Source organism: Diabrotica undecimpunctata, chromosome 8 (assembly GCF_040954645.1).
Source record: "Diabrotica undecimpunctata isolate CICGRU chromosome 8, icDiaUnde3, whole genome shotgun sequence".
NCBI lineage: Eukaryota > Metazoa > Arthropoda > Insecta > Coleoptera > Chrysomelidae > Diabrotica > Diabrotica undecimpunctata.
The window spans coordinates 36,597,867-36,654,872 of record NC_092810.1 but is presented as its reverse complement, the minus strand read 5'-3'; the positions used below and the strand labels follow the sequence as shown (position 1 = coordinate 36,654,872).

Sequence of the window (57,006 nt, the reverse complement as noted above, 5' to 3'; positions counted from 1 at the left end):
ATTCTCGTATGAGCGCAAATTCGTAACTAGTTGTTTCCCGAAATATCCACTAGAGTCGCTGATTCTTGATGAAATTTTAATTTTTTGGGTTGCACGTTTCTCTCCATATGCGTTGCGGATCTATTTGGGTTATTCAATCAACGCTAAAACCTACCAGGAGTTCATATACAAAGTATTTTTTATTGAAAATAATAAAACAGACTCTTTTAGATAATTTATTCAGCAAAAATTGATAAGTACAATATGTTTATCTGACTAGCGACATATTTTGCCTTTCAATACTGTTTCTTATATGGATATAACGGTAAACTATTGTTAAATATATTCGATAGTCAACGAACGATGCTCGATATACTAGATCTTCCCGTATTAGCGCTGTCCTCGTCAGACTGATCGGGTGATATACGGATGGCCTGATACCACTGATTGGTCAAATCGGTCATCTGGCTCTTGCAATCTTTTAATTCCTAGAAAAATAAAAAACGATTAGTATTAATCATATAATACGTACAGATGTGAAAAAGATACACATAAATAAGGGATCACAAACAAAACGTCACTAAATTTGGTTGAATTATACGTAAAATATGTTAGAAGCTTCCATTTATCCCCTGGAATATATATGCGTCCGGACGTCAGCATCTACATTATCAGAATAGATATAGAAAAAGTTTTGTAGAAAAATTCTTCTTGTGTAGATTTCCTCTTTGTTTGTCGAAGGTTGTTCATCATTACGGCAAATGGATCTCTGTCTTGTGTGATTTTTAGCAGTGGGTGATAGGTATCCTATCATGTCCAGTCTTTTATATTTTTAGCCGGAGCACTTTGTTATCGGATCCCTTTTCCCGCAATGATGATACCTATAGCGTACTTCAGACATGCGATGCAGTGTACGAAGGATACGGCCATGCAAACCAAATGAAAATTTTCTTGACAACGTTGCCGCTCTTCACGGCAGCAACCATAGGAACAACATTCAATCAGAGAATGTCAACAATTCCGTCAAAAAATTAGATTTTTAGTATGTATTAGAAGAAATGGAATTTTAGTAATTACATGAATAGTAAAGAATTTCTTTTTAATGACTGCCATAATGAATAATGGGAATTAATAGGTCAATAATTACTTCCTAGAAATAGAAAACATATTTAATAACGTTTCCCATAATGATCTCATTAGTATTAAAATCTATAGAGTTGCAGTAGCTTTGAAAATTGCTATTATTTCTATAGTGTCGGTTATGTTATTTTTTATGAGTTTGGATAAATTTAGTAATAAAATTTTTTAATAAAATCCTTTATAAAAAGGTATATAAAAACCCAGTCGGGCTATGTTAAATAGACAAAACGTTTTCGGAATAAATATTCCATCATCAGTGTCAGGTTAATACATGAATGTAGCCACTAAATATGGGGGTAAAAACCCTTTAAAAATTACTAATTGAAATTTTTTTGTTGCTTTGTTGCTTGAAGAGTTGCTTTCATAAAGTCCTCGTAGACATACCGTCTCAGGACTTGCAACTTAATGTAGAGTCATATGTCGCCATGTTACCAATCCAACGGTAACTTTACCATTTAATTTTATACAAGAAATAATGTAAACTAAATTTCAATTAGTAATTTTTAAAGGGTTTTTACCCCCATATTTAGTGGCTACATTCATGTATTAACCTGACACTGATGATGGAATATTTATTCCGAAAACGTTTTGTCTATTTAACATAGCCCGACTGGGTTTTTATATACCTTTTTATAAAGGATTTTATTAAAAAATTTTTAATATATGGTATACAGCCAACTACAGGAACTAGTTTCCTTGTGGATTTTAAATTTAGTAATGGCGCACGTAATTGTTCCACGGAAACGCGGACTACATTTCAGTGTTTCAGAAAAGCAGATAATCATTAATCTTACTAACTATCATTTGGGTCGCCGTGGTAATGATTCATTATCAAATATAATAATGCTTAATGTCCGAAATAAGTTGTGTTTCTGAAAGAAGTATTTACAAAGTGCTCGAGGAGTATACATCACCTGCTGGTTTCCAACAACCGAAGAAAAAGCTTGAAATCGGTAAAATTGTATGATCTCGTGAAAATAAATACGATGAGACAGAAAAGAGCGGTATCAACTCTGTTTTGGCTACAGTAACCGCTGCGGAACATTTGCTCAATTGTTTAAGAAGCACACTATATCGTTTGTTGTGCGATATCGAGTTTAAGTTTAAAAACGCTGCAAAAAAGGCTACAATATCGTCTATTTAGATGAGTCATGGGTAAACGTAGGCCACAGTGTATCAAAAGTATGGGTAGACGTCCATTAAATCGCATAGAGATGCACTTGTTCGTGTCCTGACTACAGGTTTTAAAGTCCCTGTAGCTCGTGGTGCTCGTTTTGTCCTCCTACATGCAGGATGTGAAAATGGGTTTGTTAATAGAGCAGAACTGACTTTTCTGGCAAAGAAAAACACCCAAGATTACCATGACGAAATGGATGGTCCACTCTTTGAAAATCGGTTCAAATATAACATAATTCCTAATTTGCCAGAAGAAAAACAGTTGTAGTGATGGATAATACTCCTTATTACAGCAGGAAATTGGAGAAAGTTCCTAACACTGCTTTCAATAAAGGAGAAATTACAACATGGCTTATATCGAAAGATATATTTTTTGAAGAGAATTATTTAAAAACAGAACTGATGGAAGTTGTCAACAGTTATAGGGCAAATTAAAATCGATATATAATTCAAGATATTACACAAAACAATTTGAAAATTCTTTGCTTCTAGAGTTGGTATGGAGCGAAGTAAAAAGATATATTGCCACACACAAAAAAAAACACTTAAGAAGAAGTTAGGAATTTAATTACGGAAGATTACTCACAAGTTACCCAAGAAAAATGGAAAAATTGTATAAAACACAACATGGTGGATGATGATATTCGACCAGTTATTATAAACATTTATTTCCCCATTATATTATAAAACAAATGCAACAAACAGCTTCCGTACAAATTTTTATATTCTTCTTCTTCTTGATGTGCCTATCCGTTACGAATGTTGGCGATCATCATGGCAATCTTTATCTTATCTGCAGCAGCGCGGAAAAGCTGCACAGATGTTGTATTGAACCAGATTCTGAGGTTCTTTAACCAATATGTTCTTCTTCTTCCTGGACCTCGTTTTCCAAATATTTTTCCTTGCAGGATGGCTTGAAGGAGAGCATATCTGGATTAATTTCGCATAATATGCCCGATTTTTATATTAGCTACGTATAAATAAAAAACATTTATAGTGCTGACGTTTTGGGCTATTTTATTATTAGTCAAGTTTCAAAACAATAATTCAATCTCGCAGGTTTAATAAATTTTTTTTTTGTATGGTTAGGATTTTTTACATCCTTAATTATTGTTTTTAAAATGACCTAACACAAAATACTCTGAAACACTATAAATGTTTTTTATTAACATATTTATTTGTTGACCGTTCACGAGTGAATTGAATGAAAAAATAATTATTCAGTACCGTCGGAAAATTATTAATTGTTGGATGACCGCAGAGAAAAAGAAAGAAGCGAGAAGAAAGAAGAAGAAAAGAAGCAAATGAAAGTATTAGGCAGGTAGTTCTACAGGATTATCGCTGTTATCTGCTGTGGAATTCAAAAGGAAAATTTATTTATGATAATTCACAGAATGGACGAAATATGGCAAACCCGCTTGCAATTTAAAACCACACTGAATCTAACGTTTGAAACGCAGTATAGAAGTTTACATCTCTTCTTGTTAAATGCGTCCTACGAAATGTACCATTAATACTTAATACTTAAAAGTTTTTCGCTATTTCTGATCATATTGTAACATTCTTTTCATTCTTTCTTCGTTCTGTCTATAAACTATTTGGCAATCTTCAAAATACCTACATTTTAAAGTTGTAACAGTAACAGCAGTGGTCAAAGTTAATCAAGCATTTCAAAAAATCTAGAAAGGTAAAGCAGTTGGACCAGGTTATATCACTGGAGAAGTATGGACAACTTTTGGAGAGAGAGGAATAAGTTTGGTTTTTTTTTCATAGAATGCAATTTTCATTATAGGATAGCCGATGAAAAAACAAGGGATAAAGAAACAAAGATTTCACGGAATTGATCTTGAGAAGAGTTCCTCGAGTGATTCTTTGGTGGGCGGTCAATAGGAAAGAAATCCTCGGTGAATATGTGAACATTGTGAGAGACATGTACGAGAGAGTAGCACCTATAGAAAATGTCACACCGAGAGTGCAGTACGGCTAATATAGGAATGCACAGTTGCCGGATTTCACGCCTTGTGCTTGGCGATACAAACAGGTTCAAGTGGTAGTCACAGAACCGTACCCAGATCTCTACGCCGGGCTCTGTTATTTATTATAAAATAATATATTGATAAAATAATTGCCTTCAAGTAGCCAAATAAGAGGCATGAATTTGAATAAAAAGACCTTAAGTTTTTAGCGAGAATTTTATTATAAAACTGTATACTTTATTAAACTAACAAATGTATTTTAAATTACATTTCTTGATAGCTATAAATATACCGGGTGGAACCTCCGGTAACTCGATTTCCGTGCACCCAGCCCAATATCCAAGAAAAACTTTTTCTTTTATAAATATGTGAAAAATTATCAGGAACGGGAATATCGAAAAAGCTTTGCACATTTTTTAATCCCGGCGATGTTATTAAAAAAACAAGTTGCGCACTTGAATCACTGCGAAATTTTAACACCTACTATGAAATTTTTTTTTGTGGAAATCTGAAGTGCAGTTTTTGTCCTTGTTAAAACATAATGCAGTCTCGCATTTTTTACACACAACATAAGTTTACCTAGTTCCTTGGCATAGCAACCTGGTAGTTTTCAGCGAAACCTTGTGATATTCCATATGGGATAATGGTGTTCCTTGCCCACACTTGACCAGATGAGCAGGTATAAGGTTTATAGTGTAAGTTATTTAATATTATATTATATTTATACTTTATTAAACTAACAAATATATTTTAAATTACATTTCTTGGTAGCTATAAATATACAGGGTGGAACCTCCGGGAACTCGATTTCCGTGCACCCAGCCCAATATCCGAAAAGCCCATACTCTGATTGGACTGGTAAATGCATTTTATTGGTTATACAGTGTAAAATAATCGAGGTTACTCACAGATATTCAATTAATTATACTAAAGTCGTCCTCTACATCCGAGATGTCGGATTCGCTTTCGCTACTCTCCCCTGTGTTCGCGTGTATTATCAATTGGTCTACGTCATCTTGCAGGTTGTCCGCTATCCACATCTCAGTTTCCGTTTTCTCAACAACATGAGTGACATAATTGCGCCAATTTTGCTCTGTGACGCGTGCGAAACCGTCGTCGATCAACTGGCGTACCTCGTCGTTTTTAAAAGTGGTATTATGGGTACCTACATATCGCTTAACTTGGTTCCACACCATTTCTATAGGATTCAATTCGCAGTGATATGGAGGAAGCCTTAAAATATAAACATTATGTTGTGAAGCATACTCATCAAGATGATACTTATCGTATTGATCTTTAAAAGCACGCGCTGCTTCTAATAGCTCGGATTTCAAATAAGGCTCCTCGAAAAAAATGTCTTTTTCCACTAGCCATTCCTTGATTGCAGCTTTATTCCAGGAATTGTTAGGGAATCTCTCTTTACGGGAGTGGTACGATGCATTGTCCATTACAATGACATTCCTGCGACCATTATTTGGTAAATTTGACATTAATGTCTCCTTAAACCACGACTCAAAATATGCGGCATCCATTTCATCGTGATAGTCGCCATCATTTTTCTTTGCCAGAAAAACCCGCTGTGTGCCAGGAAGGAAACCTCCTGAAAAACCTGCATGCAATAAAACATATCGTGGACCTCGTTTAGTAGGTGCTTTTATGCCAGTACTTAAACCTTTGAGAAAAGCATCACGACTGTTTTGTATCGTAGTATCGCACCATTCGTAATTTATAGATTGGCCAACATTAACCCACGATTCGTCCAAATATATGATATTGCAATGGTCTTTTCGCAAACGTCGTATAGTTCTCAAATAATTATGGCGCCAATGAATAATATCCTCTCGCTCCACCATGATGCTTCTTCAGCCACGTTTCTTATAAACAAATCCAATATCTTTCAGAAGTCTGTATAAAGTAGAAAGAGACAACGGCTGTATATTCTCATTACCTTGTATGAAGTTATGTATATGCTTTAAGAATGGCGGCAAATTTTTCGTGAAAAATTCACAATGAACAATTCTCCGTAGAATACTTCTTACACCCTCGTCATATGTGAATATTCTAGAATTTGATTGACACACTCGTTTTTTACGTTTTTTTTGGCGATTTCAACGTTCCACTCTGTTCTTTTTCTTTTTTGAAATTGTAAATGATTTTTTCCCTAACACCAGTCATCAACGAAGTACGTCTTACAGCAGCACTTACATTAAGTTGTTCCGTATTTTGTAAAAAACACAACACATTTAACACTACGAGTTTAGCGCAACCGTTAAATAATTCACCGGATTTAAACTTATGGGACTCCATGCTCTCTGTTGAAACTCGGACTAAATTTTGAAGTGTAGTTTCGTTTTCCAAAAGCACTTTCACCCCAAGAATGGGTAGGGGGTGAAATAGGGAAAGCTTGGAGTTTATCAAATACTAATTATGACAAACAAGTTTATGGCCATATTTAGGTGATTATGTTAATGATGGTAATTTGTACCAGAAGTTTTACAAAAGAAATGAAGACCTATTTATAGAAACAACATAACTGTATTTTTAATATTTTACATACAATAGAAAAAATCTAATTTGTATGAAAGAATTGTAAATTTGAATATTATATATAATATTTATAAATAATATCATTTCCAAGTTTCCAAATTCTTTCCTAGAAATTATGTAGGTTTTTTCTATTTTATGTAAAACATTAAAACTACAGTTATTGTATGTTGTTCTTGTAAAGAGGTGTTCAAATGTTACTCTTATGAATATGATTCAATTGTATATCTCATGGTGACGTTTTATATGCAAAATTCATAGTTTTCGTTGTCAATAACTCATCAATGCCTTTTTATTCTACTGTATACGTATACATGATATAAAATATTTTACTCGTACTGCCGGCAGATGCATTTTATCCAAGCCGGTCCTGTGAGACAATGAGCAATCAACAGCTGGAGAAAACCGACAACCCTGCGCGTTTATTCTCCATAAGAAAAGTATTGCCGTATCTTACCCGTACTGCACTCTCAGTGTGACATTTTCTATAGTAGCAAGGAGTAGCAACTGTTTGCGCAGGTGTAGGAGAGACTGATATGTTGCGTATGAGTATGGAAACTAGCCAATTTCCTCGTGTTTAAAGTATGCTGCTGATTTTTACCTTGGATGGGATATAGAACATTACAAGATATAGTGAAATTTGTGAGAAGATTTTTATGTATTGCTTCTTATTTATAAACATGCTAATCTGATTTAGATTGCGTGCGACAGGCATTATTTTTGTTTTATTTGCATTTATTTTTATTCCTTGTCTGTTGCCTTTCTTTGTTATAGCCTTCATTTCAAGCCTTCAATACTTTCAGCAATCATAACTGCATGACTCAAAATATTATTTCGTCTGTCCTTATCAAATGCATAATTTTTGTGTTGCATCTATAAGTAGTAGTTAAAAGTAAAGTACGACACTTGCCCTGTCGATTTATGATTCATGTATCATTTTCGATCGTATGGTATATTTGCCTTTAATGGCTTTATCTTTCGTCTTGATAGTAGTAGTTTGGATACATTCTGTACATAATTTTGCTATGAAAGTTTTCCCTGTATCTCTTTTGACAATGGAGATATCTAACTGTCTAGAAACTGATCATCATCTATAATCTATAGGTTAATCATCATTAGAAATCGCCGAACCTGCTTGAGTCTTTAGACAGATTAGCAAATAAAAGAGTTAAATAATAAAATGACGTCATTTTTTAATACGTATTGTTAATATTTAAGCATATATATTTAAACAAGGTTTAGTGTTTTCCATGCGATACCTAGATATTATTATGCACGTTAATGGGAACAGTAACAATGCTGGCGTTGTTTAAGTATGTTACTTGGGTATTTATTTAGATAATTATACAGATAACACTAAACTGTGTGTTTTTAGTTTGACATGTAAATACATTGTTTACAGTTGACTTTACTTGTATTTTATTTGTTTATTTTGTATAAAAATTGTCAATAAATATTTTGAATTATTAAATTACAACTCTATTTATTGATCAATAAGAAAACTTTTTCTTATTGTTTACGCTAAGGTTTAGTAATTTCTGTTGCCTGTTCGGGCATCGAGCTCCATTTACGATTTAATCCCTGTTCGAGACTGTGATCCTGGTATCTCAAATTTTTTGGTTATTATAGGCCTATACAGATAACGACATTGTTTTGTTGACCATAGGAATTAAGATTTATTGCCATCCCATCTCTAGAGTATATTTATTATAATGTTCTAAAACTAATTTTTTTTTTATTTTTTAGCCTTAATAGCAATAAAAATAAAAAAGTAAGTAAATATGTAATATGCTTTATTGTCACTGAAAATTGTACAAATTTTATGGACAAAACTTATAACAATAAGACAAGAAAGAAGAAAAAAAATCAGAATAAGAATCGTTTGTACTTTTAAATAAAAAATAACAATAAAATTCTTCCAAACTTAAACATAAAAAATACTAGGTACCTAATTAAGAACCTACAAACTTCGTAAAATGTACCTAACAAAAAATAAAAATTAGAAAAGTAGATTAATGAATTAAGGGCTCAAATATTCCACCTCCTTGTGCTAAACAGTAACCAAATCTGTCATACAGATTTATCCTCATATTTTGAAGTAGGGCTGGTGTAATGCTTGCAGAGAAATGAAGTATTTTTGCCCTTAATTCGACTAGGTTTGTGGCCCTTTCAAACTGATGCCTATAAATGTTTTCTTTGAGAAAACCCCAAAAAAGAAATCGTTAGGCGCTTAGTCACAGGATCTAGCGGGCCATTTAATTGTACCACGTGTACTTATCAGTCGATCAGGAAACGTTTGATTGAGGAAGTCAATAGTTGCTCTAGTGTTGTGAGCCGAACACCCATCCTGTTGGAAATAAACCTCCTGAAAATTAACGGGAAGGCGTCGAACTGCCGGAATGATCTCATTCTGTAAAAGTTGTAAATATTTGGACCCGTTTAGGTTTCCGTCGATAAAAAATGGACCGACAATATGGTCGCCTAACATCCCAGTCCAAACATTTAACTTTTGCGGATGCTGCGTTCGCACTGCAACACTGAGGTGCTTATTTTTCCGAGAATAATACCTTGCAACGGATGGATTGTTTTTTATGTAATGAAAATAAAGATTCGTCGGAAAATAAAATATATTTTAAAAGTGTACATTTTCATTCTGTTTATCTAACATAAATTTACAAAACTCCATCCGCCTAAAGTTATCTTCCGGAAACAGTTCTTGTGATGGTTGTATCTTAAAACAGTGATACCCATCTCGCTGGACAGTTCGAGCATTCACGTTAACTTTCCTAGCAATTTGTACACTATTGCAGGGTTCACTATCTTCCACAAAAGCACAAATATCAATATCCCTGTTTTGACGCTCCTCATCGACAGGTCTAACACGTGGTTCATTACCTTCATGATAATTTTTACAACTGTTTACACATCCTGAAGTTTGAAAATGTTTAATGGTATTTTTAACTGTTGTAACACTTGGTGGGGGTCTATTTTCGAAGGAAACAATAAATAAATCAATTACTTCGCGTATCGAATGACCCGGAAAGTATTATGTTACAAGTTGCACTTTTTCTTGGAAGGTATACAACGTAATAGGCATTTTATTAATTATTTGTTTATTCTTTCAGAACTTCGTTTGAAATTTTTAATGTCAATGTGACAATTACGAGAATTATACCTACTGTGAAATGAATATAGAGATGGAAACGTGTAACATGTCACAGCGATTGCCATTGTGTTCTATGGTCAATAAAACAATGTCGTGATATGTATAAAGAAAACCTATACGTTTTCTGTAGACATTTCGGCGTCTTTTTGAAGCGAATTTTCTATACTGGCGTTGCATCATATCATATATTTATTCTAAGAATACAATTTTTTGTTGAAAAATCTACAGTATATAAGTTTATTTCACTTTGACCTTAGATAAAAGCAAACGTTTTTAACAAAATTACTAAATATCATATCTTAAAATACATATTATATACTATTTACTGAATGACTGTATAGTTTTATTTTCTGTTAATTCACTTACATTTATCATTTGCTCATTAGTCATCATAGAAATGTTTTGAAGTTAATAATTAAGTATTTAATTTTCAATTCACTAATCAAATACCACTTAAAATTGTTGAATAGATGCGAATTTCGGCGAAAATTTGAACATAAATGCGATAAATGCGAAATATGGAGTTTTTGTTTATTTCCGCAAAATATCTGCAGGTGCTCAACTCACCCCTAAATAGGTAGGTAGTTACGCAGGTATGGAAAGATTTTTAGGAAAGTTTTCTATTGTAATTTTTGAAAGGATTGTTTATTGTTGTAACGTGTGTTGAAACAGGAGGATCTTTCATTGTTCATAATTAACCCTTAACTGGTATGGCAAGAAAAAAATACAAATAAGGTATGGCAGGGTCATATTTGACCTTTGGATTTTTTTATGTAAATAAACAAAAAATTAAGCAAATTATAATAAAAAAGTATTATATTTATGATTATATCACTGCATAAACCAAAAAATTCTATATCACTTACTGCTAGAAAGAAATATATGGGGTTGACTTAAAAAACCACTCCACGTAAAAAATCTCAAAAAATAACGAAAAAACACACGTGTATTTTCAAAAAGTAATAAATTCTTATTAAATAATGTTTAAATAAAGGATCAAAAACCAAATGAGAAATATTTAATTATATACAAAAAATTTAACAAACAAGTATGAACATGATGATAACTACTCAATATTACACCTACTACAAAAATTTGATGTAACACAATGGTTTTTGCATATATATTTTTCACACTTATTACATCTAAGTGATTATTTATTATCATTACGTGGGCAAATACAACATCTCCCACGTTTAGGAGCTCTTTGCCTTGCCTGGTTTTGGTCGTCTACCGGGATGTGGCCAACTCGACGAATAAGTTCTCTCAATTCTCTGGAAATATTTACCATAACAGCACGCCGAACTAAGTGATTGTGTATTAGCTGTTTACCTAAACCAATCAAGAATTTTTGCAGTGTCAACCCAGATTCTGGATTAGCAGCGTTATATAAAACATGTCCTTTGACACCAGCAACATCCATAATTCGAAACCAAATAGCGTGTGGCCATCTTCTAGTATGCCGTCCTACTTTGTAGTTGGCACAAGTTTGATCCAGTACATCCACCCCAACTTTGGTAATGTTGTAAAAGTCTATAATATCCGGTAGTTTCTTAGCTGTCTCCAATACTTTGTTGTTATGATGGAGACTGGACACTAGACAAACGGATCGGTTTTTTTTCGGTACGTAGGACACCAGTGTCACGTCTTTAGTAAATCCCAAAATAGATGAATAAACCGGACGTTGATTATTGGCAAATCTCTTTTATTTTTCCGCATAGTACCAACGTAAGTAAGTTTACAGCGGCGTAGCTCTTCAACAAGCTCTAGTGAAGAAAACCAGTTACATTGCGATTGGAATTTACTATTGGTGCAGCGAGCGAAAGAACATTTAGTGTTGGTATGGATAGCTTTTCTGGATTAGGTATTGCATCTTGTTTTCCAGTATAAACAAAGGCATTGATTAGATAATGAGTACGGGCGTCACACAGGCACATTATTTTGAGTCCGTATTTTTCAGGCTTACTCTTTGTATACATTCTAAATTCACATTTTCCACGGAAACCGACGAGCATTTCATCCACTGTTACGTATTCTCCACACGAATAATTAGTTTGACAGTTATTTACAAAATGGTAAAAAATTTCAGAAATTGCTGCCAGCTTGTCTCCATTTACAATACGCTGGTCTCTAGTTTGCGGTTCGTCAAATCTCAAAGATGTCAGTAAAAAACTAAACCTTTTTGCTGTCATTACGAAACGGAATATATCACGACCAGTACCATCAGTTGCAAAGAGAGAATTTATATCTTCATTGTTTGATTTGAACACGCCTGCCAAATACAGAAGACCAAAAAATGCTAACATTTCAATTTTGTCAACATGGTTTATTGTACTGCATCCTAAAGCGTTATCTCCATAATTTGTTTGCAAACTGGTTATTTTTTCGTTGGTTCTCTCAATAATCTGGTCAATTATTTTATCATCAACTAACAGTTGGAATGCTTCAGCAGGAGTCATAGGTTTGTTTATTCGTGCTGGTCCAGCAAGTCCTAGTACATGTGACACGATATTTGTTGCACGAGTTAGGCTCGACGCAGGAGCTTGCTTTGATCATTTTTTTCTATTTCTCCCGTAATAGTAACTTTGCTGTTCGTTATCACTACTGTCATCCTCACTACTCGATTCGGTACCTAAGATTTGATCATTATTATTCCCAGTGTCACTTTGATCACCAGCTTCAGAGTCAGTATCATGCTCACTAACAATTATCTCTGCATCAGATATGTCGAAATCGCTGTCACCAATCTGTTCAGCTATGTCTTCTAACTCCTGTTGTGTCAAGGGTCTCGTTCTGACACTTGAATTAGCCATAATTATTTAAAACTAAATCACTGACAATTGGCCTTTTTAAGGTATGGCTGGGTCAATTTTGACCCTATCGACGTCTAACACTCAACAAAGTACAAAGTCAACTGCAGCGACTACGTTCAAGTAATGTACTCAACGCCACAGACGAATAGCTGGACGGCGGCGTTGCCAGGTGTTCCTTTTTCTGGAATTTTAATAACCATTTTTTTTGGGGTCTAAAGTGACCCCGCCATACCAGTTAGGGGTTAAATAGATAAAGATAAGGAATTGATATTTTTCAATGTTGATTCTTTGAGAAATATAAATAAGCCGACTGTTCTTATCTGCATTTCGGGCTTTTGTATTGGTAAAAATCTAAGTAGGGATAAAAGTCGGCTAATTCTTATTTTCTAAGCATATATATTAGTCAACCTGGACAATCAGTGCTCATTCCGTCAATTTTTACTGAGTGAGAACATAGTCTATCAAAAAAGTTTTCATAGTAAAATAAAGTTACTTAAAGTATCCCCTAAAATGGGACGCCCTAAAACAATTTTGAGTGATCGAGTCAAAGAATTTGCAACAGATGGCCTATATGTGTGTGACACAAATATTTTGATGTGTACATAAGTATTGTATAATACTCGTTTGGAAGGTAATAAAAAGGACACACTGCAGAAACATGTGAAGTCGACTAACCACATTAACAAGAAAAATTCTATAGCATCTACTTCAGAAACTAAGCGACAAATGTCAATTGCTAGTGGCTTTGAAATACAGAAACGAGCAAAAGAAGAAAATGATACTTTTGTGGACGAAACAATTAGTATGTGTCTGAAAGCCAACATTCCACTTCAGAAATTGGATCATCCAGCTGTGCGTGAATATATTGCTTAATATGTGCCGGGATCGGGTGCTCTTCCATGTGCGGACACTTTAAGGAAAAAGGTAGTGCCAGGGTGTGGGCTGTCTGAAAAAGCCAATACAAAGGAACAACTGAAAGACAAGCCCATTGTAGTAGTAGCAGACGAAACTTTCTGCAGTTAACTTCCTTGATACTGCCAATACATCAACGTGTTCACAGACAATTATAGATACATTACCAGTGCTGGGCTCATAAAGTTAATCTTGTTGGTGATGTTTTTGTAGCAGAGTTCAAGGAGTTAACCATGTTTACAGCAAAAGTCAAGTCAGCCTTTTGTCTTTCAAGAAAAATGAACAACTCTTACTTGAATTATTTGAAAGAAAACGTGCCCAATCTGGCAAAACTTTATCCAGCACCAGTTGTAACTAGATGGAACTTTTGCTTCTCAGCAGTGTCGTATCTAAGTGAATATCTTAATCACATACTCAATTTTTTTGATGTGTGGGAGAATGAAAATTCCGGTATTAAATTTCTCAAAGACAATTACGCCGATGAAACTTTCAGACGTAAACTAGAAATTCAAATGACCTTCACCACCGAGTTCTGTCCAAAATTAATGAAATTAATAGACGATTGGGAAGGAGCCAGTTATCCATTCGCCCATCTTTTATGGAACAAATTAGAGAACTTAAAATCGCCACTTGAACACCATCCCCAAGGTTATTCTGATGTAAAAACATCTCGATTGCTTACTGAAAACGAAGAAATTGACGCTACACTGAAAGAAATGCTTATGAAAGCAAACGACAAAGCCTTTAATAAACTAACTCTCCATATGACTTTAAAAGACACAAACGAGACTTTCTTACACATTGGACAGTTATTTAACCCATGTATAGCTGCAAGTTTTACTGTGAACCCGAGTGTACTCTCAGAAAGCTTTTCTAAAATTCCTTTTTTTAGAACAATGACATATTGGAGTACATAGATGGATATACTCACTTTCATAGATTAATCCTTCAATCGATACGAAGAAACGAAGATCCCAATGTGAAGGATATTTTGCTTGCTACACATTGCAGTTATCCGTCATTTGCTAAAGCAGCATTACAGAGCATCTGGAGTCCAACGAACAGGGTAGAACGATTCTTCAGCAAATACAATATTGTAGTGACAGATCGAAGAACAGCTCTTAAAGAGTCTAATGTTGTAATTACAACGATGTTAGCTTTTAATTAATGTTTTTTGTTGTTTTACTCGTAGTTAAAAATAAATGCGAAATTTTGTAATTATAAAAAAAGTAAATGCGAAATTCATGTTTTTTATTTGCCCTCAAATCATCATTCCTTTGGGAAACTTGACAGTTCTTTTGAGGCAATTTTTATGGAATGCTTCATTTTTACTTCTGATAACTCGTTTTCGAAAGTCTCCCACGCAAGCATCAAATTTCGATTCGTCACTAAATATGACTCTGGATCAGTTATCAACGGTCCATGAAATCTACGATCTTGCCCAATTGAAGTAGTTGCTTAAAGTTTTCATGGACCGTTGATGACTGGTTCAGAGTGATATTCAGTGACGAATCGAAATTTGATGTTTGCATGCGAGACTTTCGAAAACGGGTTATCAGAAGTCATAATGAAGCATGTTTCTCAAAGGAATTATGATTTGGGGCTGCGTGTCATCAGCGGGTCTAGAAAGATATTAGGTGGTGGAAGGAACAATTAACGCAGCAAAGTATCAAGAAACTTTGAAAAATACCATGTACCAAGTGCTCACGATGTCTACCAGGACCTGAATTTTATATTCCAGCAGGACGGTGCTGAATGCCATACAGCTAAATCAACTAAAAAATGGTTTGAAAACAATAACAATAAAGTCCTCTCATGGCTTCCGAAGTCCAAACCTTAATGTTATTGAGATATTGTGGCATAAGATGAAACAGAAATTGCGTAATGATTCCCAGAGAACTACCCCCGATTTGAAGAGTAAATTAGGTGAATTACGGGATAGTTTCGACCCTGACTTAAGTAAATCCTTAGTACAAACAATGGCAGACAGGATTGCCGCGGTTATAAAGGCGTGTGACCATATAACCCCATATTAAAATGATAATTTTTTGAATTTTCTGAACATTATGTGGCAGGATGTTATGCAACATTTTCGTTTATTTTGCCGCCAACGCTGCAATTCAAGTTTATAGAAATAGGACCATTGCAATATTTTGTTATTAATGATAAAGTTTAATATATTATTGATCTCGTTCTTTGGTTCGAATAAGAAAGATCGTGAAGATCAACGTCTTCAATAAATTTTCGTTTGTTCGAACATTTAGTTGTTAGGGCTCGTATACCTACTACGATTATGCCATTATCAGATACTACAGTGCCAGCAAAATTATTGTAATTCCACTTCCATCTTATGGCTCTACAGTCCAATTCGAGACCTGGCCTCCCCTAGCAAACCTCTCCATCCATTACGGTCTGTAGCCCTTCTCATTCACGATCGACTGCCAAAGAGATTTTTTGCGTTTCCATCTACATCATCTTTCCATTATTTTCTCGCTATTCAAATAGGTCTATTCCTCTAAAAAAAATCCGTTTTCCACCCAATTTGTGGGCTGAGCAACAGCATAGAAAGGAGCACAAACCCACGCGAATATTTCCACGAAAAATTTAATAGGAGTTTCTATTCCACGCACCCATCAATTTAGTATTAAAATACAACTATTTCAAGATTTAATTTCATTAAATGTATAAGCACCGTATTTTTACAAAGGTTAATTTGTATATAACTACTAATTATTGTAATTAATTATTTTTAATAAATAATGTTTTCTGCTTCTACGTATTTTAAATGAGCTGCCCAATAAGCTGACTACCGGCCCAGATGGAGTGCCTAATTTTTTATTAAAAAAGTGTGTCTGTACCCTTGTAATGCCGTTTGTTATATTGTTTAATAGATCTCTGGAAACCTTTGTGTTTCCTTCTTCATGGAAATAAAGTTATGTTCTTCCTATATTTAAAAATGGTCAGAAAGACAACATTGAAAATTATCGTAGCATTTGTATACAATCTGCAATCCCTAAGCTCTTCGACTGTCTTATAGCAAAGTAAGTTTGTTGGTTATGTAAAGGCTTAATATCCACTGCATAGCAAAAAATCCATTGCAACAAACTTGGTTTGCTATCAATCTGATATATTATCTCAAATGGAAGAACGTAAACAGGTAGATGCAATATACACAGATGTTTTCAAAGCATTTGATCGTGTAGATCACCAAATACTTTTAGGCAAATTAATTAATATAGGCTTTCATATCAGGTTTGTAGAATGGATTAAAAACTCTACATCTGGTAGAAGTCAGAGTCAAAATAGGTTGTCATCTGTCTGATAGTATCTCAGTAACATCTAGAGTTCCTCAAGGAGGCTACACTTCTCCACTTCTTTTTAATATCTTCGTTAACGATATCACTTACTATTTCCTAAATAGCGAATGTCTAATGTTGGCGGATGACTTGAAATGTTGTGAGATTTAAAAATAAATTCAGCAGTGACTTTTGAAAAAGACTTCAAATTTTGAATAGTATTGTTCGTCGGGAACATCCGCGTAGTTCGGTAGTGATCTTTGTAAAAAAAGAACATTTAGAAAATACGTGTGTGCCTGACCAAAGAGTAAAACAGTTGCGTGAGCAACTAGAAGAACGCGATGAAGACTGCAGCGGGTCCAAGAAGATTCTCCAAGAACGACTGAAGAATGTTCTCAACAAGAGTGGAGTTGACCCAAAGACATTTTCAATCAGCAGAAGAAGCAGTCTAGAAACTTCTAGAAAAAATGATGATAAATTTGAGTGTTTCCAAAAGATTCGATGAAACGTCTGATGAAATTATTAAGAAAACAGCGAGACAAAATGACGAGAAATTCGAAAATATTTCTAGAAGATTCGACGAAGTATGTAGTCAGAACAATGAGAAATTTGAAGAAGTTTCTAGAACATTCGATAAGATACAGAAAAATGTAAACGACAAGATAGAAGACGTAGAAGAGAAAACCAAATAATTAGAGACCATGATAACTAAGACGAAAGTGCTATCTAATGACCTAGAGACGAAACGACACATCATATGAAATTCAAATTGTAACTATTTGATGGAAAGTCTTCTTGGTCGATATACCTTAGACAAATTGAAGCTATTGCGACAGCAAATCATTGGACAGAACAAGAAAAGTCTACAACAACAAAAAGATACAACAAGTCTACAAAGTACAGATAAGAAGTAGAATTCAACGAGCTAGTGAGAATTTTAAAGAATTTCAAGCAGATGTTGCTCATATAGCGCTGTTGGCTTATCCGGGGGCACCAGACAACATATTGGAAGAAATTGCTGTAGATACCTTCATCAATGGGTTCAGAGACAGTGACTACACAAAGCTGTACAACTAGCAAGACCGAAAGTTTTAGATAAAGCGTTCACCATTGCCTTAGAACACGAAACAGCTAGTCAAGCTTCACGGAGCTATCGAGTACGAACCTCTGAGCATAGCGTCGAACAAAACGATAAACGTCTGGAGGAAATCGTACGGAAAGTAGTTCGTAACACGATGCTGAAGAGACGCGAAACCAGATATTGAAATTTTGGCGACGTAGGTCACATTCGCCGTACGGTTACGTACGGCGGATTACGTACAAGCTATGAGGATATATGCGTGCTCTAACTAATTTGAAAAAAATCGTGTGCAATTATGACATCAAGAATTTGACCTTAACGAAGATAGGCAATGCACTAGAAAATCTGGATTGGAAGTCTGTCAGAAGAATGCTTGAAGTGAATGGGTAAATAAATAAAAATAAATCTATTGATATTACATTATAATTTTATTGTTAATAGTGGTATGAATTTTTGTACAATAACTTACAAAGAAACAACCAAATTAGCCAAGTGGGTAGTTTTAATCCTGGGGACGAATTTAGGTACGACCGATTATCTAAAGAGAGATGTAAGAAACAGGTTATTAGTGTCACTAAAATAATAAAAGTGAAAAACTGGAGAAAACCATGTACAAATAAAAGGGAATAGAAAAAAAAACTATAACTACAGACAAGTCAATACGACAACCTGTAAAAAAATGAAGAATACAGTGTGAATCACCACAATAAACGAATTAGAAGAGCTCTAACGAATTCAATGAAAAATTATATTGAAAGATCAAAGGTTTTAATGCGGTCAGTCCTCGTATATAAATGTGGGTAATTTGTATTTGCCACATAAACAACATAGTCGTTTGCCGCTGACTCACTTCACGACTATTATCACCTTGAAAAAATTATTTCAAACATACCGCAAGCACAAATATAATTTTATAGATTGAAAATTTTCCATTAAAACCACTTGCCAATTTATTAGATAAAGTTAAAATGCCGCAAAAATCAATATTGTCTATTTATAACAAAGACAATAAAAATTGTATCAATAACTTTATATTGCCAATTTCTTGATCAATAGATGGTAATTTGAAGTAGTAACATGCCTTGGATTATGAGTCATATGACTGAAAATAAAAAGATGGACGCATTTTTGGAAATATACCAATTACATTGGAAAGGAAATACAAACAATCAAACTTTAGAATGTTGTACAATTCTCAATATCCTGCCGCAATATCAAGATTTTTAGTGAATGTAAAATCGAATAATAGGTTATTTTGGGAGTACATTTTATATATTGCTTTTAACAGACTGTTACCTCTATAGATTTCGCAATTGCTGCGGTTGTAATGAAGACTATCCTCGAAAGAGATTGAAATACTTCATAGACGAAGTGGAGGAAAGTTACGAAGAACTGACTAATAATCAAGGGTGATCAGAAAAACCGCAAGAATTCTAGTAGAGTCATCAGAGATTTGACCTCTAAAAGTAAAAACCATACGAACAAGCTGAGTTTTGCTGTCAATGTCAATTTAGGGATCTCAAAACGACGCAAAAAAGTTTTACCCACCGGCTTCACCCTAAAACGCCCCCTCGTAGGGGAGGGAAATGGAAAAAATCAATTTATCAAAAATCTGTAGGCAGTAGAAAAAAATGTTTCTAATAAAACATGTAACTGAGATAGTTTTGAACACAAATGTTTATTAAGCAATTTTTCCTTAGAATAAATCGTTCTTCCAGAAACAACGCTTGAAGCGACCGGTGATTTTCAATGTCAGGTACGCACGCGAGATCAATTCTAAATAAAATTTGTGTTAACTCGATGGTAAAAATTCCAGAAAGAAAGGCACCAGGATCAGACTAAATAACAAACAGATCGCTGGAACACATCTTAACAAAAGCATTACTATACTTATCGCTTGATCGCCGCCATGTGACACACTCTGACACCTACAGAGTATTTGGTCTGCAGAGAAAGGCAATGAGGGTCCTTGCTGGTTTGGGCTTATGAAAGTTTGGAAATTCTTACTGTACCGGCACAGTACATTCTAGAAAACCTTCGATTCGATTCATGGAGAGGAATATTAATCTTTATAGAAGTCACAAAGATCGGCACGGTTACGATACTAGGCACAACAGAATATACCAGCATATTGGCGTTTGAAAAGGTGTCATAATGGACCATGGTATTGGACAATAAAATGTTTTAAATGTTCTGCCTGAGAATATCAGAAATTTGCCTGAAAAGGTATTTGAAAATAAAATTAAAAAATATTGATAAACCATTCTTCTTCTTCTTCTTCTTTTTTATAAGCAATTTTTGTTTGTTTCATTGGCGGATTAATACCTCTATGGAAGGTTGTCACTCCATCTTTTACGCGGTCGTCTGATACTTCTTTTGCCGATTGGTGACTTATTTCTTGCTATTTTGATGAAACAGGTCTCCTCCATTCTGCTTATGTGGTTATTCCATTCTTTTTTTCTATTTTGTGTCCATTCATTTATACACTGTACGTTACATTTTCTTCTAATGTCTTCTCTACTTCTCTTTCGATCTCTCAGCGTTTTTCCTGTAATTCTTCTTAGTTCATCTCCGCTGTTTGCAGTAGCCTTTGCGCCGTGGCTTTGTCGGGTCTTGTTTCTGAGGCATATAGTGTTACTAAGGCATCCTGCCATTTTTGTACTTAATCTCTCACTTCTTTGTCCAGGTCTCCATAGCTGGACAGCGTAATTCGGAGATATTTTATTTCCATTACTTGTTCAATACTGATGCCATCAATTTCTATTTTACATCTGGTTGGTTCTTTGCGGACTACTATTGTTTTAGTTTTCTGAGATAAGATTGTCATATTAAATTCTTTTGCTCTTATGTTACATCTGTGGACGTCTTTGCAGACTATCTTCATCTTGGGCTATGAATATTGCGTCGTCTGCGTAACAGAGTATTTTAATTTCTTTGTTTCCCATTCTGTATCATCTTTCTTTGTTAACGCTTTTGATGATTTCATCCATGATTAAATTGAAGAGCATGGGGCTCAATGAGTCCCCTTGATTTATTCCGCTGCCTATCTCTATAGGTTCTGTAAGTTGTCCATCTATTGTGACTTCCATTTTGTTATTTTAGTAGATGTTTTCGATAGTTTTTATAATATTTAGGGGAACTTCTCTATTATACAGAAGATGGATTACATATTTGAATCTTACTCTGTCAAACGCTTTCTTTAGGTCAACCAGACACAGTAATGCTGGTCTATTATACTCTAGTGATTTCTCAGTAATTTGTTTTATAGCGAATATTGTATATGTACACGATCTTCCGTACGAAAACCCTGTTGTTCATCTGCTAAACTTATCCTCTGAATTATTAGCACTTGTAAAATTTAGTATTTAACAAGTTTATACCTCTGTAGTTTTCTGGCTGCTTTTTATCTCCTTTTTTGAATAGTATTTTATTATATTTTATAATTTTATTAATTAATGTTGTTAATTGTTCTGTCATTGCTACTCCACAATATTTCAGTAATTCGTTTGGTATCCTATCTTTACCTGCTTCTTTTCTATTCTTCAGCTTTTCAAGTATTTTCCGAACTTCCTGAACATTTATATTAAGCTCTTCATTGTGAGACTATCTTGTTTTAATACCGCGTGATGAAAATGATCGTGATGAATTATTTGTCTTTAAATAAAATGACGAGAAAAGAATCCCAAGAGTCGAAAGGTTCACCAAGATTTTTTAACGCTCTTAAATATTTTTGAAAATGATCCAAGAATGCGCGAGTTGAAAATTATTTCGACATGCGGGCGTGTCAATTAGCGATTTGATATAACTATCTCGAATGAATTTTCGATCGTCATAGCGTTCTTGTAACAAATTCCACGCGACATCATAATTTTGAGCAGACGATTCGATTGAAGATATTATGTCAGTAGCTTCTCCTGCTAAACAACTTTTTAAATAAAATAGTTTCCTCAGAGGAGGAATGTTATTATCTTCATGAACTAATAAAGTAAATAAATCATAAAAGCTTAGCCACGTGTCTATACGTGGTAATTTCTGGTGTTTCCGGTTCTAGTGTCGTTTGTTCGTCTTCTGCATAGAGTTTTTTTAGGTAGTTAATCCACCTATGCTTTTCTATGTGTTTTGGTTCTATTAGTTCCTTTACCTCCGTTCTTTGACCTCTTATAAAGTGCGAATAAACAATTCCTTTTATACAATTCATGAATATCTACAACATGGTTGAGACTTTGAACATATTTGACGTGTGTAAGATTTTATATTTAATATAATATTTAATAATATATAACAAGAATAAACAGTGTTTTATGTTTTTTTGTACAATTTTCCAATATTAAATTCAATCGTTATACCACACAAATATCACAGCGATAATTATAATATTCGAAATAAATTGCAACAATTTAAGTGGTCCAATGGGTAAATTTTTAATATGAGTGAGCACATATTAAAATGGCATTTCAGGTTGGATATCAGGATTTAAAGTTAGTCGTCAAGAATGAGGCAAACATTAACTGCAATTAGCAGTCAAATTTTCCAAAAAAAGCGATTAGGTACTTACTGAAATGTTATTAGTATAAGGTATATATTTAATACATAAGATCAGTAATTATAGTTATTACGCATATCTACGATTGACTTTCTAAAATGTGTTTTAATTTAACCTCTCCAATGTTCGATGATTACAAATGTTTTTGGATAAAATCGGCATCGCCTCCATCGCTAAAAGCTCCCATAAGGATTGCCAAGGGATGCGCTGCTAGGCCTGCCCTCCTGCTCTACCCCCCTCCCTACTAACTCACTCATTGTAGTAGATATCTCCTACAATTTATTTTGAATGAATTTTTCATTGTTTAAAAAGCTAATATTTGTTTATTATTTCCCTCTTGTCCAAGTAACGCTTTTTCTTCATTTACTCAATGCACGAACGTACTACTGACCTGGCCAACGACGCCCCAAAACCTATACATCCACCCATGCTACTATGACTAACATATTTCATGATACTGAACAATGTTGTAAAGAAACGTCTCCCCTGGATATCGGATACTCGTTGGAGATTCAACGTTTTAACGATTCAATGTTTTGAAGAAATCATTGAAAAAGAACGAGATACTCAAACCGTTCAACAAGCTTCGGGATTACTTATGTTATTGAAAGACGAAACGTTTTTATACTGGCTAAATTTCTTTAATAACATTATGCCGCATGTTGTGTTTCTTTATAATCAACTGCAACTGAGAGCTGTAGACCCTGTAAGAATTCTAATATATGTATACAAGAATTTAAAAATCAAATTCAAATTATCAGAGATAAGATATGACAATAGTCCAAGCTTTTCGGCTGGAAAAAGAAAACGAACCTAAGAAAATATGAACGTGACGGCGATGGAAATTTATGATCTAATAAGGGTCACTATCGAGGATCGACTTTCCTTCTTAAATCTTGCGGCGCTCTTCGATTCCAAATTATTTCCTGAATACAACCTTACTTTTCCCGAAGAAAAACTGAAGATTGCTTTGCAACATTATCCATATGTAAATGCCACCAAATTAAAATCCGAGTTATGTGTACTATTCCCTAAGATTGACTTTGGAACGGCGAGTGGTCTTTTGCCATTGCTTGAGGTCTTCGTTGAAAACAATCTCACAAATTTATTTTCAGACTCCATAAAATTAATCAACACTGCATGCACAACTCCTATGACAACAGTAGAAGCAGAGAGATCCTTTTCAACTCTAAAAGGGATAAAAACACTTCTGCAGAATACGATGTCAGAAGAACGACTCAATGCCCTAGCCATGCTATCCATTAGCATGGCTAGAAAAACAATTAATATCCAACTGCCACGAATTTAATGAACTCGTCATTGACCATTTTGCAAGCCAAAAAATACGTCGCATTGAACTTAATTATCTGGACGTATGGAATCCAATTCTTTGGATGTGCGAGCAAGTCAACTACAACCATAAATCAACGAAGTAAATCGAAAATACTGCGAATGATGACTGATGCAGCCTGGTATATGTCAAACCTAACGCTTTATGAAGACCTAAGAATCCCGTTCAACAGAATGTGATCACTAAATATGGCATGAAGCACCTTGAAGGACTGGAACCACTCAGTAACCCTTTACTTCAACCTCTAATAGAACATAATGCCAATAGGAGACTTAAAAGGAACTGGCCAGCTGACCTGAGAAACAGTTAAAATGGTCTTGTCACTATAGAAGACACACCAAGCCAATAGGAGCCCTTTGCCCTGCAGCCAGCAAATTAGCTTATAGAACAATATTTGTGTTTTGATTGCTAGAGTGTAAAAAAAAAGTATTGTGAACATAAATGTATTAATAAACCAGGACTATTCACTAGAATCTTTAGCTACATGGGTAAGTTTACTGTGAAAATATAGCTAGCAATATTTATCTTTTTCTAACAGTTTTTGGTTGTTCATAATTCCGTATTTGCAGCTCAAAATAATATTGCCTCACTGATAATTTTAATCACGAGCCGCCACTGAGGATTGCATTGCTCTATCTTCCATATCCTGAAAGTCAACGTGAGACAGACTATAGAACTTATTAGGATCAAACTCGTTGCCGTTGAATCAATTAAAAAAATCAAGATAAACGAAGTTTTCTAGCCCAAATATTAATATTTTGAAAGATTCATTAACTATGAACCAATTAGAATCTAATCTATATAACCTTTTGTACACTTTCGGCAATGTACTTAGTTGTATTTTTAAATTACCTTCAAAAATTATCTATCTGTGATTTATTTGAAGATTGCTCAACATACTGTTGCAAATTTCAAGGTTGCCCATTTGTGAATTGAATGTTCATGCATGATACCACAAGTTAATTAAAGGAAATGATTACGGCTATCAGATTGCAAGTTGTTTATTAGATTTTATACTACAAGTTACCTGGAGTTACAAGAAATATAAAGGATTCTAAAGAAAATGATTCTATATCCACCTGATTTTAATATTTATGATGACATTAAAGTGAAAAACAACTTGATACAATAATCCTTTTACTAAATGTATAAAAACAAATTGTCAGCGTCATAAATCATTAGGTGTGTAAAAAAATACTTCATATAGGGGGAATTACTGTTTCATGTATGTGGAAATTACTTGATTCAATTCAAAATATTCCAATAGCAAAAAGATAATTCAGTATGTAATTGTTATATACATAAATCTATGTTATGTATTATTTTCAATAACTCTATAAACTGAGTTATTGTGCTGATATTTCTACACATTTCTTAAAAATATGTATCTACAGTTTATTTAAACTGTTAAATGCATTATTTCATTTATCTTTGAGACTGCACACCTTCCCCAGTAAGTGGAGTGACAGTTATATATCTCTGACAGACAGTATAAAAATTATAGACCTGTTGTTATCTGCCATCCCTAAACATTTTGAACTAATTGTAATTGACATTGTAGAAATCTCTTGATTAATGAGCAACATGGATTTAGCCAGGGTAAATCTAGTCTGCATTGTCAAGGCTTTTGAGGTTGGGTACCAAGAGGACTCGATTTATACCAATTTCTTAAAGACTATACCTTTGACACAGTAATACATTCTTTACTCATCTTTAAATTAAGATGTATTGTTCACCCTCGATTCCTATCTTGGTCAGTTCAGGGGTACCACAAGGTTCACATGTGATACTTCTGAAGTAAAAAATTTTTGTCAATTTTTGCTATTTGCTGATGACCTATACCCCAAAATTTCAAACTTATCTGACTGTCTAATGATCCAAAAATACCTGACTTCCCTATATAATTGGCCCCTTTCCAATGGTCTCCAGTTGAATAAAGATAAGTGTTTTGTTATATCCTTTAGCAAATCTAAAAAATAATGTAGTGTTTGACTATCACAATACAAGCCTTCTCTTAAGATTGACTGAAATAAGAGATTTGGGGGTGTTATTTGACAGTTCCTTATCATTTATCATTCACACCAACAATTTGTCAAATAAAGCATACTGCAATCTAGGTTTTATCACGAGAAACTCTCGAGATCTTTCAGTACCCACATATAGAATGTTACACCTTACTTTTGTCAGTAGCATCCTGTCTTATGCTTCTATAATATGGTCACCATAGTATTTTAACTTCTTGAAAAAAAATCAAAATAAGTTTCTCCGGTTTTGTGCTATAGATTAAACTTACAGAACATGTCTTTAGTGAAAGTATCATTATCATCATCATGCAACCTCTTCTGTCCACTGCTGGACATAGGTCTCTCCCATTTTTCGCCACTCTTCACTGAAAGTATGGTCAAGGCTAAATATCAGTTCCCTAGAAGACTAGAAGTCTTATCAACGTTAGATGTACTACTATAATACTTCACTATCACAAACTGGCAATTTCTCCCTATTAACATAATTCAGACACTGGGAAATGGCTCTAATCATACTTATGATCAGGTGGATATAAAATCTGTAAAATTTAAGCACCCTCCAACCGAGTATGTTAGGGATTGAAGATGAGAGACGTTTAACTTGGAGTATTCATTTAATTTTAATAAGATTTTCAGGAAAATTTACTTATGTATTTACAGTAGAGCGTCGATAATCCGAACGTCTATCAACCGAACGATCGGTTATCCGAACTCCTGACTCCCACAATTTTTACAAGACACTGATTCATTAATTCATTGTCACTCGGCATTTCACATAGATAAGAGGGGGGTCATTTAATATCGGTCAGAATGGTGTATGCCTCAAATTCTTGAAATTATTGTCAGTTGTAAATATTCGTATGATTGCTAAAAAGCTAACCACAGGAACACCTGTAGGAAGAAGAAGGAAAGGCCGACCGCGAATTAGGTGGTTAGATGGAGTTGAAACCGACTTACGGATATTAAAAATCAGAAGATGGCAACATGTTGCCAGAAACCGAACAGAATGGCGACGAATCTTAGAGCAGGCCAAGATCCACAGAGGATTGTCGAGCCAAAGATGATGATGTAAATATTCATATATTATGTATTACTGTATTAGTCACTTTTGTGTAGCCGATAGGCAATAAACGAAAATTTGTCGCGTCAACAGCAAACACTTCTTGATAGAAAATGCCTAAACATATGCCTGTTGTCCTTTCGATGAAAGATAAATACGATATTAATAAACTGTTAGAGAAAGGTGAATCTACAACCAAGTTATCCAATAAGTAAAAAGTTGGTAGTAAATCTACCATTACAGAAAAAAAAAACAGAAGACGAGCATAAGTAACTTTATGTCCCAGCTTGATTCTTCTGATGGATCCACAAATTGTAAAACTATGAAACTTGCCTCAAACACTGATTTAGATGATGCTGTAGATAAGTGGTTTACTCAAAAACATCCCAGGGAGTATCTATTTATGGTCCGATTCTGTGTGAAAAAGCAGAGGTGAGTTCAATGAAAAACTCAGAGGTTCATCAAATTTTCAAGCAAGCACAGGCTGGTTAAAACGATTTAAGTCAAGACATGGCATTCGTGAGCTTCAAATACAAGGAGAAAAACTATCTGCTGATTCATCAGCAGCAGACTCATTCAAAATAAGGCTAAGTGAATTACCAAGGAAGAAAATTACGCACTCAAAAACGTTTACAATGCAGACGAAACTGGGCTTCATTGGAAAGCTTTGCCACAAAAAACTTTTGCGTCACGACGTGAATTAGCAGCACATGGACTTAAAATAAGCAAGGATTGTATCACTGCCTTAGCTTGTTCTAATGCTACTGGCAGCCACCGATTGTCCATATGAATGCGATACCTAGAGTTTATACTTCACAAAAGAGTGCTTGGATGAATAGTACATTTTCATGGACTGGTTTATAGAAACTTTTATACCCTCCGTTAAAGCCCACCAATTAAAAAATAGTAAAAGAGAGAAACATCCTCCTAGCTTCTTGATAACACCCCAACAAAAAGATGATTTTATAAAAGTCATGTTTCTTCCACCTAATGTGACTTCATTATTACAGCCCATGGATCAAGGCATTATTGAAACTTTCAAACGGTTTTATAGAAAAAAATTATTACATAAGTTACTTTTTGAAAAAGAAGAGGAGGGAGAATAAAGCCTGATAAGAAATCATAGAAAAATTGATTTGAAGGATGCATCCTACATGATCGGCTCAGTATGGAACAGTGTAAAAAAGCAGAACTTGAAAAAAGCTTAGAATAAAGTTTTGTGTTTAATGGAAAATAGTGAAATGGTGGAAAAAAGAGAATATGCAAAAGAAAAACAGGAAGATAAGTCTGAAATCATGAATATGCTAAAAAAACTCAATTGTGATGGATGTGACTTCATTGTGATGAAGAAGTTCAACAATGGATTGATTTTGACAATGATGATCCCGGGTACCAAATTATGCAAGATAGTGAAATTATAGAGCAAATGAATAATAAAACTGACACCACATCTAGCACCTCATTAACTGCAAGTTTAGATAATGAAGATAAAAATATAATTGGTACTTTAGAAGCTTTTAGTTGCTTAGATATGGCCTTGCGTTGGTTTGAAACACAAGCTGAAAATGACCAGTATCAAATAACTGTCCTTAAAAAAATACACTACCTAGCTACTCGTAAACGGTTAGGCTTGTTTCAGCAGACGAAAATTGAAGATTTTTTTAAACGTTAGTAAATTAATGCTTAAAATATCTTCAATTTTCTTCAATATTGTATCTCAAACTATGTTGTTGCAAAGACTGCACTTTTTTATTTAATTCCATTTTTTTGCAACTTTTGTCATTAAAGTTATAAATAAATATGATAGGTATATAAATATGGCTTTTATTCACTTGTGGATAAATATGTATGACTATAATCAATATAGTTTGATTATCTGAACAAATTGGTTTTCTGAACACCTATATCCCCCAATTAGTTCAGATAATCGACACTCTACTGTAATTAAAATTAATTAATAAATCATTATTTAATATAGTCAACTTAAAAAATAATATTAATAACTTGAAGCAAGCTTTTTTAGGGATGTAAGCTGAGACCAGATCCAAAACTTCAGATTATTTCCGGAGTTTATTGCAAAATGACTATTTTGAAGGGTTAAAAAATGTTGGGAAAAATATATTATCAAGTGTATTGAACAAAGAAGGAATTTTATTAACAATTAAACACTGAAAATAAAAACACTGCATTTTCTTAGCTAGGCTAAAAAACATCTTCCAAGTTGACTAGAACCAGCTCATTATTAGCACAAGATAGATACTTTAGAAATATATCTACATCAATGACTGACTTAGAAGGAACAAAAGAGAAATAACATCAAATAATTTAAAATTTGTTAACAATCAATGGAATTGAATGAAAATAATCTTAAAAAAAAATAAAATAAAATAAAAGGATTCCTTTTAAGTCCAAAGCATCCAAAGACTTTCCTAATTACCCCATTGATTCCTAATTAAGAATATAACTTAAATTTTAATATCTGCTTTATAGAAACATCTGGTTAATACCAATTGATAGTCAAAATAATGTTAAAAAATGTTCTGAAAAAGTATTCAAAACAAAGTAATTAGTACATTTTAAAGTCTGTCTGAATTCATAAAAAGAATTACATTTTTAACTGATTATTATATAAATTATTTATTTTTTATCTATATTAAAACCACATGATAAATAAAAACCTATTATGGGTTAAAGACTTCTAAAAATATACAAAATAATCACAAAAAAGAATGTATTATAATAAATTACTCACTTGTTGGGTGAATCTTCTAGTAAAAAATGGAATGAAATACTTCAGATCATATTTAGCGAAGCCTTTGATGCGGTCAGAGACAAAAGAAACTTCCACTTCTCCTTCTGTGGTTTCTGATAGATGTTCAGAGTCCAATGCTTGGCCCCACTCTCTAGTTTTACTCAGAGTGACTTCCCTGTCCTTCTTGCGCTTCTTGAGTCTCCTCGAGGGATTCTTAGTAGCTTGCATAAACTTCAAAAGAGGCATAGTAGATCCTCCGAAAAATAGAGTGGTAACAAGTACAATAATTAAAGTAGTAGTAATTATCACATGTCTAGTTTCATCACTAAAATTCAAATGGAGGGAGAGGGCGTAAGAGATAGCTCCTCTCAATCCACTAAACCACATTATGAACATCATCTTTTTGGTTATCTGATGTTCTCTAAATTTGTTGACTAGAATTGCTAGTGGGAATATATTACATGCTCTTCCTAGTAGGCATAAAACAATACTCCAAACAATCAGTGCTGGTTCTACCCTATGCTTAAAACTAAACAAAGCTAAACCTAAATAGGCAAAAACACAAGTTTCTGCAATAAAAGCTAGAGTTCTAAGAGTCTGCTGCATTGTGATTTGAGTAACAGTAGACAGATTGAAGTGAGTATAATGTGACATAACAATTCCACAGAACAAAATTGCCATTATACCAGAAAGATGAATGCCTTCAGCCAGGACATATGGAGCATAAGTAAACACTAACATCATGCCAAATTCTAGAGAAGGATTCTTTCTCAGATCAACATGTTTTAATAAAAGTGCACTAACAAGTGCAAAAACCACACCAAGAAGAGCAGAAGCAAAGAACATCAAGCAAAACCTCTCTATTCCCAAAACAATAGCTTCACCAGTATTCATATTGGGATTGTTAGATTCCAGAGCCGCATTAGTAAGAACAATGGCAATAGCATCATTAAGAATACTCTCCCCAAACACCAACATGTTCAAAATAGGATCTACATTAAGAGCATGGAATATTGCTATAGTGGCCACAGGATCAACAGCAGAAATCAGGGAGCCAAATGCAAAAGATTCTACAAAACCTAATCTATACACCACATCTGCTAAACCCAGGAAATATATTCCAAAGCCAATAATAAAAGCAGAAATGGTTGTTCCAAATATAGCAAAAACCAGTATCGACCCTATGTTCTGAAAGAAGTTACCTTTATGCAAATTGTATCCTGATTCAAATATAATAGGTGGCAAAAGTATTAAGAAGAAAGCTGTGGGAGAGAAAGCTTCTTCTTTTCTCCAATTACTTATATTTCTACTAGACAGAGCATTCATAATCAATCCTATTAAAGCTCCTAAGAAAACTATAACAATGCTTTCAGGGACGTACTGGAAGTGAGTCTGAAGCATTAAATGTATCAGCAAAATTCCCAAAGCTAAAACACAGAGTACAAAAAATATTGCCATAGAACTGTTATGTTCATCTTCAGCAGCCTCTTTGGCTGGCAGTACTGGTACTGGGTCGGCTGTTTGTGCAGTAGTAACATTTTCTGATGTTGTATTGGTCTGCTTTACCACTGTCGTTGCATTATCTGTTTTGTCTACAGTAGCTTCTGTCGTATTTGTAACAATAGTTGGTGTAGTCGCAGTTGTAATAGTAACATTTAGTAAATCTTTGCTTGGCACCGGAGTTGCTTTCTCAACTTGATTCTTTAATTCTGCTTCGGTAACATTTTCTTTAGTCTGTGGGGATTCTGATGAAACGATTGTTTGACTTACATTCTGAAGCGACGCAATATTTACAAATAAAATAAAAAACACTATGGTACATATCACATATCCTCTTCTTTTGTAATCCATGTTTAAAATATGTTGTACATATTTTGAGTTAAACCCTTAACGATTAATTCACTGGTTAAACAATAACTATGCTAATTTTTTTTAATTCGAGTTATAGATTACATTTCAACGCACAACGCAGAATAAAATACGTGATTGTAGTTTTTAACTTAACATTGACACTAATGACGTATATGAACGCTAATGGTGACAAAAATCATGTGACTAACAATAATGACAACCTTAAGATTCGAAAATTTTAAAATTTAGGAAAGTCATGCAATTATTTTAATTTATTTTTTAACTTCATTTTATTTGTCTTATGAAAATCAATATATTTTATAAGCTGTATCAATCGGATATTTTTTACCAGATAAAAACAATACTGACCTGATTGAATGTACTTATATTGTAAAAAAGAAGTATTTAAATATTAAGTATAAGTATTAAATATATAACATTATAAAAATCAATAACCCAATACAAACCTAATTAAAACTTAAACGTTTATGTATTTTCTTTTTCTCGTTGTAAAATTGACTGATTAACAATTATATAAAAAATTTCAAGAAGAAGAGTTTTGTATAACGAACTAACATTTTCCATGTCTTTTGTCAACTGTCATTTATTCATCCTTTCTCAGCAGCGGTGCTTTTGGTGCACGTGTTTGTTGCAAATAATTTCCACAAATTAACTTAAAAACATGGATAAACCCGTAGTTCTGGCTCGCGTAATCAAAGTTTTGGGAAGAACTGGATCCCAGGGGCAATGTACGCAAGTAAAAGTTGAATTTCTTGGCGAACAAAACCGTCAAATCATCAGGAACGTTAAGGGACCCGTAAGAGAAGGAGACATCCTCACCCTTCTGGAATCTGAACGTGAAGCCAGAAGGCTAAGATAATCTTCAAAAGGTAACTACACAACTTTACGATTTATCATTTAATCGACTGAGTTTAGTTTAAGTACCTAAATGTAATGTAACATGTTTACTGAACGATAACTCAATCCTACAGAAAATGTGTCCCATGAAAAGTACCTTAATTCATTTTATCTTGAAATAGAATAATAAGAAAATTTGTGTATTATTTGAAAATTAGCTTTGAAGTTTGGAGAATTTGCTATGAATTGTTAGTCCTAAGATTTCGGGGCATTTTCTTGGGCACCAATTATAATGTGTGGACAAAATTGTTAATATAAATCTGTTCATGCTTAGTAAAAGAACATCCCAATAACAATCATTCTTTTCATAATGAAAGATGTTCTTTTTCTTCATAGGTCTTTTGGTTACTAGTGCAAATACCAATATACTACTAACATTAAAGCTGGATTATTAGCTATTATCTAAAACAACATGCACATAATAAATGTTCTTGTAGACATTGCAGCATATAAGAAGAGATACAGCTGTGGATAAGTAAAATTAATGAGGATAATCCTCAAGGTTATTCTTAAATGCTCAAATATGTGGCTTTTGATAAGTTTATGTTTCAGAAAACAAACTAATTTCGAAAATCAAAATCTGGTAAAAGTATAAAAAATGTTCGAGTTTGCTACAAATGAAGGAAATTTTTGTATTTGGTAGTATTGCCATGTCGTTTTAATAAATCACGAAAGAGCATGTGATATAATATTAATTAGTTTAATTAAACATGGAAAACATATAATGGTAAAATACTGAAAAATAATATATAAATCACTATGAACACTACAGTTAGAAAGTGAATAAGTTAAATTCTGCTGTAATTATTTTAATATATATTTTTATTTTGTTTTTATCTTGCAATCTGGCAACTAGTGTTTTGAAGGTTTTGACACTATGCCAAATTTATCCCCTAATCTACCAAATGACCAAACTACAAAATTTTTTTCTAATAACTAACTGCAACTAATATCGAAAGAAACAAATATTCATTCGTATGTGTTTTATGTAAGTTAAAAACAAAAAAATGAAATATACCAGATTCTATAAAATAATAATGTACTGTTCCAAAGCATATTTGAGGCATAAAACATATACATAATAAGGATATGGCAATACTGCACACAGAAATTTGTGATTTACTGAAGTTTCATTTGTAGCTAACTTAACAAGAAGATTCTCTATACTTTTACCCAAAAGTTCAAAAACTGTAAAATTTTTATTTGTTTTGCAATGATGTGCAGATTTTTATTAGCTGCAATGGTTATACAAAGCAATTATGGTCTAAAATCCTTCTGATTAAGTGATTAAGGTAGTAATTATGATCTGAAACTATATGTATCTGTAAGACATAAATGCCCCACACTGACATATCACTAGAAATTGAATAGACATTTAGTCTAGAGTATCTGGATAATATATTTGTAAATATGTGCAATGAACTGGTTTCATTTAAAGAACCACTGTGAGTATTTTTATGTATGTTCCACAATTTCTTAATCTAATCATCAATATCATTTACAGTATAACTCCAAATAAAAGAAATTTTAATGACAAATTATTTCAAAGAGCTACACCATTTGTTTATAAAAGTTTATTTTGATAAATGAAAAGTACTAATTTCTTTTTTTGTTTTGCAGGTGTGGAGGAGAGTCTTGACATTGTTTTTTTTTTTTATTTTCATGTAATATAAGTACAGACTTTAAATAAAATGTAGTTTTTAATTTTGTTTTATCCTTCCTATCATCATATAATATACTTATATATGGATATTTGCAATTCCAAGTGATAGTTTTTTATGCAACAATCAAAATTGTGCACATATTACAGAATATACAACAATTTCTTTAACTGAACAGTTTTGATGTCAAAATATGAAAATTTAATTCAAATTAAAACAAAATATTGTTTTTTATGAATTATCAAGCATTTGATTTAAAAATGAATTTATATCAAGTCAGGCAGTTAAATAAAGTTAATGTTTCACTTCGTTCAGTGCTGAGAGAAGTGAAAAGTTTTTATGGGCAGGCTTCGAAAACATTTTTTTTATATTGAAAAATTGATATATTCCAATATGTAGTTATATTTATAATTTAGTAATTCAGATTTTATGATTACAACCTGATACAGAAGAGTATTAAAAGACCTGATATAAATGTTACCAAATGGTATCTGTAACTTTTCTTTCAATCAAGAAACTTTAGAAATTTTATTAAAAAAAAAAAGAAAACTCTTAAGAAATTAAAATATGTATTTACTTCAGAAATGATGTCAAATTCCATAGGGTGTTGTTATTACACTAAAAGATGAACTTTTTTTACCACAATTCTAGGACTTTAAACTCATTGACCCCAAATTTCAATAGTATTGCTCCTTAGATCAAGAGAATTCTACATACCAAGTTTAAAAACGCTAGGACTTCATTAATAAAAAGAATATGAAAAAAACAAGACAATAAGGTTTTTCTTTTCTTCAAGAGGAACCTTTGTACAGTTCCCGTCATATAAAACTGGTACACTTTTTTTTCCCAATGTAAACCTGTGTTCAGACTTTTCGTGAATCAATTCGTTGTTGCCATCACAGATAACGGAATTGCACTAAATTTGAATAAAAAAAGAACATTCAAAAATATTTAAAGTTTTTATATAGGTATTATTATTATCATTAGCAACAAAAAACCGTATCTAATAAATTTAATAACCAAAGAGAGGGTTGCGTTAATGCCCAAAATGTTTAAAGGATCTTTAAACGTAGGGTATTGGCACAGGGAACATTGGAATGCATCTACTGTAATTTTATAATGTGTCTGCCGCACAGCTCTCCTTTTAGCTGACTTGATACAATATTTCGTTGAACTGGCAACGTTGCCCTAGAAATTTGAATGACATATGTGACAAGATCAACTTACACAACTTGAAAAACACGATTTTCGGTTATAAGAGTTGTACCAGTTTTTTATGCCGCGAACGGTACCAAGTTTTAATATTCTAGGATTTTTCCTCTGGGAGTTATAATCCGCCATGGGCGATGCATGGTGAGTTGTCTACGTTAAAGCTAAAAGAACACAAGAGCAGTGTTCAAATTTTCTGATGTGCAAAAAATTCATTCACTTATGTGATAAGTTGATTATAAAATAAAGGAAAACGACGAAATATTTGTTTGACATGTCAAAGATTTTTAAATGTGTTCTTTTAGCTTTAATGTAATTCATAGATAACTCACCACGCACTGCCGTTCATCCTTAACGGGGTGAATAAAGACAAACTATGACCTGTTAAATCTTTAGCAGATGGGGGTTTAGAGCTACTTGAGCATTTTGTTTTTATTTATTTAGGAAATGGTCATAAAATAACAATGTCTCTTCCCCTATCTAGTTCTATCTATCTACGTCTAAACCCTATTCATTCTACAAATTCCCAATCGTCAATAGAACCACGTGTAAGCCAAACAGGGTCGTATTGATGTACGACCTATGTATCATATGATTTTTAAAAATATTTACTTTTGAAACTGTTAGTGTAAAGGCGGGTACACATATGCGAGCAGAACTGTTCGCGAACCGTTTGTGAACGCTATATTCGTTAATTTGTACGACGGGACGAACCGCTTGCGAGCTGTTCGTTCGTTGCTCGTCAGGAACCACAGCCTGTAGGTTTTTGGGACAAACACAAAGAATGTTCGCAGTTAAATTTGGACGGTGTTCGAGACTATAAATTGTTTCTGCTAAGTGTGCGATGAGATCATTCGGTTAAACAAAATTGCTGAACGAGCGCGGCTTATTCAAAGTAACGAGAGAAATTAATAACAGATAATGTAAACAATATACCGAAATGTTTAGAATAACGAAGTAAATTAATTCTCGGTTTGTTATTAGATACTTAGGGTATTGGGTAGCCTGAACATAAACATATTTTCAACGAACTCTTCGCGAACAGCTCACGAGCAGTTCGCAAACAGTTCGGCTCGCATATGTGTACCCACCTTAAGAATTTCTTGAAATTTAATCATTATATCACAAATAAACTAAACTCTAAAAAATAACACGACCAGTAAATAACTTAACTATAACATAAATATAACACAATATATTAACTTAAAAATCAACTCGATACAATTAGAATTTAAAATGATCACAAGTTGGGATCTGTAACATGAGAATCTGTCTCGCTTACGGTAATAAATTATATTTTATAGCCTCTTGACAAATGAGACGGCGAATATCAACACGTGCTCATGTTTACTGATGGGAATTTGGTAAACGAATAAACTTTAGTACTATCTGGTTTTTTGAATCTGCTTAGCACTTTCTCTTGAAATTTCTATTCTAATCAAGACACAAATTTAAGAATATTATATTTATACTCCAGTTGTTCGACGAAAATGCCACAACCTCTAAAAATTATATGAACAAGCTGAATTTGGCTGAGAATATCAATTTTGGGACCACAAAAAATATGAAAAAAGTTCCCTACTTCGACCTCTGGGCTTCCCCCAAAACCCCACTGCGTAGGTGGGGAAAAACGTAAAAAAAATCGATTTACCAGGAATCTATGCCATAGAAAAAAATTTTGAAATAAAAAATGCAGCTCAGATAATTTTGAACAAAAATGTTTATTAGCATTTTTTGTATACAATGAATCGTTCCCTTGGAAACAAAGCTTGAAGCGACTGGCGGTTTTGAATATTAGTTACGCGCGCGAAATCAAATTTATATCAATTCAACGGTAAAAATTCAATATCTTTTGATCAGAGTGTCCTATCGGCAAAAATCAAAATGCGTGTTAAAGATAAAGAGTGCAGTTTTCGTATTTTGCCGCAAATAGTCAGTTTTTATAGAGGTGTTAAATAAATAAACATACGATCTTTGATGATTCTCATAAAATTTACCACTGTCATTGACCGGTTACTAGAAATTTTCAGTTTTAAAGCCTAATCTTTGAAATCTATAACACAGAATAAATAACAATCAGAATGCCCACTCTCAGATGCTGCCTTTGAAGTTTGTCAGCACGCGATCGCCATATTTTAAACGGAAACATGACTCGAATTGAGAAATTTGTGAAAAGCTACGACAGAACTGTAATTTAAATTTTTAGAGAATTATAATTTAGTACAAATAATTTAATCTATTCTTCAACTAAAAGTACGAATAAAATAGTGCATATTATGTCTATAGTTGCGTAAATAAATTAAACCTGGTTAATTTTTCTATGCACACAAGATAAAATGTCACTGAACAGCACTGGTTCCGACTAAAACATGGCGGATTGCGTCTGCGCGAACGAGAGGCGCGTACTTATTTTTTCAAGCAGAGTGGGCATTCTGATTGTTTATTATTCTGTGTCTATAGTATGATATTTCGGTTTTGAGTTTTGGCAATAAATATTAGGCATTTGAAATATGCCTAAAAATCTCTGAATTTAAACTGAAATAAAATCATAATCCAAAGGATCTAAAACGTGTAAAACTGCTTTTTCGTAGATGGGGATTTTATTTGGAAACCGGGAGGGTAGGAGTGGTAAACTTTTTTGATTATTTTTTGGGGTCCCAAAAATTGACATTCTGAACAAAATTCAGCTTGTTCATATGATTTTAGAGATCTCCGACGACTGGACTACGATATTCATTGTAATATTGCATGCAGTTAGCATTACTTACAGGAAATTGAAGAATTGCAATGGAAAATCTTGCTCTTTCTAAATTTTTAGGCCAATATTGCTTTGAGGAATTAAAAATAATTTTTCCTTTGGAAAGTAGCTTATTTGCACATTTTCCATTTTTCTCTAGTGTCAATTTTATTCCCATGAATCAGGACGAAATGCTGTCAGGCCCTAAAATATGCCAGCTCTGTGGAGCATAGCTTATGAACTTTCTGTGCAATTCATCCTATGTTCATACGATGGTGTTATAGGTAGGTACATCTCGGAATTAGGGGTCGCAGTACAAATCTCACCATATGATTAGTCAGTTGTGATTGTCCTCAAAAGTAATTATCTTTTAAAGGCTAAGATGACACGTCACGCAGTTTGTCCAAGACGAAAACCCTTTCAATGTTTTTTGTTGTTGAAACGATACGGTTGATTTATTGCTAATTTATTCTACAAATTGATGATTCAAATATCCTTACCCGGAAATTTTACTACTTCATCACTAATTAATTTTTTCGCAAATTTGCTAAAAATACAAGTTATTGTAATTGGAAAGTATGATTTGTTTAGCAACATAATTTAAAGCTTTATGTTGAAGTAAAGGGGCTATACCGTTCCTGTCTCATTTCACTTATAAAATCCCATAAGAAAACGGTAAGGATCATTCTGTAAGGATTTGATTGATGAAATGTGTATTGCGGATACATAAATCCTGCATACTTTCAGAAAATTGAAGCCGGCTATCGGGATCGTCATCATTTAATTTCTGATGTAGTTGAATTTTGTAGGGATGGTATTTTTCTTTTTTTTAAATACGTAATACCGATCATTATACAGCCGTTTAAGTACGTACGTGGAAGAAATCCTTGGTGAGTATCAAAGCGGTTTTAGGCCAGGTAGGTCAACAATTGACCAGATTTTTGTGCTACGTCAAATCTTAGAAAAAACCAATGAATTTAATATTGACACGTTCCATCTCTTTGTGGACTTTAAGTCAGCGTATGATAGCGTCCTAAGAGGTAAATTATACGAAGCCATGAATGAACTTAACATTCCCCATAAATTAATAAGGCTCGTAAAAACAACTATGAGTAAAGTGATCTGCAGAGTGCAAATACAAGGCGATATGTCACAAGCGTTTGAAACATATGCAGGGTTACGGCAGGGAGACGCGCTGGCGTGCCTTCTCTTTAATATAGCGTTAGAAAAGACTATAAGAGATGCTGAGTTACACAATAGGGGAACAATCTTTAATAAATCAACGCAGATTATGGCTTACGCTGACGATCTGGATTTGATCGCACGTACTACACGAGGACTTAAAGAGATGACTTCCACCTTCTTGACAGCCGCACAAAATATGGGCCTTAAAATAAACGAGGAAAAAACCAAAATGTTAGCATCTATTTCAAATAACAGAGATAGAGCTAGAAACGCCGAAGAAAACTTCAGTATCGACCATATTTGGGTTCTCTCATAACAAACGATAATGACACATCTGAAGAAGTAAAACGGAGGGTACTGCTAGCAAACAAATGTTATTTTGGACTAAGCAAGCAGCAAAAAAACAGAAATTTAAGCCAGAAAACCAAACTAATAATATATAGAACACTCATCCTACCAGTGCTGACATATGGGTCAGAAACATGGACCATCTCCAAAACAGACGCAAATCTTCTGCTCGTCTTCGAAAGGAAGATACTAAGAAGAATAATGGGCGCATTCTGTGAGAATGGTTTTTGGAGAAGGCGATATAATTTCGAATTGTACGAGAAGTATAAAAAAAATAGTAAATGGTAGAGATGTAATATCCTTCATAAAAATAGGTAGGCTTAGATGGGCTGGACATGTGTCAAGAGCAAATGAAAATTACCCAGCCAGACGAACTCTATTATCGGTCCCAGTGGGAAATAGGAATAGAGGCAGACCACGACTGAGATGGAGGGACGGTGTGGTCGAGGACGCAAGGAAAATCGGCGCGGCAAATTGGCAACGGTTGGCGATGAACAGAAACGACTGGCGAAATAGACTGGGGAAGGTCACGGCTCAACTAGAGCTGTAGCACCACTGATGATGATGAATACCGATCATTGGGAAACTCCAGCATATTCATCCATTTGTGTTGAACTACTGTGAGGATTGTCATGTACATTTAATAAAATATCAAGTTTCACATTGTCTTCAATTTTAGGAAGCCCAGCGTTTGGAATATGTTTAAGGTGCCCAGTTTCTCCAAATTTTCGGACTATTTTACTTACTGTTGATTGGCTGATGAGTCTGTCTGGATATTTTGCGTTAAATAAATTGCATACCTGGTTCTGTGTTCCTTTCTCCTCTAAGCATCCGCTAAGAATTAATATTTCTATGCGTTGTGTTTCATTTAGGTGAGACATAATTTAGTATTCAAAAGTAAAAATTACAATTGACAACTGATGACGATTCACAAAATCAAAACATTTACGTCAATTATTATTACAGTATATATATATATATATATATATATATATATATATATATATATATATATATATATATATACAGTAACTATGCCACTATCACTTGCTTGAATTAACATTTGACAAATAGTTTCAGTGTTTATGAGATATTTTTTTGTGTTCATTATTATTTTTACTTATTTTTGCTTTTTTAAGTATTTACTTGAGAAAGTCATGTCAGGAACCGATGGATGGCATTTCGAACATTTAATTTAAAATAATTGTTATGCATAATTTGGTTACTTTAAAATACATTATGAATTAAATCATTAGTTGTAATTTAGTTGAATTTAAATAAAAAAAAAAAATGTTTTTGTACCCTTAAAAAAATATTTTAGTTAAAAATGTAATGTCGTTAAATAGGGAATTAAATTCTCCTTCAAATGAGGTGTCGCATTATACCAATTTCTATTTAAAAAAATTAACGGTTATGTCACTACACCCGGTACACCCACACCAGTGACGTCATCCCTACTCCATGTACGTTATAAGATGGGTATTTTATAACAAAAATCGACCTGTTTCGGGATTTCCCTCAAAACTCGACGGTTCTTGAAATAATGATAATATTCCATAATTTAGCCGTTCACTGTATATCCGTTGTTTTTGGTCCGATTGGAGCGTTTGATGCGTTAAATGAAAGTTGAGGATATAACAAATATATTAAAAAAAATATATATATACCAAAAGGGCACTACACAGTATCTTTATTATTAATGAACATATAGTTACATACGAGATATCATAGGACACATAGGATATGGATGAAAATAGATTAAGTCAAAGACAAATTTTGATTTATTGACTTAGAGAAAGCCTCTGGCTGAGTACAAAATGAACAACTGATTGAATCCTAACATGCAACATAGCAAATGAAAGGAGAGGATATACTACTACCAAAAGAGCACTGGACAGCACCTTCTTTATTAATGAACATACATATGAGACATAATGACGTGAGATATATAGTACATATAATGTATATAGTTATGTATATAAACTGTTTTAATAAAATTAAATCTTGCACTAGTTAATGGTAAGTATAAAAAAAAATATCAAAGGATAGGTACTATTGAAATAATCATAAAAACTGTTTTTTAAATATTTAAACGTAGCAGTTCTCTAGCAGTTTTTACATGATATATCCCTTAATATATGATACAATATTAATGTGGGAATATGAGACGTCAGAAATATGTCCACGGCAGGAAAACTCATAATAAAAATGGAAAAAAAATTAGCACCACCAAATCAATCATATACTACAATACTACTACCAATAAATTGATCATATAAATAAGTAATATTCAGGCAACAATTTCCCAGACCATCTGAATGTAGCAGGCTTTATTATAAGTTCAGGATGCAGTCATAAACTTCATATTAAACACAAACGAATTAACACTCATATGATTTTGGGCAGATTCAAAAAATATAATACACTGCTATGCCTTAACAGCTGATAAATTTTCTACAGGAATCAAGCAATTTTATTTAGATCTAAAAACACAAATGTCTTCTATAAATAAAAAATGTAATAACAAATATCATATTATGTGATTTTAAAGCCAACATAAGGAAGCAAACATCTAAAAACACAGTACGAGATAATTGCCTAGTAGAAAGAAATTGTCCCTATAAAAAACATAAGGACATAAGAGTATAAGTAAGCAAGGAGGAAAAATTAGCATTCTCAAATACATCGATCAAACTGCCCTCCAGATGTCTTTACACCTGGAAATCACATCAACATCCACTTTACCTATATAGTAAAGAACCAAATAGACTAGTTGTAAACATAAGTTTAAAATCCTTTTTACCTCATTAAAGATCTTTTTGGGACATTAAGAGTAGTGGTAAGGTTATGGGACATTACCATTTTTAAGTCAATGGTTCACTAATGATAAAAATCAGACCCAGATTACTGACTTACAGTCTTTTAAGTGATCCAGACCTGTTGATCTTGGACTTTAAAAGATTAGTATTTCCCATGACTTGTAGTAGAACCATCTAATCTTCTCTTGTCATACAATATCACTATCCAAAAGAAACTTTAATTTTGCCACTATTTACATTAAATATCCTACTTTTATTGTATTTCCTCCCATTGCTCTTTGTATTTGTTAAATCTAATTATTGATCTTGACTTCTGATATACTTATATATTTTTTTATATTGCCATGATCAATCCTTGCATTGTTAAGGTCTTCTACAAGTGCGCAGTGTTCAATTCAATCAAACGACTTTTTAGAGTATATAAAATATCAGTAAGTATATTATATTGAAATCACTACTGTCACCTTGCCTGATGTTCATGACATGTTTGTAGGTTGTTTCTTACATTTGTAACATGTTCATTTATCATATTCATGTAAATTTATTATTTTCTGTATGATATCCAAGTTTTTCTTTTCAGATATTGGTTTTAAGGAATTTTGATGAAATAACTGAAGTAGTTAAAACACTACTAAAATTGCAAATAAATAAATGTAATATATGTCTTTTAAAATATATCCTGTAATCTTTGAATATTTTATCAAACTACCTTTTCTCTAGTTATCCAACACTATATAAATATACTATTTGATTTATTAACAAAATTATTCTAACTTTATTACATTAATTCCATCCTGTTTTCTTTTTAGTACTGATTGTCAAAATATCAAGTTGGTATAATTTCTGTACGTAATTTTATCTTAAAGTATTTATATATTTCATGCAAGATATTTACTTGAATAGAATCAAATAATGGTATATATTCATATCTATGTTGATTTATTCATGCAATGATAAATCATGGTTAGTTTGTATATCATTTATTAACAGATAATATAAAAGAACTAACTTCTTTGGCATAAAAACATACCTATCACCAATAGTGTAAAAGAGTAAAATATACAAAAATATTTACATTTCAATAAATAACTGAACACCACTCGATGTCCACTTAAAATTTTCAGTTAATACATTTACTCCTTCAGGAAGGAACGGTGTCTGTACCAACATCTCTTCTTAAAACTAACAATCCAACACAAAGTATTGATGGTTGAGGCAGTCTATACATTACTATCCATTATCGTTATCACAATGCGAAGACCATAATAAACAATTGCCTAATCCACTGTAACATATTAAAAATACTGCAGCTAGAAACACTAAACTACATATTGTACATGGCTTTCTCTCTAAGAAAAAACCTATGAGATATAACACCATAAACATAACGTGTGTTTGTACAAGTGCTGGATTGGAAGGTTTAGGCATCAATAAAACAGGAATAAGCCATTGAAGACAGTACATAATTTCATTAATGGAAGTAATCACATACTTATTTGTTGCGTTTTTAAATATTTTATATAAAATAATTCAGGATTCATTCTTATTATTTCTTATCTGTCAAACACTGGTTGTTCGTTTGGTTTTGATTGACGTTTAATAATAATTGCGTTTGATTGCAAATACAAACACTTCTTACTCGATCTACAAAGTTTCTGCATTAATCAGTTCAGCGGTCTTGCACAATTGTGCATTACAGCTATTATTAAATTTTATTAGGGATAATATTTGCATCAAAACTTTTGATTTAATTAATAAAACATGTCAAAAAGTAGACTTTTATTTTTACAATTATTTTTGCGAAAGCCTTTGTACCCGTTATTTTTTCATTCTACCCGTTATGTTTTTTTAATATCTCATTTTATACATTATTTTTGTAGTCACAATTACCTTTTTATTTTCTTTGTATTTAACGTTGTAGTTGTGATATCATAACTAATCTATAAGCGTAAACAGTGCATTAAATTCTTCTAAAAATTAATTTTAACCCAGTTTGTCAAGCTATAAGTGTATTTTAGTGTACATATTTTTATTATAAATTCTAGAAATCCCAAGTACACTACTGCCATCTCACTCTTGTATGCGAATCTTCGTATTTTGTTCGTTTTAACAAACGAACAAACATTATTTTTTACTTTTTAAAATAATATTGATTTATCTTATATTATTCCATTTTTGTGATTTTATAATTATAAAAAAGAATGTCTGTTAACGAAAGGTACATAAAGGTATTAAGTCGTGCTTGGATTAATAATCTAGAGTTTAATTTTCAGGGTCCAGGAGGAATTAGAAGCATTAGAAGCAATTTTATTGGATGATATATCCATAGTATATGATGAACAGTATGTTGTTTTGGTTTGGTTTTAAATAAATTTATTTATGTGCCTTGCGTTTTATTTTTCTAGGGGTCGTCCGGAATTGGTCAAGTCGACAATTTTTCCCTCAACTGCCAATGAAGTCAACAAACAATATGTTCGTGTAACCCTGGAAGTGAAACTTCCAGAAGATTATCCGGATTGCATGCCAAATGTTCAATTAAGAAATCCTCGAGGTTTAGATGATTCTACAGTAAGCGATATATATAAATCAATTGAGGAAAAATGCACAGAATACGTCGGCCAACCCGTAATTTTTGAATTAATTGAGGTTTGTAGATTACTTATTTTGTAATTGAATAGAATTAACTTAAATGTAGGAGCAGTTCTCCAGCATTGATTATACACAGAATAAAATTTTGACAGGTTGACTAACAATACCTTCAATTGTGTTAATGCTTTTTGCTGAATTTAAACCTAGCTATATTTTATTTAAGGGTAACTAATGTACCTATCAGGTTTTATATTAAAAAGGGAAGTAGTTTTAATCTCGTTCTTCATAAAGCTACTTAAAATTTGGAGAATAAAGCCTGCAGTGTAATCAAAAGCTGGGGCAAGTTTCACAATAAAATCTAGAAAGAATTATCACTTTATAAGAATACCATTAAATGCTTTGCATAAAAGTTCTTAAGAAGAATGTTTGTCTTTGTTTTCAAAATTTATAAAAAAATATAAATTCTACTAAGAAAGTCATTAAGTGTTTTTTGTATTTATTAAATTGTTTCATATATTTTGTTTTGCAAATAGTTATACACTTATGATTACAATACAGAGTATAAAGCAATAATTTTATATAGACAAACAAGCAAATGTTTAGCACATTTATATAAACAGGGCACCATTACCTATAGAGCAGACATTAGGACATTAAACAGTAAAACTCTAAAAGAAAGCAAATAATGAACAATGTGAAATACTAGACTGATTAAGAAGTGAAGGTACCAGGAGAAAAATGGAGATTCTAATAACATCTTTAAATTATGGAAGTAAAGCTAAGATCTTAGTTTATAAAATAATTGTGTACTATTGAAAGTTTGTAAGAATGTGCCCAAAATTGTAGAAAAGCAGAAAGATCAAGGGTAGGAATCTGGAAATCAGAGTAGCAGGTTAAGAGACATTTAGAGGAAACATGACAGAACAGAGTGATGTGAAGAAAGAGATGTGTTATCTCTTAGAAAGAGACACTCGATAGGGAAGGATGGAAGAATGTTTTGAAGCAAGCCAAGGCTCACGAAGGGCTGTAGCGCCAGCTGATGATGATGATCTCTTAGAAAGTGTTATGGCAAAAGGTAATTGAAATATGGTGTTAAATGCAGTAAACAAGGTTTTTAATAAATAATAGAAATTATCAAAAACCTCTAGTTTTATTGTTGCATTGTCTGATAGTATTTATTATGTACATGAGTGATGCTGGAAATTTAGTTCAAATGGTACAAATATTATTGGAAATAAATACACCAATCATAGCATCAATGATTATTAAAAAAATTATATCATTAACAAAAATTTAAAATAACAAAATATTGGAAGAATGGAGAACTAACAACTAATCCTGCTATCTAAAAAAGCCAATTAAGAAAGTCATAAAACTACAGAGGTATCAACTTATTAAATACCACTTTGAAGATCAAAATAGTCTACAAAGACTAGTATGCATATTTATGGATGGAATAAAATACCTTGCCAGCCATACCTTACCCAGCCCTCAAACAATGGACTTGTGATCAGATTGCAGCAATACCAGTGATAAGCTGCAAAAAATTATGCAAAACTTTTAGGTTCGACTCCAACAATGCATAAATAACAATGGAAATCATTTGGATAATCTCGTTTAAAAATTAAATTTTTTTACATTGTAATTCAAATTGCTATTCTCTTACTTATTATTAATGTGTAAAAAATAATGTTTTAACAATAAAATTATTTACTAAATCTTTCTGAATTGTTGTGGCTTTGAATTTTTTTCTTTAGTTCTCGCAACATATCAAAATATCTCGAAAACCACAGTGTTTAGATATAGTAAAAGTATTGTACTAATTTTTTTAAATTGTTGTCATGCAATCTTAAAAATGCATTGAAATACAGGGTGTTATAAAAGAAAAAAAATGTAAGTTTGATACACCACCATTATATTGATGATACACCACCAGTAAGAAGTTATTTTTATCAATAATTATATACACTCATGGACAAAAATATTGAATATTGTGGAATTTTCAAATTTTTGTTTTTTCAAAATAAATTCTGGCCAATCAAGTCGTTTATTGTAAAATAGAGTTTATTTTAACAATGTTTAATGAACAATTTTAAGTTTTTATGTGGAGAACATTCCGAAAAACAATGTTTAATATAAGGTAAATAAGGTTATTTTACTCTAAACTTAAATGATAATTTAAATTGCTTAAACACGTCGTTTTAACTGAAAGAAGTGCATGATCAGTAATGAGTATTCCCCCTCTAACTCTTATTACTGCTTGCATATTTCTCAGCATACCAGCAAGTAAAGTTTGGACATATCCTTGGTAAATTGCATTCCATTCATCCTGTTCAGCAAGCCGAAGCTGCTCTATCGTATTTGGAACGGGATTTCTTTATCATATGCTGTGTTTTAGGTGATCCCACAAGTTCTCTATTGGATTTAAATCCGGGCTAAACGGTGGCCAATCCAATCTTCGAATTTGGATCTCATCAACATAATTGCTCACTATGGCAGTGGCATTATCGTGCATTAACGTGAATCTTTCATATCCAATGTAACCAACATATGACAAAACATGATCTTGCAGGATGTTTTAAACGTAAGAATCACCAGTCATCCGCCCAATCACTTCCACAAGTGCGGTACGTACCTCCCAACTAATACCTTCCCAAAGAATTATGCCATCAACTCCAAAACTAACAGTCTGGGCGAGACTTCAGCTGGCGAATCGTTCTCCAACTCTTCTGTAGACGTAGTTTTGACTGGCTTCTGGCTTCCATAATAGGATTCTGGTCTCATCAGTGAAAAGAACCTTTTTCCTGTTGTCGATATTCCACAAAATATGTGTTCTTGCAAATTCCAAATGACGAGCTTTATTATGATTTTGGAGAAGACGTGGAACTTTGGCGGGGCGTCTGGGCTTTTAGTTTGCTTCTTGTGATCTTCGTCTAACTGTTTGTGAACTCATATTAACTTGTCTAACATTTAATAGTTCATTTCTGAGGTACATCGATGTCAATGAACGATTTCGTGTAAAATTAAGAACCAAAAAATGGTCATCAATTGCGGTTGTGCACCTTGGGCGTCCTTGACCAGGCCTTCGTACAAAATTTCCTGTTTCGCGGTACCTTTTTAAAGTATTCAAAACTATCGATTCAGTTCTGCTGAAACGTCGTGCGATGCCTTTTGTGCATAGCCTTCCTCGTACAAGAATAAAATATGTGCTACTTGGGCTTTATCGCAGTGTCGAATTGGCGGCATACTTGTTTTAAACTTAGTTAAATCAAAACAATATTTAAATAAACTTAATAAATTAAACTAAAAATAACCGAATTAGTATGATTTTTCCTTTACATGAAGAAGGTTTTTTATGATAAAATGTATGAATGACATTAACCACTGAATAAACGTCAAAATAAACATCAAAATATTTCAAACCAGTTGAGTACATCAGCCTACTATATGAGTATTATCAGTAATCTAAAATTATCTTGAAAAAATAGGGACTACCAAAAAAAATTGGAAAATTCCAAAATATTCGATATTTTTGTCCATAAGGGTATGTTTAATGTTCATATTACCCTTATATTTTAGCTCATCAGAGAAAGCCTTACAGAAAGTAATTTGCCTACATGCCAATGTGCTGTATGTTTATATGGTTTTACTGAAGGGGATAGTTTTACCAAAACTGAATGTTACCACTATTTCCACTCCTATTGCTTACATAAACATCTTGTCACTACCAAAAGGCATTATCAAGAGGAACAAGATAAGCTACCGTTGTGGCAAAAGTCTACCAAAGGATTTCAGGTAATTCATTTTTCATGAACATACACATACAAAAACTGTATGTTTCAGTAGAAGTTATATGTGTGCGTATTTAAAAATGTTTTTTTTATTAGTCTTTTTTTTATATTTGTAATGAATATAAGCATATTTTAGTATCCATCGCAACATAAACAAATATTTTAAAGTAAATCATACTACTGGAAGCTAAATTAGTGGTGGCCTTACAGCAACATTGATCTTCTTTTCCACTTCTTGTCATAAGAATGCAGATGTAAGCAATGTTATGTATAACATTTATAACCAGAATAATACAAATTTTATATATTTTTAAATAAATATTGATATTATTGAATTCATTTTATAATATATCTACAATAAAAACCTGACAATAATGAAGCTGTTCTACACATTCACATTCCTGAGAATTTATTGAAAGATGTGCACATTTTAATAAAGAAAAAACCACGAACCGGTTTGAGGGAAGAGCTTCTGAAAAAAAGTTTGACTGAATAAATAAATAGTAATTGTCATATTTTAGTTATTGGTTTCTAAAAGATCCATTTCTCCTTGATCATTGGATGTCATATTTATTAAACCTTTATATGTTTTACATATTCATTTAATGGTTTTAGGCAACTTGTCCAGTTTGTCGGGAATCAATAAACTGTGATGTCGAAGAACTGAAATCAGCTCTTCCTCCTAAAGATTTAGAAAATGCTCAAAAATTCGAAGTTACCAGTGATTTAAGGATACTACAGGAACACATGAAGGAATTGTTCACTTATCAGAAGAGCAAAGGTGGTATTATTGATATTGAAGCGGAAGAAAATAAGTTGCTTCTTATTACCGAAACTAATGGCGAAGAGGCTTCTGATACTAGTGAGGTAATGTCAGATTTTCTTTTTTATTATATATATTCTTATATAAAATAACAAGCATACACTATAAAGACATGATGTTGTTCTTGAGCAAAAGATTAGGATTTTTGAAAATGTTTTTAAATAAACTTTTTTTTAAAGTATTTTTTAAAAATATCGCAAAATAAATATTTTACAACTTCTTCAAGATATTTTTTACAACTATATAAGAAAGTAGAGTAAAGAGTTCACGGCCTGGAATATAGGTGGCACTCCTAGAAATGAAATTACAGTTTTGTTAGGACATTGTTTTGTACAGCCTTTAGGTTAAGTATGTTTGGCATTTTCGATAGTCTCACTGATAGATACTCACACTCACCTTTGTACCATCTAAAGGATTTTTACCCAGGTATTAAGTAGCTTTACTCATGTGCACCGAGTAAGTATTTAACCACATTGCTTTTTCAACCTTAGTCAAAATTTTACCTTTGAATTTGTTCTAAATAAAGTGGCAATACTTATTCCAGGTAACAAAACACTGATGATGGGCTTTTAAGTTCGAAAACGTTCTTTTATAAAGGATTTTTTTATTGGGAATAACCCGCATCAACCATAGAAGGTTATTAGCGGTGGTACAGTATAGACTATAATATGTTATAATGATTTATATAAAATATAAACTCTAAAGTTTTTACAAAGTTGATTATAGTTTAGAATTTTTCTTCTATCAGAATATCAGAATCTTCTATAGAAGTATCACTTATATTTGATTATACAATTTCGTTTTCTTTAAAAACCTAATGATTTTGTCACAATCCGCACTGTCTAAAGCGTACTTTATATCACTTGGTAGTCCAGTAGCTTGTCTTTTCATTTGATATAATGGACAGTCTATAACAATGTGGCCTACAGTTATATTGGTGTCACAAGCGTAGCATATTCTAGGAGGTTCCTTCCTTAGTAGGTGTTCGTGCGTTAGTCTGGTATGTCCTATTCGGATACGATGTAGTACAACCAGGTCCTTTCGCTTTACTAAATTTGGTGTTTTCGCTGATAGATCTGGGTTTGCTTGCTGCAATTTATTATTTGGTAAGAGTTGCCATCTTCGTAACCATAAGTTTTTTGTGTACTCATTGATGCATTTTTTTATATCTGAGTGAGGAATTTGGTTAGTTCTATCATCGGATCTCTCCATTTTACAAGCTTCTTTGGCCATTTGATCAGCTATCTCATTTCCTGGTATCCCCACAAAAGATGGTATCCCCACAATATGTAGTTTTTTATGATTATTTTGTAGAGTCACAAGATCTTTTTTCATCTGTTCTAAAATCGGATGATTCGGATATATTTTCTGAATTCCCTGGATTGCACTTAAGAAATCTGTGAATATTAGTGTCAGATCGATTAAGAGTTTGTTGTACTGCCTTGGATATCGCAAAAAGTTCAGCAGAATATATTGAGTAGTCCTTAAAATAACAGAATCCTCTGTGACAATGGCGGATCCTATTGTTTCCAATTCGGGTGTTTTTGATGCATCGGTATAAACTAGATGACAGGATGAATATTTATTTTTAATGTTGTAGAAGTATTGGAGAAAAACAGATGAAGGGGTATTGTCCTTAGTATAAGTTGACAGATCTGTGTTACAATATGGAATTTGTATAGTCCAAGGGGGAGCATAATCAATGTTGGTATGCATAATACCCGGAAATGTGAAGTTGTTAATTATTTTGCTGAATTATGGTCGAAGATTAGGATTTTGATTGTAATTAGAATGGTAATGTGTGGAAAAAGCATAGGGTTAGGCCGGGTTGTTTGGATTAGTTGATAGCTTGCTTGCGTATTGTAAACTGAGACGTAATCTTCTAATAGAAAGTGGAGATTCATTTGCTTCGACATAAAGACTTTCAACTGGACTGGATCTGTAAGCTCCTAGAGCTAGTCTTAGTGCGGTATTTTGTACAATATCTAATTTTTTTAATGTGTAGTCCTTAGCTGAATTATATACAATTGATCCATAATCTAATTTACTGCGGATTAAGGATTTGTAAATATTTAGTAGCTGTGTTGTGTCTGCGCCCCAGTTATGATTTGCTAGTACTTTAAGAATATTTATGTGCTGTAAACATGATTTTTTAGGTAATTGGATGTGTTTGTTCCAAGTAAGTTTTGAAATCATACCTAGAAATCTAAGTTCCTCAACATTTTCTAAAACTTGATCATACAGTGTTAATTTTGGAAGATTTGCATCAATTTGATGTTTTCGAGAAAAGCACATTACTTTGGTTTTAACCGTAGAAAATTTCAGTCCTGTTGTTTTAGACCATTCTTGTAGGGAATTAATAGAAAGTTGAATAATGTTTGATGCCATATTAAGATTCTTATGAGAAATATAAAGGATTTTAAATAAACTTTTGTGATTAATGGTATACAGCCAACTACAGGAATTTCATTTTCCTTGTGGATTTCTATAATAGTTTATTCCTATTTACAATCCTATCTGTTCTTTTAAAGACATACACGCATTTTGCTAAATTTTAGTTGTCGTTACAGGACCCAGGACCCAGCGATACAATGCTACAAGCCGACGTGCTGCCAAGGAACCAAAGATATGATTGCAGAATAAATCCGTTGTTGAACAACAGATGACTAAAGGATTCGCTTAACCAGAGGTTTACCGTAGATATAAGCGTCACGTTTCAATACTCGTCTATATATGAATGTGTTATTTCGGACTTTTATTTAAATTTTATTTATTTGTTTTATATGTTGACCGCTCCAGCAAACATAACTATGCCATAATTAGTTACGTTTTATATTGTCCTGGTTTTATATTTAATAAATGTAAAATGTAAAGGCGAATGTGTTATTTTTGGTTATTTATGAAAATAAATCCGATTCGGCAACAGCGCGTTGTGTGATAAATGTTCACCTGTGTTTATCCCGATGTGTTGAAGAAATAAATTTTGGGTTGAGTTTACCAAAAGTACAAGCTGATTATAGCCACAAATGTCAAACATGGAACAAAAAATTTCGGATTAGCAGTGTTGGCATGTTTTTATAACGTACAGACCAACAGATATCTCGTGAAATTAAAAAGTCACCGCGCAGAAACAAATTTGAAAGTAGGGGTCTAGCAAAGCCATTCGTGCAGTAAACGTTATACAGTGAGGAGCTGGATATGTTTACAGTGTTGCATTGTTTCTTTTACTCGCGGTATTTAAATTTAATTTTGTTGTGATTTTACGTTTTGTATTTGTGTATTTTGTTTTATCCATTTTTATAGTAGTTTATTAGAGATTATTAGTAGATTTTTTTAGTAGTTCATTAGTATGTACTAAAATTAATATTGTACTCAGCAATTATAAAGGTAAATCTAATGAAAAAATACAAATAAGAAATGGATGTTACAATTTGTCAACCTTGCATACTTTAAAAACAATCAGAACATTCTTAAATTTTTTAATAATCAAAAATAAGGTAAACTATCAAATGAACAATTCAAAATGAAATCAAATCCAGAATTATTACAAAAATATAATAAGTTAAAATAATTTTTGATCATCAGTAGGATCAACATCTTCTATGTCTTTTATGTTTTCGGAATAAGGTAGATCAGTGAATTCGTTTTGAAAGAAATATCCAGGAACCACTTTTTCTTTACAAAGTTTGATGAGATCGTTATATTTGGTGTTTGCTATCGGTAGCAGGGCCAGATGGTTCAGCGAATAACTCATCCATCAAAAAATTATCAACTATTGGACCAATGCTATTGATTTTATCGTCATCTGTAGGAGTCCCAGTTGATGTCATTGAAAGATTATCATCGGACACGGTCTCACGCTGAAAATAAAAGAGTAATTAGTTATGTGTAGTTAGCAACATCAGACACTAATATAGTATTAGAAACACTAAAAATATTACACATATAGGTACTTACCAAAAGTTAATCTTTGGTAGATGGCCCTGCACTTGCCAAAGCTAGGTTTAAGATGTTATGTATTCATTTTCTACTATTAATTATAATAACATACATAATAACATACAATTACGTTGATCCAAAAAAGAGTTCAAAATAAAGTAATACACAATAGTAAAAAATATAGATTTGAACTATTCCACAATTCTGAGTACACTCACCGATATTCTCTTACTATCTACAAATCAAAATATGATTTAGAGCCCTTCTAAACGGCTTCAGGTTACGTGCAATAATGATAAGCTCCCTTTTAACATTTTTTTAAAAGAAATATATTATATCTAAGCAACAAAAACATTAACAAAAAAGGCAGGTAAATTATTATCCAACGACAAATTCCACCTGTTTTAGGTAGCAAGAAAGTACTATTTATCTTGTTTAAGAAAGTTACATCTAGATATAATTAACTAACAAAAAGTGGCATTTAATTATTGTGCAAAAAAGGTAATAAATGATAAAAAAAATATTTTTATATAGGGTAAAATTTCTTAAGCATTTAAATAATTACTATGCGCTGAAACATTTAAAATACAATCTAATAAAAACTTACTAACTGTAAAGGATTACAATGGAATAGGTACCAAATGAAAGTTGTTTTTAAATTTTCAAAATTCTAGTCTCTTGGTCGCCGAAAATTGTTAAAAATGTCAATTATTTTAAATTACCAAGCTACAAAAAAGTCATCGTAGCCACATGAGAATACAACTAATCGAGGTAGGAAAATTTTTTGATTTCAGTGTTAAATAAATGTTATTTAAAATATGATAAAAAAGTTATAATAAAAACATGTCATAATTATCTATTATTTGGTAAATATTATTTTAATCAAATCATTATTTTTGTTTTTCTTCTAAGTTGAGATTTTTATCAAGAATAGGTAGTTTTTTTTGTAAAATGTAAGACAAACTTTTCTTCATTTGTATACAATTTTTTGGGACACACTGTATATCATACCTCACCAAAAATCATTCCCTTATCCTTTTAGTCATTAAATTGTTGTGTAAATTATTTGAAACTCATTTTTTCAGATATCAAACTAAAAATACCCAATATTACTGTGATCATCCACATATTGACAACATTGTAAAATTTTTAATATCTACGGAGTGATTATCAAGCCCTACAATGATTGTAATGTTCCATCCTTTTCTGGCCGAATACTTTCTCTCTCTGCACTAGAAGCTCCGCCCGTTTCACGAGATTCCTGTTCACCAGTATATGCTGTATGCTTCAAATATAAAGAGATAAAGCTTTAGAAAAGTACATTTTGATTATATTGTGTTATGAATTCTGCAATTTTTGATTTATATAAAACAAGAATGAGTAAATTGTAACGATACGATCGTTACCTACAATAGCTACTAATTTGCGCCGCAAACTAGGCAACCTATAACACAATTTCATATATCGATTTACAATAAAATCAATTCCCATTGTCATTATAGGGAAAACGAATACTGGCCAGTGGCCATGTTCATCATGTTTCATGTTCATTTTAGAACAGAACTTCCTGGATATAGGTTGATAAGTGCGGCAGGCAGAGCTTGGAAGGAAGAAGGAAACAATTTTAAGTTATTTTATTATTTCTTGGGAAAGGGGAAGAGTTAATTTTTGGTTATTTTAAAGGAATTTAGTTTATGTGCGTTTAAGAAGCTACCACCTTCTTTTATGAAAGATAAAACTTCCAATAAGTTCTGGTAAGTCCAAATATCTTCCATTTAAATTGTCAGTTTCAATCATCTAAATCTTCTCAACTATTAGAAATTTCAGTTGCAATGATCAAAAGACTTTGCCACCATCTAAAAGCTGCAAGAATAAATGAAGAGGTCAAAAATTTGACTACATTGAAGATGGCACAGTTTATTCTTGATATAGACCTGATGGAATCTGTACCAAATGTCTTTGGAAGAGTATGTGTCTCTATTGCTTCTAATAACAAGAGTTTTTTAAAATTGAAACTCATAAAAAACTATTTACGATCCACAATGAGTCAGACCTGGCTAAATAGCTTGGCAATGCTCTCTATTAAATGTGAAGTAGCAAACAATATCAACTTCGACAACGTAATCAAACAATTTTCAGAAATAAAAATATAGAAAAAAAAATGTGTGTAAGTAAAAACTCTGAAATAAATTAAAGTACGAATATTAGCAAAATAATCTTATGTTATCAATGTTAATCCTTGCTTTAATGTTTGGATAATTAATAAAACCAAACCAGATTAATTTAATTAAAAGTATGTTGTATTTATGTAGTTTCTATATGGAGATAAGTCTTAACTTTTTCTTATATTGGAGAGAAGGGCCTCTTCGGTCACTTCCGCCCCGCGCCTCCTAAATTGTAGTTACGCCACTGGCGTCTCAACAGATGAAGTTTGTAAAAGAGGAAGTATAAGATGATGAACCATTCGGAAAGAGCAAAATGACAGCAAGAATACCACAAATAGAGTTAAAACATCAAACAAGTTAATGCTCTAAAACAAGAAAACCTAATACTACAGAAAAGTTACGAAAGAATCTTTACAAATTAATACAAGAAATTCGACAAGAAATAAAAGATATCCAAAACAAGATGGAATGGCTGGAGAAAAAGTCAATAACCACTTTTGTAGACCAATCATTTCATCCAAAACTAACAAAGAAAATTTGCCAGGTTCGACCATTTCTGGCGATGGTCAAACATAAACTGTCAGCAAACCAGCTATGTTGATGAAGGATTCAAACGAACAAAATTTTTACTCCCTAGAAGTTATTTTATCTAAAATTGAAACTAGTCTTTAGTCTACTTCCGTGTACAGCTATTTTGTATAGTTATATATTATATATACAGCTATATATTTATTTAAGACATCTTTACAAGAGCATAATATATTCCAAATTAATGATACTGCAATCACAATAATCTTTAAACAGTCGATAAGGTTGAAATAATAATAGTCAGTTTTAGTAAAACATGATTTTAATAAAAGTCTTTTCGAAATGTTGTAATTATTACTGGGTACGAAAAAGATTAATTTGTTTGATTTATATTTGAGTTGAAATTTAAAAAATGTTGTAAACTGTCAAACTTAAATCGCAGCCGAAAATTAGGCAACCAGTTTAGTTTCCTAATTTCACAATTTTACAAGTGTAATAATTGTCGACTTTTTATACACAAAAAATATTCTAGTATTTGACTCACAAACAAGCAGCAAAAAACTAACGCTACCCATACTTTTATATTAAATTAAACTTGTATTTGCGTGATTGAAGAATACGGAAAACATT

General features: G+C 32.6%; 4 protein-coding genes across 4 annotated transcripts; 2 read left to right on the top strand and 2 right to left on the bottom strand.

Moving 5' to 3' along the window:
- Positions 1–202: 202 nt before the first annotated feature.
- Positions 203–31,846, bottom strand: Nhe1 (Na[+]/H[+] hydrogen exchanger 1). Its single transcript, XM_072540080.1, has 2 exons — positions 29,814–31,846; positions 203–467 (listed from the first exon to the last, which is right to left on the bottom strand). Exons 1-2 carry the CDS (start codon positions 31,662–31,664, stop codon positions 333–335), a joined length of 1,986 nt encoding a protein of 661 aa, XP_072396181.1. The 5' UTR covers positions 31,665–31,846; the 3' UTR covers positions 203–332.
- Positions 31,847–32,260: 414 nt separating this feature from the next.
- Positions 32,261–34,286, top strand: RpS28b (Ribosomal protein S28b). The gene is made up of 2 exons (XM_072540081.1): positions 32,261–32,554; positions 34,203–34,286. Exon 1 carries the CDS (start codon positions 32,347–32,349, stop codon positions 32,542–32,544), a length of 198 nt encoding a protein of 65 aa, XP_072396182.1. The 5' UTR covers positions 32,261–32,346; the 3' UTR covers positions 32,545–32,554; positions 34,203–34,286.
- Positions 34,287–43,505: 9,219 nt separating this feature from the next.
- bc10 (BLCAP apoptosis inducing factor bc10) lies at positions 43,506–44,144 on the bottom strand. Its single transcript, XM_072541451.1, has one exon. The coding sequence runs from the start codon at positions 44,003–44,005 to the stop codon at positions 43,772–43,774; it is 234 nt and encodes a 77-aa protein (XP_072397552.1). The 5' UTR covers positions 44,006–44,144; the 3' UTR covers positions 43,506–43,771.
- Positions 44,145–44,652: 508 nt separating this feature from the next.
- LOC140448365 (E3 ubiquitin-protein ligase RNF25) lies at positions 44,653–52,670 on the top strand. Its single transcript, XM_072541450.1, has 6 exons — positions 44,653–44,759; positions 44,815–44,883; positions 44,947–45,187; positions 48,710–48,925; positions 49,537–49,788; positions 52,315–52,670. The coding sequence occupies exons 1-6, from the start codon at positions 44,743–44,745 to the stop codon at positions 52,408–52,410; spliced, it is 891 nt and encodes a 296-aa protein (XP_072397551.1). The 5' UTR covers positions 44,653–44,742; the 3' UTR covers positions 52,411–52,670.
- The last annotated feature ends 4,336 nt before the right edge of the window (positions 52,671–57,006 follow it).

What these genes read in the sequence shown, in the direction of transcription:
- bc10 (XM_072541451.1), bottom strand. Translation starts at nt 44,005, where the DNA reads ATGTACTGTCTTCAATGGCTTATTCCTGTTTTATTGATGCCTAAACCT.
- RpS28b (XM_072540081.1), top strand. Translation starts at nt 32,347, where the DNA reads ATGGATAAACCCGTAGTTCTGGCTCGCGTAATCAAAGTTTTGGGAAGA.
- Nhe1 (XM_072540080.1), bottom strand. Translation starts at nt 31,664, where the DNA reads ATGGATTACAAAAGAAGAGGATATGTGATATGTACCATAGTGTTTTTT. An exon ending in CTAGAAGATTCACCCAACAA is followed by an intron (nt 468 to 29,813) that starts GTGAGTAATTTA and finishes TTATTTTTCTAG; the next exon opens with GAATTAAAAGATTGCAAGAG.
- LOC140448365 (XM_072541450.1), top strand. An exon ending in TCCATAGTATATGATGAACA is followed by an intron (nt 44,884 to 44,946) that starts GTATGTTGTTTT and finishes TTATTTTTCTAG; the next exon opens with GGGTCGTCCGGAATTGGTCA. An exon ending in AGTCTACCAAAGGATTTCAG is followed by an intron (nt 48,926 to 49,536) that starts GTAATTCATTTT and finishes TAATGGTTTTAG; the next exon opens with GCAACTTGTCCAGTTTGTCG.